The sequence below is a fragment of the Cannabis sativa genome, chromosome 6 (genome assembly GCF_029168945.1).
Source record: "Cannabis sativa cultivar Pink pepper isolate KNU-18-1 chromosome 6, ASM2916894v1, whole genome shotgun sequence".
Lineage (NCBI taxonomy): Eukaryota > Viridiplantae > Streptophyta > Magnoliopsida > Rosales > Cannabaceae > Cannabis > Cannabis sativa.
This window is the reverse complement of record NC_083606.1, coordinates 20,267,107-20,339,195: the sequence shown is the minus strand read 5'-3', so window position 1 is coordinate 20,339,195 and position 72,089 is coordinate 20,267,107. Positions and strand designations below refer to the sequence as shown.

The following is a 72,089-nucleotide window of genomic DNA, read 5'->3' as shown; positions in this document are numbered from 1 at the left end:
CATTAAATGTTATTTCTGATCTATATTAATAAGTAAATCTGATTATATTGAAATGAGTTTTATTTAGGGCATAAAACCCAAGAAACTCCCACTTGCAGTAATATAAAACAAAAAGTGCGTTTCAAATAATCTCAACACCTTGATATACAAATCAAGTGTAGTAGTAGTAAACTCCTCGTAATAGGATCTGAAAGGTTGAATTAAACACAACCTTTTCTCCACCATTACTCTTCCTTAATCATAAAATCATTAATAATGTGAAATTCCTCTCTATATGTCTACTCTCTTGGGATACTGGATTCTATAGCTTTGGCAACTACTTTTGGTTAATCAGGAAATTAACACTAGTAGTTTAAGGCAATTTGGAATGATACCAAAAATGTATAGAACTTTCCTTAGACTGAATAAGTACCTTTCCTGCAACCTTAACACTCAGTCCCTCTCTGGTAGACCTAGAGACTTCAGATAGGTTTTTACACTTCTCCAAAATCACTATTCCACCCCCAGAGTAATCACCATCTTATCAGAAAGATTTTCTAGCACAAAGGCAAATTTCGAAATCTGATATGGTGTAGTCTAAGAGTTTTAAACACACCCTTATAGACTAACATATAGTTCCTCTTCTTAATCTTAAGATTTACTTGATTGTCTTCCAATGTTCTTCTCCTAGATTAATCTGATACCTACTCATTACTCCCACTCAACAGCAGGTGTCTTGTCTAAGGCATACAAAAGCATATCTAAGACCTCTCACTGTTGATATAAGAAATTCTTTCATGGTTTTATCTTTTCTGGAATAGTTGAGACTTTTCCTTAGATAAATAAAATCTATGCCTAAGAAGTTGTGAAGCTTCTATAGATTTCCATTAAAAAGAAAATGCTTCAGCATCTTACTAAAGTAAGTTGCTTGCATTAGAGTAAGTAATTACCAGGTATACCACAAGCCGTAGGTTTAGATAAACTCAAATCTATAATACTAGGAACAGGAAGTTTTGTTAAGTCCATAGAATACACTTATTAACTAAAATTTCCTTATATGTCCTCGTAATAGAAAACTTTAGGTTAGTCCATGTGGATGGATTAAACCATAGTTCTGTTGGCTTTCTTCTTAGTTTCTTATCTTGACAACCCATTACTTGTTTAAACTCACAATGGATTTTAATCACTAGTGTCTCCCAAGTCATGAGAAGGTGAGTTCCTAGAAAATCTCCCACTACGACAAGGTACCGTGAATTATGTCTAAGAAAACTAAATGGTATTAACCTCTTTGGTTGTGACAAGACAACAGAGGCAGTGGGATCATCATATGTCAAATAAGATGATAAAACACTTTTGGAATCAAGAATTAAATATCTCCTTTATTTGCTACTTTATTTTCAGACTTAGTCATTATCTTAGAAGAGTAGTATTTGTTTGAACAAACACTTTCTTATCTATTGACTATGGGATGGTCCACCCCTAATCACTTAGAATAGCTAACAAACCATGGTTAATAGTTCTAGCTTTTCTTAAGATTTTGATTAGGTCATCCATGAATCTAGTAATGATTTACATTAAGTATACAACCATTACATCATTCTGAAATTGTATTACCATAGAAGGAATTAGGCAACGACTAGTAACTAATCATCAATATGCAACTCGAAATTTCTGGGGAGGTAAGTTTGGATATAATTCAAAAATCAATTTAATGATCTTTGAACTGCATATCTACTAACTATTTCTCCACCCCTATCAGTTCGCAAGATCTTTAACCACTTACCTTAATGGTTTTAACCATTGCTAGAAATTAATGAAATTTTTGAACATTTCAAATTTCTTTGCTTAAGGTATAATCTAGAGTTATCGTTTTAAGAATACAACGAAAAACTCATATCCACCCCTGAATGTACATCCATCTTCGAATGAGATGAACTACTTTCAATGGATATAGGCATATTAACTCTTTGTAGAGATTGATCTTGTCAAATCCACTATGAACAAGATACAAATGCTCTAGATTAAAAAAAATGGTAGTGTCTTTTGATGACATAGGTTTAGTTACATCAAACAGTTCTTAGAATACTGCAAGTGGATCCTGGTCACAGAATACCTAACTCATATTCCATACAGTTTTAATCCATTAATAGAAGATGGATATTAAACACTTGAGAAAGTGTAACTGTATTGTATTCTGGAATTAAAAATATAAGAAAATTTCTGTTTGGAATCTAAAATTAAAGTCAAAGACTTAAATTTATACCAAATATTATGAGTAATTCTATCTTGGACCAGCACTACTAATACAAACTCTAAGTCAGATTTGCCCATAAAGTAGGAGATTTCTAAGATTGAGGATTTATATCAATTGGGAATAGAATTTCGGGATTATAATCATATGCGTCATTTAATTTCTTAAGAGAAAATATAATGACATGAAATGATTTATAGACCATTCATCCAATGATATGTTATTGAGCTAATTTGAAATGAATAAGCTAAGAGGAATTAGGATAATTTCGTTTAAAATAAGAATCCAATGATGCTTCGATTAGCGAAAGTCAAAGTAATCTTATTTATACAATCTTCTTGTTTCATATCGTAAAAATACTAGTCTAAGGTGTCATCAATTGATGAACAGCTAGATGTCGCATATACAATATTTATCTTTCGAGATCTAACACTATTATGTATGTCTAATGGTGAAAATCCACTAGGGATTTATCTCATTAGATAAACAAGCCAAGTTAGACCAACAACGAAGATTCGAAATTAAACTACAACTTAATAACAGAAAATAACATGGTTCAATATAAATTCATACACAATTCAAAAATTATAAACATATAGCAAGTAGGAATGACAAGTGAAAATACTAAAACTTACAATCCTAAATAATTTCCAAGGTTTTCAACAAACTGATATCAGTGTCCCGTTTAGGCGAGAGTCAAAGCTACCATCCATTGAATAGAGTTGTCAGCTCATCTAAAATGTTAAATATTCTAGCAACCTTTTATTCGATCAAGATTGGAATTCAGCGTTGTCCCGTTTAGGCGAGAGTCAAGGCAATTCTATCTTATGAGCTTCCACCATTGTTTCATAATTTGCAAGTCAAGTATGGTCGCCACCATTAGGGTGATCTATACCATACAAAACACTTACAAACTACTTATTATTCGAGATTAAACGGTGCGAAATTTCTAATGAACGTTCCTCCATTAGGGAGGATTACTCACTAAAACAAACGCGGTGTAAAACCCACAATGGAGATCGAATATCTTAATAATAAAGCTCATTATTTAAAGAGAGTTGTATTTTCTTTGATTCTCTTTATTTATTCTATTTATTTTAAATATATATTTATTTAATTAAAATTTCCAATTTAGAATGAAAAATTCTAAATATAAATTTTAATTTAATATTTATAAATTTTACTTAGATGGATATGAAAATAACATGAATTATTTCCATCTTAGTAATAATTTCCAATAAATATTTAGAAAAATATTCAATTTAAGTTGTTACAAAATTAATTTAAATTAATTGACAACTCAAATTTTATTTTCTATAAATATATATTGCATTTCAAAAAATTAAAGTATTTAAGAATACAATTTTCGAAAAATGCATGTTAAAATAAAAAAAAATAAATCCTGGAAAAATTATTGTAATTTAATGTTTGCCCAAAATTAATTAATAAAATTAATTTACAACAAAAAATATAATTTTCCTATTTAATTAAATATATATAAGAAAAATTTCAAATATTTAAGTATGATGATGAAAATCAACTTAAATATTAATTTTCTATTTAATTAAATACACTAGAAAAATACTTCAAGCAAAAATATTACCTATCTAGATTTTCCTTTGACTAATTAATTCAATTTCTAATAATATATTTTAATTCATTCATTTTAAATTAATCAATTAATGAAAAAATCATTGATTTAAGTTGGTCCAAAATTAAAATAAATAATTTACAACTTTAATCTATTTTTCAAATAAAACTCGAAATTCCAGCATTTAAGAAATGCAATTTCGAAATTTGATTAATAAAATAAAGAAAAAATATATTTTGAAAATCATTTAAATTTAGTTGAAAAAATAAATTTCAACTAAAAATAATTTTCTATTTTATTAAGTGTCATGAAAAAGAAATGTTTAAGTATGATGATGAAAATCAACTTAGATATTTAATTTTCAAGTTAATTAAATGTATTAAATTCAAGAAATAAATAATTAAGTGTAGAGAATGCTTAATTATTAATCTCTAGTTTAATACTAGGAAAAATATACTTAAAATAAATTGTACCAAAATTAATTATTTAAATAATTAATTTCACAATTTATAATATTTTCCTATTTTAATATTAGAAATAATAAGTAGTCTAGAAATAACTATCTAGAAAATATCTTATTTGACTAAGTATCTTTTCCATAAAATTTGAAAAAATATCTAATTTAAGTTGTATTAGAAAAAATCTAGAACTTAAATATTTTCAAATTTAAATTTAATTAAATATCAAAAATTAAGTTGTAACCACTTAATTCAAAAATATTCCATTTTCAGTTAATATTCGAAAAGATATTAACTTAAAAAAAATATCTAAAATATTCCATTTTAAGTTAATATTCGAAAAGATATTAACTTAAAAAATATCTAAAGAATCTTAATAACCAATGCCTAAAATTCCTCAACTTAATTTTGAAATTTGAAATTCAAAAGATATTCAGATTTAAGTTGGCTAGTTGTAGATAACTAAATATCAACTTAAATAGGAATATTTAATGAAAAATTTAAATTAAGCTCCAGAAAGAATCTAGATGGTTATAATTCTATATTTAATTAAATACAAGAAAAATATATATAGTTTAGCTTAGAATAAAAAATTCTTTAAACTATAATTTTCTTAAATTAATTTCAAAATAAATGAAATTAATTATGTTGCTAATCAATTTTATTAGGTTAAACTAGTTTAATTAACCTAGTACAGTTATTCAAATCAGGCAAATGGGCCTTCACAATTGGGCTGGTTCATGTGAGGGGGTGCTGGGTTCAGTATGTCGTACCCACTACTATGGCTCCCAACTCTCACACAAGGCCCAAAAGAGAGGAAGTTAACCTTAAAATGAACAACTGTTATTAATTGAATAGGCCCAAAAACTAAATGGGCCTAAATAAAATCTATCAAGAACTATTATATTTTATTTAGGAACAACAACCTATATGCATCTATAATGAAATTAAACACATAGGCTCACACAGGCACACTTTGGATGGGTCCTATCATGTTGCTAGGTCATACACAGATGAAAGAAGATTGTAAATATACCTGTTACAAATTATTTACTTGACCAATGGAGCCATCAGATCATTAGATCTGGTAAAAAGTAACCATGGCTATTTGCAATCAAGTAATAATAGGTTTTGAAAACTTACACACAAGTTAAAACACATACTCCTGCAACAAGGTTAGCTGGATAGTTGGATGTAGGATTTATTTAATTTTAAATTAAAAAATTAATTTCGAAAATAATTAATTAAATAAAAAATAATTTTTGAAAATTTCAAAAAAAATTTGAAAATTCGAAATTTAAAAAAAAATTTAAAATTAAACCTACAATTTTGAAAAACTAGGTTTCAACCAACCTAAATATCATTTCAAAATTTGTTAACTACTTTTAAAAAATTAAATGTTATTTTATAAATAAAAATTAAATAAAAAATTAAAAAAAGATAAATGAATATCTTTTTCAGATTTTAAATGTAATTTAAATAAATAAAATAATAAAATTTAAAAGTTAGCAAAATATCTTACACCTTTTTAAAATTACATGATTATAGTTATCTTATTTTAAATTTAAATAAGGTCAAATTATGTAAAAAAAAAATTAATTTAAAATATTTTAAATCTGACCTTAAATTTAAAAATAAGATAAGATATAATCAAATTTAAAAAATAAGATAGATTATTAAGCAAAAAAGATAGATACTAACTATTTTCAAATTCAAATTACACTAATATCTTGAATTAAATTTAAAAAATATTAAATTAATTCAAAATGATAATTAGAATTGAATTAGGAATAGTAATAGTATAAATACAGAACTACACAAAAAATTGGAAGTTAATTCCATGAAAAAGCATGAAAAATCGAAGAAAAACGAAAAAATTGTGAGCGGTACGGAAAGTTTTCGCGATCGCAGGAAAATTTCAGCACAACTCCGTTTTTTTCGAATCTTCAAAAAATCATAACTAATTCAAATTAAATCGAAATTGAGTTCTTTAAAAAAGTAACTTGCTTAATTTTTTCCATACTATCCAATAAAAATAATTCCAGAAACAGATATTCAATTATTTTTAACGATAATTCACAAACACCAATCAATCATCAAATAACACTCAATACAACATGATACCATCCAAAAACAAACAAACAATCGTTTTAAAGTCCAAATTTCTTGCAAGTAAATCAATTACCATGGCTCTGAGGCCAGTTGTTGGAAATTATTTTACCAGGATCTTAGATCTACTCACAAATATGTTTATTAACACTCTAAATATGAACTTTCTAAAACGATGAAATAAACACGTATAAAGTTTAAGAAACCTTACATTGGGTGCAGCGGAATATAATGACTCCTTCCGTTCAGATATCTAGCCCTTGATTCCTTTCTGTAGCAGAGCATTATCAATTTCTGAACCTGGATCTCTTTCTCTGAATCTTTGATGCTGAAACTCCTTCTTGCTGAAAGTCTTTCTTCACGATCTTCCTCACTATGATTGAGGTATCACTTGCTGTGTGTGGGCACTACTCATACACTAAGATTTTCGAAATTGAAGAGGGAAGGAGAAAGAGAAGGGTCGGCCAAAGATAGGGAGAGAGAAGGCTCAGTTTTTTCTGAATCAGAAGTGTCAGAAGAAAAGTGTAATTTTCCTGAAGCCTTCACTATCTATTTATAGCATTCCACTAGGGTTAGGTTTGAATTATTTGGCATTAAAATAATGAAAATATCAGAGGTAAATTCTTATAAAAGTGGCCGGCCCTATACTAGTGGATTTGGGCCTCACTTTTTACAATTTTGCAGTTTTATCTTTTCTGCATCTGATTTTCTCAAAAACGCCAATTTTCAAATTCAACCATTTAAATGCCAATTCTAACTATTTAATAACTATAAATAATTATTAAATAATATTGTCATTTATCATATTTATTAATTGAACCATACAAAGTATCATAATTAACAAATATGCCCCTAAAACTCTTTCTTTACAATTTCGCCCTTACTTAGTGAAAAATTCACAAATAGACATAGTCTAATTTGAAAATTATAATTGATTAATCAAAACCAATTATATGAGTCTTACAAGCAATATTATTTCAACTAGTGCGGTGACCATGGGTCTATATAACCGAGCTTCCAATAAGTAGATCAAGAATTTAGCACTAAAATTCACTAACTTATTAATTCTTCGTTGAATCTACGCATAGAACTTAGAATTGCACTCTCAGTATATAGAATGCTCTATATGTTCCACCATATAGACACATCATTAGTTATCCATTGTTATAATCCTAATTTGATCACTGATCCTCTATATGAATGATCTACACTGTAAAGGGATTAGATTACCGTAACACCCTACAATATATTTTATCCTTAAAACACTTGACCACGTATAAATGATGTTTCAGCTTATGTAAAATGAGTACTCCACCATTTATGTTCGTTTGGTCAAGCTCGAAGGAGATCATCCTTTGCTTACTATTTGCCAGATAGAAACTATAGATTCCATGTTTATGTTAGCGCTCCCACTCAATTGCACTACCGTGTTCCCAAAATGTACGTATCACCCTGACCTAAAAGTAGGCTTAACTAACAAATCAAAGAACACGAATAGCCTTTCAAGATTGAGCCTAATCATAACAGGATTAAGAACATTTGATCTTGGATCAACTAGGCGATATTGACTTGAAAAGATATTACGGTAAGTTTAATAAATCTAAGTCAAAGTTCAATATCGGTCCCTTCCGATGCATACTCCATGCATCCAACCTGAGCTTTACTTTAACCAATGCTCTGGAAAGAACATAGCATTTCTCCAAATGCAAGTAAAATCTGTTGTAGTTTATCATAGTAAAACCCTATGTCTGATAAATCTAGGAAACTTTATTCACATAGTCATGTTTACTTTCCAATGTGTTGATGGCACAATAAACAGGATCAAGTATGTGAAAAGGGTTTCAGATGAATTTATACATTATGTACATATAATCATGAAATAAATCATGTGAACCATGCAACATTAAATGTTATTTCTGATCTATATTAATAAGTAAATCTGATTATATTGAAATGAGTTTTATTTAGGGCATAAAACCCAACATGAGTGGGAGCGCTAAACATAAATATGGAATCCATAGCTTCTATAGGTATTTAGAAGTCAAGTGATGATTTCCTTCGAGCTTAGCTAAATAGAGGTAAATGAAAGAGCTCTTGTTTCAGTGATTATATTTTAGTTCACTAAAACATCATTTACAGGTAGCTAAGTGTTTTAAGGAGAAAAATACATTGAGGTGTGAAACGGTAAATTTATCCCTACTCAGTGTAAATAATCTATATACAGGATCTTTTATCAATTGAGATTTTAATGATGGTTAAATGTGATAGCGTATCTATATGGTGGAACATACAGAGCGTTCTATATAACTGAGAGTTCAATTCTAAGTTCTAAGATTGGATGCAACAAGGAATTAATAAGTTAGGGAATTTACTTGGTAAATTCAATTCAGCTTATTGGAAGCTCGGTAATATAGGTACATGGTCCTCATTCTAGTTGAGACCATACTGCTTGTAAGACTCAGATAATTGATTTTGATTAATCAATTATAATTCTAGAATTAGACTATGTCTAGTTTATGAATTTTCACTAAGCAAGGGCAAAATTGTGAAGAAAAGAGATTCTAGGTTTTATTTATTAATTAAGAGACTTTATATGTGTAATTAATAATTATATTAAATAACAATATTATTAAATAATTTATTTATTAAATAATTAGTTTTGGCATTTAAATGGTTAGAATTGGAAAATTGGCGTTTTTGAGAAAATAGAATTAAAATTGTCAAAATTGCAAAATACCAAGTGGGGCCCATTAACTCTATGGCCGGCCACTTGGAGAGGCTTTTTCCATTTAATATTTTCATTATTTTAATGCCAAATAGTTACTAACCTAAACCTAGTGGTTACCTATAAATAGATAGTGATGGCTCACACTTAACAAGTGATTCAAGAGATTGAAAATCAGAAAATTGAGCCTCTCACTATCCTTCTATAGCCGACCCCTCTCTCTCTCTCTTTTCTTCTTCAATTTTCGAAAAACCTTAATTGATAGAGTAGTGCCCACACACATCAAGTGGTATCTCAATCATAGTCCGGAAGATCGTGAAGAATCCAAACTGAAGAGAAGGACATTCGGACTCAGATCTTGGTGATACTCTGCGACAGGAAGGAGACATATTATTCCGCTGCAACCAATGTAAGATTTCCTAAACTTTATATGTGTTTATTATCGTTTCAGAAGTTCATATTTAGGATGTTAAGCAACATACTTGTTAGTAAATCTAAGATCCTGGTAAAATATTTCTAACAACTTGTATCAGAGCCATGGTAATTGATTTACTTTCAAGAAATTTGGACTTAAAACGATTTTTGTGTGATTTGGATGCTTTCATGTTGATCTGTGTGTTATATGATGATTGATTGATGCTTGTGAAGTTTTATTAAAAATAATTGAATTTTCGTTTCTTGAATTAACTTTATTGCATATTTTGGAAAAAATTAAGCAATTCACTTTTTTACAGAACTTAATTTCGATTTTATTTGAATTAGTTATGAATTTTTGAAAATCGGGAAAAATCAGGGTGTCATCACCCACATGCACATGCGCAGATGAGCCTCATTCCTCGGACGCGTGGGCTTCAGACAGCCTTGTGTCCGAGTTTTCTCAGTCAGGACATGGGCGCCTGTCTGGATTCGACCTTGGGCGCGCGCGAAGAGGCTGCATGCAGCCTCCTACGCCGTGTCCTCTCGGTCCGTCCCCCTATCTCGTGAGTGTGGACAGTATGCATACCACTTACAATTTTTTTCGTTTTTTTCGATTTTTCATGCTATTTCATGGAATTAACTTCAAATTTTTTGTGTAGTTTTTATTTTGATTTTTACTTTTCATATTTCAAATCTAATTATCATAAATAAATTAATTGGATTTTTTAAAACTAATTTAAGATATTAGTGTAATTTGAACTTAAAAATAGATAAAAATCTATCTTTTTGCTTATTTTTAATCTTATTTTATCTTATTTTTAAATTTAAGTTCATATATTAATTTTTTTTTAAAAACTATTCTATTTTTTAAATTATTTGACCTTATTTAAATTTAAAATAAGATTACTATAATCATGATATTTTGAATAGAAATAAGATATTTTGCTAACTTTTAAATTTTGTTATTTTTTATTTAAATTAAATTGTAAAATCAAAAAAGGATATTTAATTATCATTTTATTTTATTGAATATTTAATTTATTAAATAACATGAAATTTAAAAGACAGTTAGCATTTTTTTTTTTAAAGTTATTTAGGTTAGTTGAAACCTAATTTTTAAAAATTGTAGTTTTTAATTTTAAATTTATCTTAAAACCGAAAAATATTTTTTTTTTATTATTTATTATTATTTTTGAATTTTTTTTATAATAAATTAATTATTTTAAAATTAAATAAATCCTACATCCAACTATCCAATTCAACTTGTTGTAGGAGTATGTGTTTTAGCTTGTGTGTAAGTTTTATAAAACCTATTATTGCTTGATCTAAATTGCCATGGTTAACTTGTTGACAGAGCCAATGATCTGATTTTAACCCATGGTTCAATTGTCAATAGGTCAAGTAAATAATTTGTAACAGGTAAATTTTACATTCTTCTTTCATCTATGTATGACCTAGTAACTTGATAGGATCCATCCAAATCTGTGTGCATGTGTGTGCCTATATGTTTACTTTATGTTTAGATGCATATAGGTTGTTCATTTAATTTTTTTAAGTAAGATGAACTAGGTTACTAATAAAATGTCACACCATGATAGATTTTATTTAGGCCCAATTAGTTTTTGGGCCTATTCAATTAATAACAGTTGTTCATTTTAAGGTTAAATTCCTCTCTTTTGTGCCTTGAGTGAGAGTTAGGGGGCCAATAGCAGTGGGTACGACATACTGGACCCAGCCCTCCCTCACATGAACTACCCCAACTGTGAAAGCCCATTTGCCTGATTTGGATAACTATACTAGGTTAATTAAATTAGTTTAACCTAATTGAAATTGAATTAGCAACATAATTAACCTTTAAAATATATGAAATTTATTTTTCATTTTAATATTTTAAAGTTAATTTTAAGAAAAACAAACTTTGTTTAATGAAATTATTTCTAGATAAACTATATGTATTTTTCTTGTATTTCATTAAATAAAGAATTATAACTAACTAGATTCTTTCTGAAGCTTATTTTTAATTATTTCATTAAATATTCCTATTTAAGTTGAAAATTAGTTATTTCTAACTAATTTTTCTTTATCAACTTAAATTTGGATATCTTTTGAATTTAAAATTAAGTTGATATTTTTTTAAAAAAAAAATTTGAATCAACTTAAAATGGAATATTTTTTAAATTAGGTGGTTACAACTTAATTTTGATATTTAATTAAATTTTATTTGAAAAATATTTAAGTTGGATATTTTAGATTATTTCTATAACAACTTAAATTAGTGTTTTTTTTTCAAATTTTAAAAAAATACTTAGATAATTGAAATATATGCTAGATAGTTATTTCTAGTACTAGTTATTTTTTCTAATATTAAAATAGGAAAATATTTTAGATTGAAAATTAATTGTTTAATAATTAATTTTGGTACAATTTAAGTAAAGTATATTTTCCTAGTATTAAACTAGAATTAATAATTTAGTCTCATCTATACTTAATTATTTATTTCTTGAATTTAATGCATTAAATTAAATTGAAAATTAAATATCTTAGTTGATTTTCATCATGATACTTAAATATTATTATTTTCATGATATTTAAGTTAATAGAAAATTATTTTAAGTTGGATTTTTTTTTAAATTTTATAACAACTTAAATTTGAATAATTTTTAAAATATATTTTATTTTTATTTTATTAATCAATTCTCGAAATTGCTTTTAATTATGCTAGATAATTTTGATTTTTTTTTTTGAAAAATAGATTAAAGTTAAAAATTGATTATTTTTTTAATTAATTGGATTAACTTAAATCAATGATTTTTTTCATTTAATGATTAATTTAAAATAAATGAACTAAAATATATTATAATTAGAAAATGAATTAATTAGTCAATGAAAATCTAGATAGATATTATCTATTTTTGCTTGAAGTATTTTTCTAGTAGTATTTATTTTTATTTTATTTTAGAGCATTTCGAAAATTGCATTATTATATACTTTTTTGAAATGCAATATATATTTATAGAAAATTAAATTTGAGTTGCAAATTAATTTAAATTAATACAACTTAAATAATTTTCTTAATATTTATTGAAAAATTATTACTAAGATAGAAATAATTCATTTTATTTTCATATCCATCTAAGTATAATTTTATAAATATTAAATTAAAATTTTATTTAGAGTTTTCTTCTAAATTAGAAATTTTAATTAAATAAATATATATTTAAAATAAATAATAGAAGAAAATACATTTTAAATAATGAGCTTTATTATTATTATTAGGATATTCGATCTCCATTGTTGGTTTTACGTAGTTATTGTTTTAGTGAGTAATCCTGCCTAATGGAGGAACGTTCATTAGCAACTTAACGACGTAGAATCTCGAAAGATAAGTACTATTTGTAAGTGTTTATTTTAGTATGGATCACCCTAATGGTGGCGACTTTAATAGGGCTTACAAAAGTATGAAACAATGGTAGAAGCTCATAAGATAGAATAGCCTTAACTCTCGCCTAAACGGGACAACGCTGGATTCTTATCTTGATCGAATAAAAGGTTGCTAGAATGTTTATCATTTTAGATGAGCTGACAACTCTATTCAATGGATGGTAGCTTTGACTCTCGCCTAAACGGGACACTGATATCAGTTTGTTGAAAACCTTGGAAATTATTTAGGATTTTATGTTTTAGTATTTTCACTTGTCATTCCTACTTGCTATGTGCTAATAATTTTTGAATGAGATTTGGTGTTAAACCTTACTTGATTTCTATTTATTGTTATTTGTAGTATCCAATATGACCATGACCAATCCCATGTTATCACTGTTGACTGATAATAAGCTGAGTGGATCTAACTTCCCCAAATGGAGAGAGAACATTAATATTGCTCTCATTGGAGAAAATACCATGTTTATTCTTAGACAAAAATCACGGTACATTGTCGTAGTGGGATGTTTTCAAAGAACTCACCCCGTTATGACTTGGAAGACACTTGTGATGAAAATCCATTGTTAGTTTGAACAAGTAATGGATTGTTAGATTAAGAAACTAGGAAGAAAAGCCAAGAAAACTATGGTTAAAACCATTCATATGGAGCAACCAAAAGTTTTCTATTACAAGGACAAGAAAGGAAATTTTGAAAATAAGTCTATTCAATGGACTTAACAAAACTTCCTGTTACTAGTATTATAGGTTTGAGATTATATAAACCTATGGCTTGTGGTATTCCTGGTAATTTACTTACTCTAATGCAAGCAACTTACTTTAGTAAGACGCTGGAGCATTTCTTTCTAATGGCAATCTATAGAAGCTTCTCAACTTCTAGACATAGATTTTATTTATTTAAGGAAAAGTTTCAACTATTCCAGAAAAGATAAAACCAGTGAAAGAATTCCTTAGGATCATCAGTAAGAGGTCTCAGATATGCTTTTGTATGCCTTAGACCAGACACCTGCTGATGAGTGTAAGTAATGAGTAAGTCCAGCTGATTGGACTCAGATGTTATCTTAAGCGAGTTGAATCGGATGGTTGGACAAAAGGGTGGAGTTAGTCCAAGATGAAGATGAAGCTCGAAATTTTTTATTATTTTTGAATGAATTGTTTTACTTTCAGAACAATTTGGATTTCAATTATTAGTTTGGAATTTTATTCCCTATTTTTCATATTGTTGCAAACAATTCCTTTAATTTTGGAGAATTTTAATAATAAAGTTTTCTATTTTGGAAATAAATTGCATTTATGAATTGAGTTTCATTTACTTTATCTTGTATATGCCAATACCAATTATATTTATATGTTTTAATGATTGTATGTGTATGTATTTTTATTATTGATACAAATTCTCTAGTCTTTTCAACTCTTCACATAGTTAATACTACATAAACACTTAGAAATTTTATTTTCTATGTATAATTGTTAATTCTAAAACAATTATTAAGAATTTGTTTAATAGAAAGATCTTTTGATCATATAGGGGTGGAAAAAGTTAAGAATAATATGCATTTCAACGATCTTTTATATCTATTGAACTCTAGATTATATTCATAACTCCACATGATCTCTATAAAACTTAGAGAACCGTGATCTCTATATCCATTAGGGGTGGATCATAAGCTCTATACACTTAGGGGTGGACTATACTATTGAAATATGTAGTTCATTTTAAACTCTGGATTATATTCAATATACCACAGTACTCTTTGTCATGCATATTTTTGAACATGGAAGTAATATAATGAATTAGCAATTATCAGAATAAATTCTTGATCTTGGTTTAAGTTCCAGTTGATATTTACTGTTGTAATAGAAATTGATACCAATAAAGTTCTTTGACAATGTTTCACACTACCTTATTTGAGTGGGAGAATTCTAAAATTCTTTACCCATCTTCATTTGGTTGACACTTGTGATAGGAACTTAAGAACACTACTGAGAAAGTAAATCTAACCATTCATATGGATAGAAATAACTTATCAGAATTATGAGAATAAGATAGTAGAATTCGTGCATAGTCTATTCGAATGACCTGGGCAAAGATTCCTAATCCTCATAAAAATTTTATGGTATCTTAATTTGATTACTTAATCTCTAGCAAGTATTTTATACTTCATTTAAAATACTAGATTGCTATGTTGATGACTTAGTCTAGAACTTTCAGACTAAGATAATATGTCACAACTAGATTTCCCTCAAAACAATAGTAAGAGGTTAAATGTAATTTTATGTATAATTTAACTAGACACATACTGTTGTGTGGGAGCCATCTGAGATGTAATCAAACAAGGAACATTAGGGGACAATCAAGAAAGATTTATCAAAGTGACCTATATGTTAGATAATAAGGAACTATATATTAGTAGTCCTTATATCTACACCAACTCATAAAGAATTCGAGATGGTGGTTACTCTGGGGGTGGAGGAGTTATTCTAGAAGAGTGTAAAAACCCATCTATAATAATTCAAGCTCCATCAGTTTGTAAATTCGAAATTACTAGAAAGTTATTCAACTAAAGAAAATTCTACACTGTATTATCTCTATTTCATTCTTTAAAGAATGAGAGATATGTCTTCTGTTTATTCAGATGTACTTATTAAACAGTAAGGATTTCAGTATCCCTTGATGAGAAATGAATATAGTAAAGGATGTTGCATAATGTTTTATGAACTTGGTTCTAAAAACTTGGGTTGAGTCAAATATACAACACTTGATCTGAAGATCAAGACAAAAGATTGATTGGAATGCACAACTTTTTTATGTTAGTGCAAGTGGGAGTTTGTTGGGATTTTATGCCCCAAATAAAACCCATTACAATCTAATCTGATTTGTTATCAATAAGAGATTAGAAGTCATTTATGTTTACATGTTGTTTTCATGATTATGGTTTAATGTATGTACAAAATCTGTTAAGTCCAGAACACATAGTCATTCACAATTACAGTGATGTCAACACAGTGGAATGTGATTGTGATTATATGATTCGAAAGACTAAGTCCCTGTTTCATCAATGCATTGGATTTACACTGATATGCTAATCAGCGATGAAGTGTACTTACACTTTGCATAAGTGTTATGTTCTTTCCAGAACATTGGCAAAGTATACTAGTTTCGAATGTATGGAATGTACATTGGACTGGACCGATATTGATCTTAGTTAAGATATTAGAATACTTACTGTTGTACCTTTCCAAGTCAATATCACTAGTTGATCTTAGACCAAAAGATCTTAATCCTGATATGCTTAGGCTCAATCTCAGGAGTGTTATTCATGTTCTTTGATTTGTTAGTTAAGCCTACTTTTGGGTCAAGGTGATACGTACATTTTGGGAACATCATAGTATGATTGAGTGGGAGCGCTAAACATAATTATGGAATCTATAGCTTCTATAGGTATTTAGAAGTCAAGTGATGATTTCCTTTGAGCTTAGCTAAATAGAGGTAAATGGAAGAGCTCTTGTTTCAGTGATTATATTTTAGTTCACTAAAACATCATTTACAGGTAGCTAAGTGTTTTAAGGAGCAAAATACATTGAGGGGTGAAACGGTAAATTTATCCCTACTCGGTGTAAATCATCTATATAGAGGATCTTTGATCAATTGAGATTATAACGATGGTTAAATGTGATAGCGTATCTATATGGTGGAACATATAGAGCGTTCTATATAACTGAGCGTGCAATTCTAAGTTCTAACAGTGGCTGCAACAAGGAATTAATAAGTTAGGGAATTTACTTGGTAAATTTGGTTCAGCTTATTGGAAGCTCGGTAATATAGGTCCATGGTCCCCATTCTAGTTGAGACCATGTTGCTTGTAAGGCTTAGATAATTGATTTTGATTAATCAATTATAATTCTAGAATTAGACTGTGTCTAGTTTATGAATTTTCATTATGCAAGGGCAAAATTTTGAAGAAAAGAAATTCTGGGTTTTATTTATTAATTAAGAGACTTTATATGTCTAATTAATAATTATATTAAATTAAAATATTATTTAATAATTTATTTATTAAATAATTAGTTTTGGCATTTACATGGTTAGAATTGGAAAATTGGATTTTTCGAGAAAATAGAGATGAAAATTGTCAAATTTGCAAAATACCAAGTGGGGCCCATTAACTCTATGGCCAGCCACTTGGAGAGGCTTTTTCCAATTAATATTCTGATTATTTTAATGCTAAATAATTTTTAACCTAAACCTAGTGGTTACCTATAAATAGATAGTGATGGCTCATAATTAGAGGTTGTCATAAATACTATTTTACCTTTCTAATTATCTCTTGAATTCCTTATGTACCATTAATTCAATGTGAACAATTGGTATATAATTTATTATAGATTCGAATCCAACTGTCAACACTTCCTAAATTAACACTACAGGAGAATTAATATTTAATCTGTTAGGAAATCTTGGATTCCACTATTGTATATCATGTTCCCAGCCACTCATTTTATTACATTCCAAAAACATAAGTTGTAAGAATTATCTTCTTTGAGAACCTAATGAACACAAATAGGAGTTCATGAATACTCAGGATTCAGAAAGATCTATCAATGATCATCATTATGATATGAATAATTCTTTCATGGTAAATGACATGTTAATGAAAGATATTATTGCATATTAGTGTAGTCATGTATAATCAAATTATACACAACATCTTTACTACATGTCTATTGATATATGTGATCCAAATCAAAATCACATAAACTAGAGTATAGTGTATAGTAAATCGTACTTAGTAGTTTCATATTAAAGATCCTTTTACTTTAATACACTACCAACTTGTTTTATTCATATTGTATAATATTAATTCTCTTGTACGACCTTACAAGATTATACCAACTCCATATGAATAAGGAATTTTCAGATATTTTCATTTATCTTATAATTGTATTTTATATTTTCTATAATATATTATCCATTATTTACTTTATTTTAGGCCATAAATCCTAACAGAAAGAACTTCAGTTATTTCTTTACTTAGTTCAATACTGCCAACCCACAAATCTTAGGATAAGTGGACGAGTTATCACACATGTAATAGTTCCCTAAGACCCACAATCAATAAAGCCCAATGGGATTTGGTACGAAAAGTTAACAATGAAGGCTCTTGTTTGATCACTTGGGAGCACACAGTTTATGGCATGCGAGAGCCATATGTTACATGGGCATTCAAATTTTTTTGCACAACTGAGTAGTACTTTCATGGTAAAGAAACTCTTAGAAACATTCACGTTAGTCCTAGTGACTTAGTTTATTAAGAAATGGAGTGTTGTACAAGTGTTAAAAGGTCAAGGCATAATAGATAAAGTAAAAGAAAAGAAATCATCAAAATAAAGTTTTTTATTAAGTTGGAATAATCTCTAATTTAATTAAAAAAAAAAGTGTAATGAAATTTTACGAAGGCTTATCCACACTAAAAGGTTGCCCGGGACAACTAACTAACACTCTAAAATCTAAAAGCTAAGAAATAAGAAGGACTAAGGCAATGTACTACAAAGCAATAAAGCTATCTAAATCAACCATAGCTTCTATTTGTTCCTCATTCCCTATTGGTGGTACCTCGACCCTTCATGCTTCTTCGATAATACGAACGTCACCATTTAAGTTGAAGTCAATCCTCTGAAGAGCTTCAACATTAAGACATCGCTCACAACACTCTATAACGAATGGCACTTGTTTCTTGGGAAAGGTCATCCAATTGAATGACTATGCTCCTCCATTGGCCGACCAAGCATGATAAATGGCATCAAAACATAGGCCATCATAGAATACGACACCTATAATTTTTGTCTCTTCTAACTTAGTCACTTGAATCTCACGACGTTTAAGCTGACCCTCTAGTTGAGCAACACTTAGGGTCTTGTCATCAAGCGACTGTTGAAAAGAGTCTTCAAATTCGAAAGTCCTTTTCCGAGAAGTTGGTAGATCTTTCTTGAATCTTTCCTCATAAGATTTTTCATTATCAGTAACTCCTTGAAGATTGGATACGCTGCTCTCCAAGTCACTAATAGCTTCTTCCAAGTCAGCCACCTGGATCTCCGAAGCCAAAATTTTCTCAGCAAGTTCAACAACTTTTTAGTGCTCGTTGTCCATGGTGTAAGCATAACCAACACAAGGTTGAAAGTAAATGAAGTATGTCTATACATTTAAAGAAGCAAGCTCGAAAGATGATAAGAAAACATTGTTACCCCGACAATATCAATGAAACATCTTTGGGCAATGACATGTTGAGGGTTAGAACTAACCAACTTCCTTAGATGAATATTCTTAGCCTAACAATCAATTAAGTAATCTCCACCAGAAAGGAGTCATTTTTCTTGTGCAGACAACTGCTCCACCAACTCTGAGCCACTGGGTTTTGATTTACTAGCATCAACCTTTTTTCGGGAAATTTCAATTGGAATAGCAGGGGATCCTTCGCCAACTTCAGTAAACTTTAACTTCCCTTTACTTGAATCCTTGATAAGGGGACTAGCTTCAACTGTCTTGCCTCTTTTTTGAGACTTATTCTTTGTAGGATTTGAAGAAGAAACAAGGATACCATGCATGACCTCCCTAGCTGAAGCAACTGTCAACTTCAGTATAGTTGTCTTTCTCTTCGAACAGTTCACCATGGCAGCAAGGAAACTCATGTTTTCTGTATAAAGGAAAAGACAAGTGGTTAGGACAGCAGACAAAATATGAAAAACAAGATAACATGACATGATTAGAGCAAATGGATCGTCAGTAACCTGTTGACTCTTCTACTTTCTCCAACCCCTTACTACCGAAGTTAACTTCTTCATCGCTTCAATCAAGAAACACAGATATTCTCCCTGATTAGTCTAGGTAATTTTGAATGGAATCCTTTCCTTCAAAGGATTTCTCATCTTTTGACATCACTTTGGATAAGATCACAATTTCACTTTGGTCGTCCTCTTTGTCATCTTGAAGAGGCATCACCCAATAGTCATTAGAGAATTGAGCATCCAAATAAACACACTAACATGCCATTATCAAATCGACTCCGCAGATATATTTAGTGGTAAGCAAGGTCATTCCATCCCTCTCCAATTTCTAATGTCAATAAGCATGGCATCTACTCTCCTCTTTATGTCAATCAAAGGAGCATGTCTCTTTAAAGGCATAACTGTCTGAAAAACAGTGTGCCTAGAAGGGAGAACCAGAGAATAAAAGTATTCTTCATGATAGAGGTTACAATTACTCTTGGTCACATTCTCAATGTATGGATTGAATTGATTGAAGTAATAAAACCATTCCTCTTTTCGAGCAGGACTCCTCTTCAAATCACATAGGAAGTTGATGTCATGAGGTGTGGGAACATGCCAATTCTCTAGCCATTCAGATTTATTTGGTAGGGAAAAACTCTGAAGTAATATGTAACTGAGATAAACCACTAGTGCAAAGGAAAGTAAGCACCCACGTAGATATGGAACTGAGACCAAGCCCTATAACACGTATTTTGAGAACATTGGGACATCCAGTTTGACATTTCCAAACGATAGTTTCAGGAAGAAAATAGTATCTTGATCTCTCAGATCATCACTCACAATGAAAGCCTTAAGAAGATTGATTTCCATCACTTTCCTACCACGCACTTTGTTTATTTTTTTATTTAGGCATTGTAAGCTAATTTATTAGGTCACGTGTGGGTCATATTCATCAAGCATTCTTCAACTTCCCTTCATACGAGGCATGGAAACTTTAAAACGTCAACAAGTCGTAACTCTGAACAACTGAATATCAACTCAGAAGAAAAGAGGAAACCTACCAAGTTTCCCTTTTCATTTCTCTTGATTTAGGAAAGTACTTAAGTTTCCTAATTTTTTTTATTTGTTTTAGGAACAAAGCTGATCTAATTGTTCCCTATAAATAAGTGGAGCCATTTCACTATTGAGGGATTGAAAATCATTCGGTCCATAGAGCACTTAAGCTACTAAAACTATTGTAAGAGCTTTCGAGGAAGATCAAGAATTTCTTTGTTCTTTTACTCACAAGTTAATAAAAGTAAAAGGTGATTAGGCTATTACCACCATCACGTGGCCGAATCTCTATAAAAATCTCAGTGTTCTAGTTTCTTAATCATTATTATTAATTGTTTCTAATCGCTTTAATTGACTCATTGTCATTGGCAAAAGTTGAGGTAAATATTTTGATACTTTCATAAAGAGCAAAAGATCATAATTTATTGTTTTGAATCTTTGCAGGATACACAAATATGACTTTGCAAAAATGTAGGGCAATCCTAATGAGACAATTGATGCAATGGTTACGGATCCTAATGTTCAAACTCCTATGAATCGATGAGATCCAATTAGGACAGATCCCAATCCAGTCATCCCTCAGCTTCCAGTAGGTCCCCAATTAGGAGGACAAGCAGTGACAACTCCTCTGGCGGGGTTCATTATAGGCATTCAAGAAACTAGCGCCACTAGTACCTACGCTGAGTTGACTTCTCTTATTACTTAAATCCATCAGTTATAGATCCTCGAAGGACCACCGTTGATGAGACCAAATTGTAGAATTTGCGAGAAACACTAGGGTAGATGTAAGAACACACCAACATTCTTCATCATGATCAGTATGATACCTATGAAACTGTAAACTTTGCCTTCGAGCAGTAGATACACTAATTTAAAGAGTGGATGGATCAACAGATATAAATCAAGAGGGCCAAGAAAAAATCGATTGACAATCATTGTAGGCAGGCCACCATTCTGATTAGGTGAGCCTATCAAATAATTTGACAACAATTATTGGTAAATACTTTGATAATATGAAAGGTCGTGCAATTTTTTTATTCATATTCAGCTTCAAGGCTTTCATGTTCTTGCTTTTGGCCTATAGGCACTCTGGTTTTAAACACTACTATTGTAAAGCCTTAAAGCCTTTTACTATGGACATATGATTGCCCTGGCTATCTTCTTATTGCCTTGACATGTATGTATCAAGCTGAAGTATGCATGCACTTGACCTAAAGGTAGGTTTAGTAGCTTATACTAAATATTAAAATTTCTCAACATAAGTTCTTCGTGCAAGTTCAATGCATTGTATAGTGTGGGTGCCTCCCAACTGAGCATGTAAACTTATGATCTCTTAGTCACTTGTAATTCACCAAGTTGCATAGACCTTGCTTGGGAATTTTCTCAGGGGTGCTATTGGGTGTATGCATGTGGAACGAAAAAAAATAACTTTAAGAAGTTATCTTTATTATTAAGTGGTTTAGACACATTTGGTCTTACGTGCGACAAAAGCTTACAACTTAGTGTCTGCTTTTGAAATAACGTTGTGGCTACCCCTGTGTAGCTTACTGCGCAAAGGCCATCACTGAAAAGTGATGGAAGGCCATTCTGTGAAGTAATGGTTTCTAGCTCTTTTATATTTTGCTACTTCTCAATGGGTACTAGCTCTTTTGTGAATTCCTGGACGGTTAATCGCTAGAGGAACCACTATACAAGTTGGCTAGTGAGAGAACTTACCAAGGTGCTCTTTATTCTAGTATTTTGGTAGAAGAGCCAACTCTAAGTTCTCATTGTACTTCCCAGGCTTGTATGCACCTTTATTATTATCTTTTAACTTGGTGCGGAACTTTTCAGTTTGGTCCAAACATGCTTGCTACATGATCTTTATTGTCAAGGAATGTTCTTCAAAGCACTAAGTTGCTTACAAAGAATTTCCTCTCTCTGACTTGTTTGTTAAAGCACCTAGTAACTTTTTCCTAACAAACATGTCGATTTAAGTTGGCTTGGTCTCTTCTTCTTTCCCATTCTTCAAGGGATCCTTCTAACAGGATGTGGTTTAATTTTCGGTCATTGTAGACCAAAAGTGTGAGAGTAGACTATTGGCGGATTAGGAGGAGTCAGGGTATAGACCAGGTGGCTAGCCACATTGGAGCATTGCTTGACCATTTGGATGAGGCTATGGCTGGCCAGCCTGTGGAGGTAGTGGTTAGCAAGATTTTTGGTTTTATGACCGACCAGCCTATTGTGGCCATGGTTGGCCAACCTTTTGGAGGGCAGGTCGATGTGCCACTTTTATCCCTTTTGCACTCGATTGGCTTTGCCCCCAACATGATTGCCGTAGAGCCTTTTTTCACTCCAATCAATAACTATTCAACTTTTTTCTTGGTCACACTTCTTAGAGGTGGTATTGGGATACCACGTCTGTGCGTTATGCTGGGAAGGATTGTACACCAAGTAGCTATCCTCCGTACTCGTGCTTTTTGGCAAGGTCTTTGTTTGGAGGTATGTTGCTGTAGGTGTACCCATGTTGGCTGTCCAACATGTCTATTTCTTTTCAAATAGGGATGCTTAGTTCATTGAAAGATTGAACGGGTACCAGGTTGTCAAGGCTGAAATGGCTAGTAGAGTGAGTGTGTCGGATGTTGCATCATCTTTGGGGATTTTCCTTTCGGTAAAGCCTTTGCGTTGACTTAACAAGTCTTGGATCTTGTTAGAAGCCAACAATCAGAGCTTCATATTCTACTTCATTGTTACAAGCTTTGAGTCTGACCTATGTTTTCTCATTCAACCACTGCCCCTATGTGTTTTGAGGGTCATGCTTGCATCGGGCAGGTGGCCAATAATGCACCTTCTAGGTTGAATCGTCTTGCTCTTGCTCTCACTTCTTCTCTAGCTCATGCCTTTCTCCCAAACTTTAAGAGATTTTAGGGGATATGCTTCTATGTTTAGGCATGAAATTGGAGAGAGCTTGGCCTTTTACGACCATGCTTGGTTGACATGTGGCCTTATATTGGTTGAGCCTCAGTGGTCCACTTGAGTGGTCGACGAGGTGCTTCAAGTTTTGGTGACACTTGTCGCCAAGGCCGGTTGGCATGCATTACTCTGGGAGTTTTGGTAGGATAGTGAAGCGTGCACACTTCTCCTCCTTCTCCTTTAGACTTCATAGCGTAAGGGAATCATTGAGGTTTTGAATTTCCTTTTTTACCATTATGTTGGTTAGAGCCATTATTGTTGCGCTTACTTCCAATATTCTCATTGTTGGAGAATTAGCTGAGATTGTCTACGCTATTCGGCACGTCAGACAACACCTAGGGCAATATGATGCCCTGTGTCTGTTCAACATTGACTTGCCCTCTTTTCTGGGATTCCTAGATAGCTTCTTCTAACATTATGAAACCATCAACTCTCTCAAGGAACTCCTTCATGTTTCTCGTTGAGATCCTTTTGATATCTTTGAAGAATTATCTCAACGGTAAAATTCCTCTGAGTATGGTCGTATATCGACCTTCTTCTGTTAGGCCTTCAAACTTGGTGGCCTTAGCCATGAATCTTTGAATGTAGTCTTTGAAGGTTCGTCATGTCTTTGCTTTATCTCGACAAGATCCTCCAATTATGAAGGTATTTATCTTGAGGCAGAGAACTAAATATAGAACTCTCAGGATAATTCTTCCAAAGAATTAAATCTTCTTGGGGCCAGCATGACATACCACTGTTAGGCTATTTCAGCCAGTGTTACCAGAAAGATTCAGCATCGCACATCTCTAGTTACTTATTGGAGATCTGTTTGGATCTCAAAGTATTTCAAGTATACTAGGGGATCTTATTTCCCTATGTACATCTTCCAAGTTAGAATCTTGAATTCAGGCACAGGCAAGGCATTGATGTATGGCAAGAAAAGTGAACCCCTTGACCTATCTAGGTCAAGGTCTGATGGTTTTAGGCCAGCTAAGTCCTTCAGCATGTCTCGTAATTGATCTTGTTGTGCTTGCATAAAAGGATCTGTTGTTAAAGGGGCCTAGTTGATTGGCCCTTCTTGATTAAGATGGAACCCTAGATTGGCCCAGAGCCTAGCTGGCCATACCCTGGGAGAGAGTATGGTCGAGGCTGGCCAACCCTGAGCCTGGTAGCTATTCATGGTTGGCCAGCCCTGTGTCAAGCAGGGCCTGGCTGCCCATTCTTCCGTGACTGGTTGGTGGAGCCTGTGCGTTAACATTGAGTAGATCACACCAATTGCAGAGTTTGGTGGATCTAAATGTCTTAAGTGATTAGGTCAAGGTTTGATGGTTTTGGGCCAGCTAAGTCCTTGAGCATGTCTCGTAATTGATCCAATTGTGCTTTCATAAAAGGATCTATTGATAAAGGGGTCTAGTTGATTGGCCATTCTTGATTAGGATGGAACCGTAGATTGGCCAAGAGCCTAGCTGGCCATACCCTGGGAGAGAGTATGGTCGAGGCTGGCCAGCCCTGAGCTTGGTAGCTATTCATGGTTGGCTAGCCCTATGTCAGGCAAGGCCTGGCTACACATTCTTTCGTGACTGGTTGGTGGAGCCTGTGCATTAACATTGAATAGATCACACCAATTGCAAGAGTTTGGTGGATCTAAATGTCTGAAGTGATTGTATTCACTCCTCGAGTTATTACTGTCTTGGCTGTTTCCACCCATTCTCGAACCTAGCCAGTTAAAGATTAGCCTTTAAGTTACTCATTCCTAGATGCTTCGAGACAGGAATTCACCCTGTTAGCCAGCTAAAGGTGCACCACTTAGGTGCTGGCTGGCCGAAGGTTGGACGATTGGGGGTGTTGTTGTACTGAAGACCCTTGGGCGGCCCCCATGCCAATGGTTGCTAGAGTCTGGCTATTCTCGCCACTAGATCTTCATGACAAGGCTTGTCCTCCTTCGGGTTAGGAAACGTTTGTCCTAGTTCCAGAGGAACTTGGTTGGAAAGTTTGTCTGTAGAACCTCCCCGATTTGTCGATTAGTCTCCCTTGGAGAGGATCTGTGATGAGATCTATTGACCTCGCTTCTAGCCAACGACATTGAGTCAAAAATAAAGCGATTAAATAAGATAAGTAAAAGAAAGAAAAAATAATAAAATAAAGTGAACACTAGATTTTAAAGAGGTTCAACCCCGTAAGTATGGTAATAGCCTACTTCCTTTGTATTTGTATTGACTTGAGAGAAGGAAACAAAGTGTTCTTCCTCTCAAAATCTCTTACAATTGATCTCTGAGTAACTTTCTCTATTAGATCACTCTTTTTTTCTATAGAATGTATTTCTAAAGCAATTCTCTCGATCCCTTTCATAGTGAGGTTAAGCCACTATTTATAGGGATTTCATACATGAGGGATGATTTCCCTTTTGCCTATACTGAGTAAAATAGGAAACTATACTAATTCCATAATTACAATACAAGAAATAGGAAACTAGAATGTGTTGTCGTTATTCTCTGACTCAATCTCGTAATTACAGGGATTGTCTTCGCATCTGGACACAACGAGATCGACCTCTGGAATTTCAATCTTTCATGCTTTGCTCAGGATAACCATGTTTGCACCTTGGTCGGACATCTTCTCAACTATCCTTCTCAGATGTCTGAATGTTACAGATGCCAAATAGTCATCTGTGGGCTGCTAGGGATATTTTCCTCTGTTTAGGTATCTAAAATATGGGACACGTGTCATCCATACCTATGGCCACGTCATGGTGCAATAAGTAGGATAACAAGATCCTTACCTCTTCCAGTAGTTCTTTCATTGAACTTCCTAATTAGATCACTAGCTTTTCTATTATGACGGTCTAATTCCACCTGATGAGATTGGAGGATGTACTCTTGGTCATCAATCCATTTAAGATAGGGTAAATGGCGGCAAAACCCCCAATACTTTCGTTTTGGTTTCATTAAACCCCCACAACCCAAATTTCTGCGGGTAAACCCGCAAAACCACGAAACTGTTAGGAATTTACCCTTTCTGTCCAAATTTACCTGTTAAGTGCCAGGTTGGCTTGTCCACGTGGACACAATATACACGTAGCACAATTTTATTGGTCCACGTAAAAAATTATTTAAAAAAAATTAAAAAATTAAAATAAAATTAATTTAAAATTAAAATATATATATATATAAATAAAATAAAATAATTTTTCTTTTTCTTTCTTTTCTTTCTTTTTTCTTTTTCTTTCTTTTCTTTTTTTTCCTTTTACGGTGTGAAACCTCTCGTTCTCTCTCTCTCTCTCTCTCTCTCTCTCTCTCTCTGTAACACCCTAACTAACATAGGCGTATTACGTGATTTTTAAAACATGCTGTGCAGCTCGTTGCTTATCAACGAGGTTTATGGAAAAACGTGATTAATTAAAATTTATAAAACAATATTACAAAAGACTCGGGATCCCGATTATAAAAATATTTACAAAAAGTTTAACTGTTTAACTGATACATAAAATAAAAGTCGTCTAACGACCAGTTACAAAAAAATCAGCCTCGCTGTCCCGATGATCGTACGCTCCAGGCCTAACCGCCCCGACATGTACAATCTCATAAGCTCGCTCACGGTCCATCAGCTCTAGCCTTGCCTTCACCTACACATCAACGTAGAACTGTGAGTCGACAGACTCAGTAAGAAAAGCATAATAATACTCATACATAATACTAACTGCCGTGTCCAACACGATACTGAGTCCCGCTACTGCCATGTCCAACATGGTGCGAGCCACTTGCCATGTCCAACATGGTGCCGAGTTACGAACGTTCATAGGGACGGTACTATTGACACGTAACAACCCGATCGGTCGAGCCGGTCATACTCCATTCTTGGTCATACTCCGGCTGCCGACGTGTTACTATATCCTCCCGATCGGTCGAGCCGGTCATACTCATTCTTGGTCATACTCCAGCTGTACCGACGGGATACGTCAATAGCACGGAACCACCAACCAATGTCGGCTGATCGGTCAAGCCGGTCATACTCATTCTTGGTCATACTCCAGCCTGTACAGACGTGACAAGGTTGGATGGTTCGAAGCCAACATACAACTAATGTAATCTAATAGGCTTCCTACATGCTCGCTAAACATGTAATCTACATATGCATACTGTTATACTAATCTTACACGGATTCCGAATTCGGGTGTCTTGGTCAACCCGATTTGGGCCCCGAAGGTGACGGCGGATTACGGCTCCTAAACCATAAAAATCACAACGCTATAAGTGACACGCTAAATCACTTCCGGGGACTAAAACTAGGAACTAAAAGTTTCTATCGATAAAAAGCATGGCAATACCCCTAAAACATAAAAACGAGGAAAACTAGGGTTTACGAAAATTCCCCAACCGGTAGACCGGTTGCCCAACCGGAATTCCGGTCGGAAAATTCGGGACCCTCATCCGAATTCCGGATGCACAACCGAATTCCGGTTCCTCGCGACGACAACATCAAATTCTCATAACTTGCACAATTCAACCCCAAATCACCTCAAACTTTCCAGACCTGTTCTATACCTTCCCTAGAACATATCCAAGGCATCAAAACAACCCAGAAACCTCAAACATGAAAAATGCCATTGGAGCTCAAGCTTTGAGTTCTAATCTCAAACTTGAGCAAAACCACCTAATCATGCATTCCACTAGCTTAATTCTACTTAATCAAGCTTATCTAAGCCTCTGAAAACAATTAAAAACAACAGCAACATCACAGAAACAGATTCACTATATTTTCTTCCAAAAATCACATTTTTGCATTGAAAACTCAAAGCTTTGAACAACCTAGCTAACATGCTTCAAACAATTCATTTAACTTCAATTAGACATGATTTAAACTTCAGAAATCAACAATCAAACACAGCAATATCAACAGCCACAAAAAGCATGCATTTACTCAACTTTTCACCATTTTCATCAAGAAAATAAAGGAGGAAAAATAAGCAACACCTACCACAAACAAGAGTTCCAAAGTTTTGATGAATCTAGCTAGAAATTGATGGAAAACCCAGCCTTTGAAACCCCATGCACCAGCCGAAATAGAGAGAGAGAATGAGAGTTGATCTTTTGAAATTTTCTTTCTTTTCTTTACTTAGTAATTTTTTTGAAAATGGAATAATGAATAAAACACTTACATAAACTCATTTCAGCCAAATAACACTCAAACAATTATTTATTTTTCAAATAATAAACTCACATAGGACAAAACACTAATGGGGCAAAAAGACCATTTTGCCCCTCCACCATAAAATCACATAAAAATCACTAAAGGGGTATTTTTGGGAAATTCTAAATTCCTGGCCATTCCCGACATTCCCAATGTCTAAAACCCGTCCCCAAACTGCTAACATACTAAGTTGTGATTCCTACTGAGCCAAACGCCGAGTTCCAAAATACCGGGCACCGGAATTACAAAATAGGCAAGCTACTGAATAGCATAAATAACAGTATAATAAATTATTTAAAAAGCTATAAATAATTTCATAATTAATCAAAAACAACTGCTAATTTCCAAATTAACTAAGCGGGCTTTACAACTATCCCCGCCTTAAAAGGATTTCGTCCCCGAAATCTAACCTGAATAACTCTGGATATTGAGCTCTCATATCCGTCTCAAGCTCCCAGGTGGCTTCTTCCACCTTACTGTTTCTCCAGAGAACCTTGACCAATGCTATGGTCTTATTCCGAAGGACTTTATCCTTTTTATCCAGGATCTGCACTGGTTGTTCCTCATATGTCATGTCTGGCTGAAGCTGAAGACTCTCATAACTGAGTATATGAGAGGGGTCTGAAACGTATTTTCTCAACATTGAGACATGGAATACGTTGTGCACTGCTGATAAGGCTGGAGGCAATGCTAACCGATATGCCACTTGACCTATCTTCTCGAGAATCTCGAAAGGTCCTGTAAATCTAGGGCATAACTTGCCTCTTTTTTCGAAACGTTTAATCCCCTTCATCGGAGATACCCGTAAAAACACATGTTCCCCTACTTGGAACTCAACATCTCTGCGTTTCGGATCTGCGTAACTCTTCTGTCTGCTCTGTGAGGCAAGCATTCTAGCTTTTATCTTTTCTATCGCCTCATTGGTCCGCTGAACTGACTCTGGACCCAGGTATTTCCTCTCCCCTGACTCATCCCAGTGGATAGGGGATCTACACTTTCTACCGTACAACAGTTCGTAGGGAGCCATCCCTATCGTACTCTGATAACTGTTGTTGTACGAAAATTCTATCAACGGTAGATATTTACTCCATGAGCCTTCAAAGTCCATAACACAGGCTCTCAACATATCCTCCAATATCTGAATTGTCCTTTCGGACTGACCATCTGTCTGAGGATGGAATGCTGTACTGAATTTTAGCTTTGTACCCATTGCCCGTTGCAAACTTTGCCAAAATTTGGAGGTGAATTTCGGATCCCTGTCCGAAACTATAGACTTCGGTACCCCGTGAAGTCTTACTATCTCTCTGACGTACAGTTCTGCCAACTGATCCACTGAAAATGTTGTTCTAACCGGCAGAAAGTGAGCAGATTTCGTAAATCGGTCCACCACTACCCAGATGGAATCAAATAAACCCGTTGTCCTAGGTAACCCGACCAAAAAATCCATCGTAATATCCTCCCATTTCCATTCTGGTAGGGTTAGAGGCTGCAACAACCCTGCTGGTCTCTGATGTTCAGCCTTAATCTGCTGACACGTGAGGCATCTCGATACGAATTCTACCAAATTCTTCTTCATACCGCTCCACCAGAAGTACGGTTTCAGATCTTGGTACATCTTGGTGGTGCCGGGATGCAGAGAATATGGAGTAGAATGAGCCTCCTCAAAGATCTCATTTCTAAGTTCCATACTGCTCGGAACACAAACTCTGGCTAATACAAAAGCATCCCACTGTCTGACACTGAAAAGTCCTTGTCTTGACCAGCCAACACCTCATCTCGGATCTTCACTAACTCCGGATCTGTCATCTGAGCGACTTTTATTCTTTCCAACAGATCAGATTGCAGCGTTAAGTTGTGAAGCTGACCTACCACAAACTCAATGCTGGATCTAATCATATCCTCTGCTAGCTAAGGTGAGATCTGAACCATACTAGCTACTTGCCCGGGACCCTTTCTGCTCAGGGCATCGGCCACTACGTTGGCTTTTCCGGGATGATAGAGGATCTCACAATCATAATCCTTCACTAATTCCAACAAACGCCTTTGTCTCATGTTCAAATCTTTCTGAGTAAAAAAAAAAGTACTTGAGACTTTTATGGTCGGTATAGATCTCACACTTCTCCCCATAAAGGTAATGCCGCCAAATCTTCAGTGCAAAAACCACTGCGGCCAATTCTAAATCATGAGTCGGGTATCGCTGTTCATAATCCTTTAACTGACGGGAGGCATAAGCGATGACCCGGTCGGCTTGCATCAATACACACCCCAAACCCTGTTTGGATGCGTCACAATATACTACAACTTCTCCTTGTCCGAAGGCAAAGCTAGCACTGGAGCGGTAATCAACCTCTGTTTCAGCTCCTGAAAACTAGCTTCGCATTTATCTGACCAATTAAACCGCTGATTCTTCTTTGTAAGTTCGGTTAGGGGCATTGAAATTTTGGAGAACCCCTCCACGAACCTACGGTAGTACCCAGCTAATCCTAAAAAGCTTCTGATCTCTGTCACTGTCTTCGGTCTCGGCCAATCCCTGACGGATTCAATCTTCTCGGGATCCACCTTGATCCCATCTTTACTCACAATGTGCCCTAGGAAGGACACCTGAGACAACCAGAACTCACATTTCTTGAACTTGGCGTAAAGCTTATGTTCTCGAAGTCGTTGCAGTACCATTTGAAGATGTAACTCATGCTCCTCTTCTGATTGAGAGTACACAAGGATGTCGTCGATAAACACAATCACACAGATATCGAGGAAATCCTTGAATACTCTATTCATCAGGTCCATGAATGCTGCAGGAGCATTGGTTAGTCCGAATGACATAACCAGAAACTCGTAATGTCCATACCTAGTGCGGAAAGCTGTCTTCGGAATGTCCTCCTCTCGGATTCTCAACTGATGATAACCCGAACGGAGATCAATCTTAGAAAAGACCGTCTTCCCCTGAAGCTGATCGAACAAGTCATCGATACGAGGTAATGGATATTTATTCTTCACCGTCAGCTTGTTCAATTCCCTGTAGTCGATGCACATCCTCATAGATCCATCCTCCTTCTTGACGAACAAAACCGGGGCTCCCCAGGGTGACACACTGGGCCGAAAGAACCCTATGTCAAGCAACCCTTGGAGCTGAATCTTTAATTCCTTAAGTTCAGCTGGAGCCATCCTATACGGGGCTTTGGAAACCGGTTCCACCCCTGGTGCCAAGTCAATCACGAAATCAATCTCCCGCTGAGGTGGTAACCCAGGAAGTTCTTCGGGAAAAACATCCAAAAATTCCCGAACCACCCTGATGTCCTCTGGCCGAATGGTATCTGGCCGAGTGGTGTCCACCACCACGGCCAGAAACCCTAAGCAACCGCCGTGCAACAATTCTCTCGCTGACATAGCCGAGATCACCGGGATCCGAGATCCCTGAACTGAACCCACAAATACAAATGGTTCTTCGCTTTCCAGTTGGAAGACCACCATCTTCCTTTTACAGTCAATGCTCGCCGAATATTTAGATAGGAAATCCATTCCTAGAATAATATCGAATTCGACTAAACTCATCTCTATCAGATCAGCGCTTAACTCTCTTCTTCTATCCAATTTTCTAAAGACTCTGGCTGCCACACCATACATCCTTGACCTAAACACTCATCCATAGGATGCCTCTTACTAATGAGATACTCCAGTAGGAATAACGGGTCTCAACACTACCCTGACGACTGTCTTGATTCTGGTTCCCTCGGAACTTCTTGTTCTGCCTCGAGCCACCGGATGCAGTGGATGATTCCTCCTCCAGTCCATGGCCGAACCACTACCTCCCCTGCTGAAACCTGACGCAGGAGGGGTAGGAGCCCCGCCACATTCCGGAGTCCTAACTGATTCCACATACATCTAGCTGCGCCCTCAGCTCACCATGCTTTCTTCGCCATCTCAGCTTAGATGGTCTTATCGTCGGTAGTGTTCATAAGGTCATACTTGATCTTCACATTAAGTCCATCGAGATATTTTCTTTCTTACTGAAATCGGTTGGCAAAAATCCCGAGGCTAACTTCGCCAACCAGCTGAACTGAGTAATATATTCCGTCATGCTCATATTCTCTCGCTGGGTCAGGTGGGCGAACTCTTTCCTCATGGCGCTTCTGACCGCCTCGTTATAACATTTAACGCTGAAGAATTCCTAACACCTTTCCCAGGTCATAGAGATGACGTCATGGATCTGAGACACCATGTTCCACCAGACCAGAGCGTCTTCTTAAAACTGAAAAGTGGCACTCACCACTCTGTCGTTCCCGGTGACACCCATAAAATTCAGAATCTTGGTGATCACCGTCAGCCATTGCTCGGCTTTCATCACATCCGGACCTCCCAGGAAAACCGGAGGTGCCTGCTTCCGGAACCGTTCGTACAAAAGTTCCAATCTATTGGCCGCCACCACTATCTCGGCACAGGCGGCGGGGGCGGTGCCACCGGAACTACGGAGCCTTTGGGCTGAGAGCACCTGTTGTCGTCTCAACCTGCGAATCTCGAGATCTTGCTCTTCTATCCGGGCTTGCAGTTCCGCAAACCGTAACTTCCCAATTCTGGGCTTCCTGATTGACTTGGGCAGCCTGCGGCGAGTTAACATCACTCCAACCGCGAACCCTGCCCCTGGGACCTCTACCTCGGCCCAAAACACTTGAGGGGAACTGAGCTCCTCAACCTTGATCTGACCCGACTGAGATGCCCTGACTCCTAATATTTCGTCTGGCGTCCATCTAGTCTGAACCGCCTCGAAATCCAAAGTTGGCACTTCAGGTCACGATCATCGAGAGCTTTACTAATGCCGCTTAATTTGGAAATTAAAAACGAAACATGCGCCTATTCTACTATCAGGCTACTAACATGCTTCCTAACAGGCTTTTCTTTTTCATAACTGAATAAAATAAACTACTAAAGCAATAAAGGCTTACTGAACCGTGAACCGAGCTAACTGCTGATGATGATTGTACATGTCGTGACGATCTTCGGAAGACAACCTGGCGGCTCTGATACCAAATTGTAACACCCTAACTAACATAGGCGTATTACGTGATTTTTAAAACATGCTGTGCAGCTCGTTGCTAATCAACGAGGTTTATGGAAAAACGTGATTAATTAAAATTTATAAAACAATATTACAAAAGACTCGGGATCCCGATTATAAAAATATTTACAAAAAGTTTAACTGTTTAACTGATACATAAAATAAAAGTCGTCTAACGACCAGTTACAAAAAAATCAGCCTCGCTGTCCCGATGATCGTACGCTCCAGGCCTAACCGCCCCGACATGTACAATCTCATAAGCTCGCTCACGGTCCATCAGCTCTAGCCTTGCCTTTACCTACACATCAATGTAGAACTGTGAGTCGACAGACTCAGTAAGAAAAGCATAATAATACTCATACATAATACTAACTGCCGTGTCCAACACGATACTGAGTCCCGCTACTGCCATGTCCAACATGGTACTGAGCCACTACTGCCATGTCCAACATGGTGCGAGTTACGAACGTTCATAGGGACGGTACTATTAACACGTAACAACCCGATCGGTCGAGCCGGTCATACTCGGCTTGGTCATACTCCGGCTGTCGTACCGACGTGTTACTATATCCTCTGATCGGTCGAGCCGGTCATACTCCGCCGTTGGTCATACTCCAGCCTGTACCGACGGGATACGTCAATAGCACGGAACCACCAACCAATGTCAGCCTGATCGGTCAAACCGGTCATACTCCGGCTGCTGGTCATACTCCAGCCTGTACCGACGTGACAAGGTTGGATGGTTCGAAGCCAACATACAACTAATGTAATCTAATAGGCTTCCTACATGCTCGCTAAACATGTAATCTACATATGCATACTGTTATACTAATCTTACCTGGATTCCGAATTCAGGTGTGCCGGTCAACCTGACTAGAACTGAAGCTGAGCGGCGGATTACTGGCTCCTAAACCATAAAAATCACAACGCTATAAGTGACACGCTAAATCACTTCCCGGGGACTAAAACTAGGAACTAAAAGTTTCCCTATCGATAAAAAGCATGGCAATACCCCCTAAAACATAAAAACGAGGAAAACTAGGGTTTCTGAAAATTCCCCAACTGGTAGACCGGTTGCCCAACCGGAATTCCGGTTCTGGAAAATTCAGGACCCTCATCCGGAATTCCGGATGCACAACCGGAATTCCGGTTCCTCGCAGGCAGTAACATCAAATTCTCATAACTTGCACAATTCAACCCCAAATCACCTCAAACTTTCCAGACCTGTTCTATACCTTCCCTAGAACATATCCAAGGCATCAAAACAACCCAGAAACCTCAAACATGAAAAATGCCATTGGAGCTCAAGCTTTGAGTTCTAATCTCAAACTTGAGCAAAACCACCTAATCATGCATTCCACTAGCTTAATTCTACTTAATCAAGCTTATCTAAGCCTCTGAAAACAATTAAAAACAACAGCAACATCACAGAAACAGATTCACTATATTTTCTTCCAAAAATCACATTTTTGCATTGAAAACTCAAAGCTTTGAACAACCTAGCTAACATGCTTCAAACAATTCATTTAACTTCAATTAGACATGATTTAAACTTCAGAAATCAACAATCAAACACAGCAATATCAACAGCCACAAAAAGCATGCATTTACTCAACTTTTCACCATTTTCATCAAGAAAATAAAGGAGGAAAAATAAGCAACACCTACCACAAACAAGAGTTCCAAAGTTTTGATGAATCTAGCTAGAAATTGATGGAAAAACCCAGCCTTTGAAACCCCATGCACCAGCCGAAATAGAGAGAGAGAATGAGAGTTGATCTTTTGAAATTTTCTTTCTTTTCTTTACTTAGTAATTTTTTTGAAAATGGAATAATGAATAAAACACTTACATAAACTCATTTCAGCCAAATAACACTCAAACAATTATTTATTTTTCAAATAATAAACTCACGTAGGACAAAACACTAATGGGGCAAAAAGACCATTTTGCCCCTCCACCATAAAATCACTTAAAAATCACTAAAGGGGTATTTTTGGGAAATTCTAAATTCCCGGCCATTCCCGACATTCCCAATGTCTAAAACCCGTCCCCAAACTGCTAACATACTAAGTTGTGATTCCTACTGAGCCAAACGCCGAGTTCCAAAATACCGGGCACCGGAATTACAAAATAGGCAAGCTACTGAATAGCATAAATAACAGTATAATAAATTATTTAAAAAGCTATAAATAATTTCATAATTAATCAAAAACAACTACTAATTTCCAAATTAACTAAGCGGGCTTTACACTCTCTCTCTCTCTCTCTCTCTCTCTCTCTCTCTCTCTCTCTCTCTCTCTCTCTCTCTCTCTCTCTCTCTCTCTCTCTCTCTCTCTCTCTCTCTCTCTCTCTCTCTCTCTCTCTCTCTCTCTCTCTCTCTCTCTCTCTCTCTCTCTCTCTCTCTCTCTCTCTCTCTCTCTCTCTCTCTCGATGCAGCGACCTAACCCACGGCGCCGTCGCCGACGACCACCGTGCCAGGCGCACGCCGTTGCTGAGGCGCCCCCGACCCAGGTAAGTCGATCTCCTCTCTCTCTCTCAACCCTCTTCTCTCAGCCCTCTTTTCTGTCTCTCTCTCATCCATCTTCTCTCGATGATGATGATGATGCAGGTCCAGGTCCGCCGTCGACGAGGACCACCGAGCATTGACGAGGACACCGAGCCATTGGCCGAGGACCACTGAGCCCTATTCTCTTTGCCCGATACCCCCTTTCTCTCATTTAGGGTTTTCAAAATTTTTCTTTGCAATCTTGTTAATAGATCTGTGTATGTGTTTTTGGACTGAAATTTTGTATATATATGTGTGTTTGTTTATTTGTTGGGTGGTGTTTTGTTTTGATTTTTTTTTGTTGTGATTTGAATTTAAAAATAGGCAGTGGTGGTGGTTTTGGCACCAGTAGGTGGTGGTGATTTTAGAAATGGTGGGTGGTGGTTTCGGTGGTTGTGAATGGTGGTGGTGGTGGTGGGCGTGGTGGATGATGGTGGTGGTGGTGGTGATATTTTTGAAGAGGAGTGATGGTGGTGTTAAGATAGAGAAAGATAGAGAGAAAGAGATGAATGAGTTACAGAGAGAGAGACAGAAAAAGAAAGAAAAGGAAAAAAAAATTATTTTATTTATTTATATATATTTTTTAATTTTAAATTAATTTTTTAATTTTTTTTAAATAAGTTTTTACGTGGACCAATAAAATTGTGTCACGTGTATATTGTGTCCACGTGGACAAGCCAACCTAGCACTTAACAGGTAAATTTGGACGGAAAGGGTAAATTGCTAACTGTTTCGTGGTTTTGGGGGTTTACCCGCAGAAATTTGGGTTGTGGGGGTTTAACGAAAGCAAAAGGAAAGTATTGGGGGTTTTGCCGCCATTACCCTTTCAGATATTTAAGTCTCTATTCTGCAAATGCATCGTAGCGAACAATGTGTGGTTCTTCATTTTGGCTAACTTGACAGATGGCCTCTCTAAGTTTGGCTAACTCGAGATTCTTGGCCCCATCTCACCAATTCTTGGCTGGCTCACCAATTCTTTGCCCCATCTCTCCAGTTTAATATCGAAGACCAGATCCTACCGTGGTGCTCCATGTTAGCTATTCCTTCAATACGAGGCGCCAGTGGAGGGTCATCCCTAGGCAGTAGAGGTTGGCCATTAAGACCAACTAGGTTGGTAATGTCCACCTGACTAGTTGTGGTGGCTAGGTTTGTGGTGCCTGTCAAGATGGCAGGGTTGGCCACATTTGTTGGGTTTGTAGAGATTCTAGTTATGACTAGAACACAAACATCAAGATCTGTCGTCATAGGGTCTTGAGGATGACCCGATGAGACAAAAGTTGTAGCCAAATTTCTCCTTGTTTTAAATTATGGCATTTGATCAGATAAATTAACAACTCTCTCTCAATGAAAGCACTAAACTATTGACCTTAGATTTGGCCACTGACAGTGGAAGTCTATTTCATGTTGATACTTGCCACGTGCTATACAATAAGAATAGAAAAGTAAATGAGACATAAGATACTATAGAGGTCGACCCCCTTAGTTAGTAGGTAATGTCCTACTCCCCTTTTGGTTGTATTCATACCAGAGATAGTACTACTCATATCACAAGTGTTGTGGAATTTGTAGTAGCTCTCTTAAGATTACAATGTATGAATAAAGTAGGCAAGTATCAAGTGAGAGAGAGCCTTCGAGGCATGTAGGAGAGAGGAGAAGAGAGAGTTAAGGTTTTAGACTTAGAGTTGAGAGGATAGGGAGCTTAAAGGCTTAATGTCTTAGGGCTTAAGACTTAATGTCTTAGGGCTTAAGACTTAATAACATAGACTTTTTAGGTTTAGGTAATGCTCTTTATATAGTAGAGCTTACATGCCTAATATCCCTTAGAAATAGGTAATAAAGCTATTATTTACATAATTAATTAATAAAATATAAATGATAAATTACCCATCAAAAGTAGATATTTTCCCTCTATTTTTGTGGGCATTCAAGGCCAAAATCGTTGCTTGAATTGTTATCCATGAATGAGAGATGCACATAAAAATCCTACCAGGCCAAAGGTTGGCCGGTGATGCACCTACAGGATGCAGGCTGGCCGACAATACAATGCCTGCAGGTTAAAGATTGGCCAGCCATGTTCCTGCCATGGACTGACAAGCTAAGTTTCTGCCAGCTTTGTTAAGAGTTGGCCAGGTCTTTGCATGTGTTGGCCAGCCTTAGTAGCTGATGGCCAACCTTTGTGATGGTCAGCCTTGGTGATGGGAAACTTTGGTGATGGACAACCTTGGTAGGTTGAGGCCAACCTTTGTAGCTAGAGGCCAACCTTTGTAGGTGGAATCTAGCCCTTGAATACCTTTTCCTTGTAGAGGGCAGACTTCGTTGGTCAAACGGACTCTTCCTTTGTCTAAAAGTCACCTTGTAGTTGGCCAGCTTGTGCCCAAGCCCTAGACAGCCATATAAGCTCATCTCTGCTAGCCTATATGCTCCCCTTGGCCAGCCAGACATGGTGGTACAGCTCCTTGACAACTCACTTAACTCGTTTCGCTTGCTGCTTTACAGTTTTGCCATACATTGTAAGGCGATTTGTCCTACTATTGGTGTGACTACATTTTATGTGTACTTGGTCTTAGCTTACATGGACATGCCACGTTCAGTGGACAAAAGTTAGGGATTACAGATGAGATATACCGCTCAAAAGTCTTTTTTATTTTAATTAGCTAAAGATTAGAACAGATCATGTAATAGCTCTTTATAATTCAATAAATGTACGTTACTTCAGTAACAATGCATACCGACCAATAAATGAATAAAGATTAATTATTGTTCAATTTTTTTTAATTTAATATTTCTATTAAAAAATTATAGCAAGTCATACCTAACATCCATGCAAAAAGGTTCGCTTAGACTTAAGAGTCGAATAGACAAATAAGAAACTTGTTGATTTGAAGTGACCAAGAGTCAAAAGTCTGCTCAGTCACTTGGGTGCACCTACACCAACATCGGTAGAAAGAAAAAAATGATAAAATTCAAGGACAAAATTGAAAAGCCAAATATATTCATATTAAGATAAAGAAGCAGAATAAATCAAGGCTTAAAAGCTACCCAGGCATCTATTTGTCTTAAGAAAAACATAAATAAAAGTAAACCAAGTTTAAAAGTTGCTTGGTAGGCCACGTTATCCTAGGCTCTTCATGATGAGCAACCAAAGTTTCTGAATTCTAGACGATAAAAGAAAGATTAGATTTCATATTTTCCTCATAAGTTGTCTTGACAGATTTTTCTGCCTCATCCTCAGCTTTCCTCATCTCGCAATACTCGAGCATGTCTTCACAAATGTCATCTTCAAGATAGCCAAAGTTAGCCTCGAGGTTAGATTTCTAGAATTCATAAAACAGTTCTGCAATGATTTCTTCATGATACTCAACATCTTTAGTATGTGCCTCCCGCTCAGCAACCAATGCTTCCTCAAGAGCAATATTCTCCTTCAAAGAGGATTCATCTTTTTGCTTAAGAGCCTTGGTCAACTCCTTAATCTTAGCCTCCTGGTTTTGAAGAAGTTTTTAGAGTCCTTCCATCACATCAGTGAGCTCCTGTACTCTTTTGGACTCCTACTCCAGGTCCTCCTCTTGCTTAGTAGTGGACGACATATCCTCAATTCGCTGCTTTAAGACTTTGATCATTTTATCCACAACAATGAGTTGCTTGTTCATTTCACTAAGTCGAATGCTCTTCTGGTCAGCATCACCTTTGGCCTCCTCCAAGGCCTTCTTCAGATCATTGGTGAACATGCTGGTTTTGAGAGTTGCTTACTTAGCTAGGGAGTAAGCATAAGCCAGATTCATATTAGACTACAAAAAGAAACAATAAAGCAAGTTAACCTATCTATATGACATAATCCGTATAAAAAATTTAAATTGTTGACCCAACCTTGTTATTTCTTTCCAAACTCCACCAACCAAGAGTTCCACTAGCATATCCACAGCAATAGAGAGCTACTCATATATCTCGGTCATTAAACGATCTTGGTAAAAACTACCCATTTCCTTAGCCTTTTTGGTTATAGGTTGCACAGCAGGTGGAGTGACATTTGGCTTAGGAAGGTTGTGCCATTAAGCGTTGGTCGCATTAGTCCAAAACGAGCCCTTAAAAGATATTGGATCTTTTGCCTAAGATGTCAGAGGTAGAGTCTTAGAGAACTTCTTAGTCATAAGGGAAGAGTCGAGGATGTTTATGGTTATAACCACTAACTCTTCTTAGCATCCAGGCGGGGTGTCTGCGAACTCAGAGCAATGCTAACCAGAGTAATATCTCCTAACCTTGGCTACTTAATAGGTAACTTCTGGCTAGAACTATCACTGACCTCCCTCTTTAGCATACCTTCTGACTTGTTTGACATAGCTGCCCAGAAGAAAATACTTGGTAAATATTTAAATAAGTAAAGAGTAAACAAGATTAATTATTGGAAAAGCTACACTTAACTTTAGGAGGAGCACCCTCACGAACAAGTAAAGATGGGGCATCCTCATTGGAGGAGTCTCCTTGGTCTGGCTCCTCAACTATCGCCTTTCCTTTTCCAGCAACCACTTGAGCAGTTGTGAATAATATGTCATACATAGAAATCCCATACAGTTTTATTTTATCATGCATCTTATAGTAGAAACATGATATAGGATTGTCCTATGTGTTTATGTGTTTACCTTTGTTTTCAAAACTGAAAGCATGTAAACTGGCTAAGATTAATTTAGAATTAACTTGGTAACTTAAAATTAACTTATTAATTTCAAATATTTTTAAATTAAGAATTAAAGAGTAAATTCATATTTGATAATTATGACTAAAAATTTATTTATAATTCAAGGCTTATATTATAAATAAATTAATCATAATTATTAAAGTAGTAAATATGTATTAATTATAGAAATTAATAAAACAAACACATTAACCTAAAATAGTGAGTGGGAGAAGGAGTACATCTCAATGTAACCGACAATCTCTATTGGTCAACACCAAAGAAGTATAGTCTAGCTTCGAGACGACTTAGATTTTGTCCCCCTAAGGAATCAATCAATTATCAAAGAGTTTTTTCGTACAATAACTTAAACAAGATTTTATGTATTTTACTTGTATGCGCTCATGCATCACGTTTAGAGTAATTGTAAAATGATAATTATTATTCTTGTATAATCATTGTGTCACTTTATTTCATACATGCCTACCATGCCAAATCCCCTTACTACTTTACTAGGACTTGAGAAGCTGAATGGTAATAACTTTCATAAATAGAAATCGAATAAAAATTTAATGTTAGTTTGTGATAATCACAAATTTTTTCTAACTGAGGTGCACCTTGAGGAGCCCACTGGTAATGCTCGAAAAATGATCAGGGAAGATATGATGCTTCGATTCAATCAAACAACAAGGCCAAATGTTTCATGCTTGTAAGCATGGACGATGTTCCACCTAAGACGCATGAAGATATGGAGAATGCATCTCAAATATTAAATTCTCTACAAGCCATGTTTGGGTAGCAGTCTAATCAAACAAGACATGATGCTAGTCGTAGCTACATGAATTGTAAGATGAATAAGGCTGTCCCTGTAAGAACTCATGTATTGCACATGATTGAATTAATGCATAAGGCAGAGACACGTGAGGCTATCATTGACAAGAGGACTCAAATGAGTATGATACTTGAGTTGTTATCTCCTTGCTTCAAAGCTTTCATCACAAACTATGTGATGAATAAGCTAGAGTTCAACATGACTCAATTGTTGAACGAGGTGACCGTGTTTGAAAACCTTAACAAGGATAAGTCCAGGAAAGGTGAATCAAACATTGTTGAAGCAAAATCCAACTCTCCTTCTTCTTCTGATAAGAAAAGGAAGTGGAATTATAACATAACAGCGGAGGCAAGCCCATAGGCAAGAAGTCGCCCAAGGCCAAGAAGAACAAAGCCAGCGCTAAGACTCATCGACAAAACAAGTGTCAGCATACACCCGCTGGCACGATCCATGATCAACCCAACCTTCCGAATATTTTTAGTACTGAACAAGGTTTACCAATCTCTCTCCAATGCCTTAATCTCAAATAACATGGCATCAACTCTCCTCTTCATGTCCATAAGAGGAGCATGTCTTTTAAAATGGTCGTCTTTTTTCAAGGTAATATGTCATGATGGGAGAACGGGAGTATAGATATACTCTTGATGGTAAAGGCCGCAATTGCTCTTTCTAATATTTTTTATGAATGGGCTCAATTGGTGGAAGTGGTAAAAGCTTTCTTCTTTGTGAATTAGACTTCTTTTTTAAATCCCAAAGAAAATTTATTCCTTGACATTATTCATGGCCATTCCAGCAAGAAAAAAAATACCTTATTCACACTTCCCTTTCCCACCATGGTAAAGTAGTTTCCACGACTTGAATCACTTTTTATCCAAGGACCATACATGTGAACTGCCTTCCCAACCATAAGAATCACACAAGCCTTAGCAGCCTTAGGAGGAGCATGACAGATATCACTTGCTTGAACTAACCTTCAACAGTTGAAACACAAATATGGATGTTTTTCATACTTGAACTAAATTCAAGATTTCAGTTATGAGATTTTTATTATCCATAAGAAAATGCTCATTATTTATTAGCTAATAAGAAAAAATGGATCACCCGTGTTTCTTTTTTTTTTCCTTAAAAGGAACCACTCAATTTTAGGGGATAAAAATCATAAAATCATATCATACATGTATTTAACTTGATTATTAAACAAATAAAATATATTACAATACCAATGACGTAAACCCCAAAACTATTAAATTATTATACATGCGAGTACTTTGATTTCTTTCTTTAAATTTGAAGACAAATAAAAACCTTATCTATATGATTTAAGAATGGCTCCACAAAAAGTGCATATGATAGCTCTCCAAGATTTCCAATAAAAGGGAACATAACAGAACCTTGTCTCAGTCCTCATATCGGCGACACTGGCCCCAGCGCCGCACCGGGAGCAAGTTCCAGCGGCTGGCTTGCTTCTCTTTATCTTCCTTGTCTGATCCACCAGAAAACAAAAACAAACCATTTGTTGTAATGCTATAACACTCTAGGCACTCCAGGTCCTCTATCAAATTCGATGAATACTCTTTTCTTGACTTTATTAATCCATTTATTTATTGTGATAAATGCTTTACTTAGTGTAGAAGTCTGACTCAAAATTGGGTTGATGTATAACCTTTTCTCTATATGGCGTTTATATGTATATAACGAGAGCATTTAAACATCAAGTAGTTAACGGGTAGATGTGGGGTTAGATTGTTGACACGTGTTTAGGTTTTCTAGAAGAAGTTGTTGTCGTACTAGTGTAATAAAAAATTATAAATAAATGTGTTATTTAATAACATTTTTATTTTCTAATTTTTTTATCGAAAATTAAAATAAAATTTTAAAAATAAAAATGTGTTCTGTAATTAATTTTATTTTTTCAATTTTAAAAACAGAAAATAAACGTGTGTTATGTAAAGTTCATTTTTATTTTTCTTTATTTTATTTAAGTTAGGTCTAGATTCGGGGTCGAATTCAGGTTCGGGACAGAGGCTGAGTCAGTGCCCGGGCTGTGGGGTGGGGGGGGGGGGGGGGGTTGGGGAATGGGGTTGGGTTTGGGTTTGGTTGGAGTCTAAAATATTGCTTAAGAAAAAAAAACTGTTTAAAAAATATTGAAAGTGACTTTTTTTATTTTTAAAATTTTGATTCTTAATTAAAAAATTGAAAAGTGAAAACAGTTTTATAGAACATGTTTTTGAAAAATATTTTCACTTTTTTAATTTCAAAAATAAAAAACTGATTAAAAAAGTTTTACCAAACGCCACGATAATTAATTGAATGATGTTTTTTTTATTAAATATTATTCATGTATTTGTTAGAGGACTTTACCAACTTGGCAATTCATGGTAGGGTAATGTTTATTGTATGTGTGGAAAAAAGTTAAGATATTTCAAATTTTCTTTTTGTATTTTATTTATTTATCTATTTATTAGTAATGAATGTTTCTTTTTGTGTTGATCATCTCCACCACTTGGGGAAGATAATTGGGTTATTATGACAGTAATAATATAATATATCATTGGTAAAAATAATTAAAATTAAAAAGTATTTTGTGTATGAGCATTATTATTTGTAGTTATATAAAATAAATATATTATATTATACATTTATTTTATATAACTACAAATTAAATTGACAATTTAAATAAATGTATATATTTACATTATTCTAAGTAAATTTATTACATAAATATTTAAAAATTATTCTAAGTGTTCAAGAGTTATCAAAACATAGAAAAAATAAAAAAAAAAAATATTCTTATATACATGTGTTCTAGTCATCACCGTGAACCACTGCAAGCAAGTTTGCTAACAACTCTCGCTCTAATGGTCATAAATCTTTTTTATTTTTGCATCGTATCGAGTCTGTCCCAAAAAGTATTGTTAAAATTACATAAAAATATTTTTATTAGTATATATATTAGATTGTTTGATAATATAATAAATAATATCTAATAATTAGAACTTACAACTCTTTTTTCAATTATGAACATTTGACGATCTCACATAAAAATCACATTCTTAATTTTTAGGTTGTTTTATGAAAACTACTAGCAAGTAGCACGGTTGACACGGTAGCAAGCAGCACAGTTTTAGACAAAAAAAACCTAGTCCGAATAACTTGAAGAGCCAAGCATTGCCTGTTCGGAAGAAGTTAACATGCAACATGCCCATATGGATGAGTTCAATTGTAACCTACCTCAAAACAGGAGCACTCCCAAATGATAAAAATAAAGCCTGCAAAATGATAAGGAAAAGCTACACGGTACCAAATCCTAGACGGAGTGATGTATAGACGCAGATTTTCTCGACCCCTCCTAAGGTGTGTTAATAAGGAGGAAGTTGCATAGTTCTTTACTAAGACCATGAAGGATTTTGTAGAAGTCACACTCGCAGCAAAATGTATCTTCAAAGATACTTAGGCAACAGTATTTTTGGCTGACAATTATGGAAGATTCTCTCGCTCAAGTTAAAAAGTGCAATAGTGCCAAAAGTTTACAAAAATACCCCGAGCTCCTCCAAATGAGCTGACTCAAATGCAATGTCCTTCGTCATTTTCCATCTAGGGAGTTAATATGATCAGAAATTTTCCAAAAGGAAAAAGTTGAGTTCAATATGTAGTTGTAGTGATCGACTACTTAACAACATGGACGGAGGCCGAGCCGTTAGCTATAATAACCTCCAAAAAGGTCTCAGATTTTGTGGTGAAAAACTTATTTGCCAATATGGACTCCCTCGAAGCATGGGATTGTCAAAAGCTTCATTGTAGTAGCCTACCCCCTAGCAAATGAACAGGTCAAAGCAATGAACAAGACCCTCAGACACACATTAAAAATGTCTCGAGAAAGCAAAAGGAAATTAGCCTAAAGAATTACTTGAGGTGCTTTGGTTGCATAGAATAGAACTACTTAAAGGATGACCACTGGTCAAAGTCCCTTTGCAATGACATATGGGTATGAAGCAATGTTGTTCGTCAAACTAGAATTGTCATCTAATAGAAAAGCAACATTCAACGAGGTTATCAACCATAGTCTCTTTGTTGAATCCTTAGACCTAGTTGAAAAAATGGGACCAATCTAATCAAAGATTACAAGCCTACCAGCTAAAGGTTGCCATATACTTCAATAAGAAAATTAGGAAAAGAAAGGTTGTTGAACCTCAACATAAAAGATAATGCTATAGGTGTGTTATGCTATAGCTGGCAAGGACTGTAAGCTGGCTTAAAGTGTGGGTCTCTCTTTGAAGCTTTCCTCATTGTTTGCTTTGTCCGCATCATTATTCTACGCTTGGAAAAAAGTTTAGGTTCAATTTTTGGCTGAGCAACGGTTACAGTTTACTCAGCAACGACAGTTCCCTTAGAAGATATGGTTGCACGACCTTTACGCAGAGTGTCAACAATACTGGGCTAGACTCTGTACGTCCAAAAAGTAGGCAAATAACGCCTCTAACCTTTCTTTAACTCTCAGATGAAGCGTTTGTATCCTTCTCCACATATTAGGTTGGGGTACCAGTGATGTTGCACCTCAGGCTCTAGGGATAGCGTTGTTAACTACTTATCTCCCCAGGCTTCAAAACTAGAGTTTGACAGATCATCGTTGGATGATGATGAACTTGCACAGAGCCGATGATAATCTTCATATAAAATTTGTAGTAAGTCTTGGTCAATATGGTGTCTGCCTCTCCAAAAATTACTAGGGTTCATCTACAAAAGATGGGAGACAGGAAAGTGAGAGTTTGATGGAGTGAAAGATCGATGAAAAACAAATTTTAGATCAGATCAGATTCAGGATAAAAAGAAAGGGTTTCATTCAAAAATGGAATTCCCAAACCTAGAAGTTCAAAACTTTGAGAGGTACCTGAAAATCTTTAGAGTCTCATGAACGAGTGGAAATCAATGATTACGTAAAAATCGATACGTAGTCAGAGAATTAGAAGTTATAATTAAATGTTTGTTAAAGTTACAAGCCCTAATATCATCTATTCTACGATCAGTCAAGAACAGTTTAAGAATAGATAAAGTTGTGGCAAGAAACCCAAAAAATAATTCGTACATTCAATGGCCATTCCATAAAGTAAAGGGAAAAGTAACTTACTCGCTATTCGTAGCTTTATTGATCTGCTAAAAGGGTAGCATCAATGGATTTCCCAGCAACCTTCTTCGAAGATCTGAGCGACAAATATGAAGAATTTTTTTGGTCTGATTCTTTTAGAATGAAAATGGCTAAAAAGGTTCCCACGAAGGATTAAACCCCTTTTATAAGCACCTAAAAGAGTAAAGTAATTTGAAATTTGAGTTTTCCCCCAAAAAGTGTAAGTTCAAGTACTCATTACAAAGGACAAGACGTCACGCATGCTGCACTCCTCAACCGTCAGTGCGTGATTCGAGGAACAATTTTGAAGAGGCATTTAATGCCTCATATACCAAAGAGACTCTAAATCAAAGTCACGTCGGATCAACTTCAACAGTCAGGACACGCGTCACCCATTTGGACAAGCTTCCAAGCTGAATGAAGTCCACATGCGACCAAGAAGGTCCCACGCAGACTTTGGGGGAAAATGTTATCTTATTTTTTCTACTCTTATGTGGCATCTACTTCGATGACACGTGTCTTGCATTTTCCACCGTGGGTAGATGGTTTTACTCCTAGCAGCCCACAAGAATTGATATGAAGGTCCAAGTTGTTCTTACATAGCAGGATGTCTGGATAGAGTCATCAAATGACATCTGACTAGCTCGATTGTGTGATCAACTCTCATGCACTAGCCAAGAAATGTGAGTTGTCAATTTCAGCAGTGATCGATGATATCTCTAAGCTTGCATGACCCGAAGTAATCTGTACTTTCATGAGATTGATTCGTACCTTCAGAGAATAAAGGCAATCAGCCTGAACTTGCCCAATTCTTTTATTGTAATTATAGAAACATATTAATTTCCTATTTATTTCTTATACATTAAGGGAAACCATTCCTATATAATGAGCCCCTATAAAATTGTAATCTCACCTCACTATTGCGGGACACGAATTGTATTAGAGAGAACACTTAAGAGAGAAATAGTGATCTAAGAGAGAATTACTTAAAGATCCATTGTCAGAGCTTTAGAGAGAGAATACGTTGTTCTTTGTCTCATAAGTTAATACAATCTACAGGGGAGTGGACTATTACCACTATCACAGGGTTGAACCTCTAAAAATTCTGGTATTTTTTTTATTTACAGTTCTTTGCTTTCTATTATTTATTTTATCTAATCGCTTTAATTAAGACTCAATGTTCTTACCTAGAAGCAAGGTTAACAATATAGTAGACCAGAAATTGGAACGAAGAGAAAAGAGAACGTGATTTTTTTTTTTTTGAGTTTTTGAGTATTTGAAGGTTTTGTCTCTTCCTTAAATCCTAATACATATGAAGGGTCCACGCTACCATAAATAAATTATTTTTTTTTTATTTTTACATTAAATTAGCTTTCTTCCAATTATGTTACTACAAGTAATTTATTTATTCCTCTATGTAAATATTTAAATTATTTTTCTTGTAAGCAATTTGTTTCTCTTCTTTACTGAGGTCCACGTACATGCCACAACTTTTACTAATAGTTATTGACATTCCATGGTTTTAAATATTCTCTCTACTTCAACATCCTCACATAATATAATAAAGTGAATATTACTCATTTGTTTTTATAAAAGACTTATTATTATTATATTATTTTTTTAATAACAACATCTTTATTCTATTGAAACTATCATATTTTATTGTTATCTTTTTATCTTTCTCAAGTATTTATTAGTAATCTAATAAATATTTACTTTCATTTTTTTTTTATCTTTTTATCTTATTAATTATTTTTTAAAATTAATAAATATTTACCTATTTTTTACTCTACATATAATTAAATAACTAATATTTTTTCCTATAATATATATTTATATAAATATCAAAATATATATATAATTACACTTCTAATATAATATTACATATTACAGATGTTCAATATATCTCTCTAATATCTTCTGTCATAATTTTTTGTCATATTATTTTAAGTATTTATTTAGTTGCTTTTAAATTTATTTTATGTTGTTATTGTAGATTTTTGCCTAATTTTTTTATTTTATTTATAAAAATGGCATTTTCTTCTTTTTTATTTTATTCTTTTAAATGTACTACAAATTTTTTTTTTTATGAATTAGAGAATTATATTGCACAAAACCATTTACATCCTAGGAGCACTTCACAATTAGAAGCCTCAATTAATACATCTATACATACTTTGTATTTACACTATTACAAATCATAAAACCATTCTCTATCTTTACATTTCAATTTTTTTGGGCAAAACCATGATAATTCGGCTTTTAACTCTCCATTTCAAGTTCTCCATTAGCCTGCTGCAACTCGGCAGCTCTCCCTGCCAAATATACTTATTCCGAGCCTCCCATATACAGTATACTAACCCTGCAATGACAGCAGGCAGCACATTCTTCTTGAATCTACTCACCTTCACTCTTCCAATCCACCTTATAATCATAGGCAGATTTGATGCTGAAGCTCTCCAATTCAGCCAACATTTGGCTTCTCTAAGGCATTGGACAGCAAAAGGACATTGAAAAAATAGATGTTGTGTGCTCTCCTTTTGTGTGTTACATAACATACAACATTCCTCCACTTGTAATCCAAACTTCACAAGTCTATCCCTTGTCTTTAACCTATTCAACATTGCCAACCATAGTATAACACTATGCTTTGGGACATTTAGTCTTGCCCAAACATCATGGCTCCAAGAAACCTGATTTGTACTCGGTTTAAACAGAGAATAACCAGCTGAGATAGAATATTTCTGTACCTAGAACATAGCAGGGTCTTGCTTTGTTTTTGAGAGTGTCCTTGAGAGCTACAAGCTTCTTCCAATACCAACTAGAGTGAATGGAAGCCGAGTAGTCCCACCCGCCCTCACTCTTAATGTACACACTTTGAACCCATCTTAGCCATAGGCTTTCTTGGTTGTTTGCAATAGCCCATATGTATTTGCATATAGCAGCCTTATTCCATTCTTCTACTCTTTTAATTCCTAATCCTCCATCTTTTCTCTGTTGGCAAACATCTCCCCAAGCCACAGCCCCTGCCCCATAGAAGGTAGCTTGACCTTTCCACAAAAAGGCTCTACAAATAGCCTCTATGTTCTTCAAGATCTTCTTAGGCATAATGATCATTTGGCTCCAATAAGCTTGAATGGCTATTAGTACTGAGTTGATGAGAGTTATTCGACCTGCAAAGGACAAATTTCTCAAACTCCAACTCTTGATACTAGCAGTCATCTTTTCAGCCAATAGTTCACATTCCTTCCCAGATATTTTTTTTTTTTTTGAGGAAATAGGAATTCCAAGATAGGTAAAAGGGAGTACCTGTTGTTGGAAACCTGAATTTTCCAACAACCATTGAACTTCTCTCCTAGACATGTTGCTGCAGTAGCAAGCTGTTTTGCTAGGATTCAGATTCAGGCCAGAAGTACTTGAAAATAATTTCAGTGCTTGTAACATGTATTTGATGCTCCTCGCATGTCCATTACAAAATAACAGAGCATCATCCATAAATGCTAGGTGATTAAGTTTTAACTTCAAGCAGCCACTATGAAATTTAAAGTCATCCTTTTCCCCAATCCATCTCATTAGCCTAGACAAATATTCCATACCTAGGACAAACAGAAGAGGACACATAGGATCACCTTGCCTAAGCCCCCTCTTAGATTCAAAGAATCCGTGCAAGGATCCATTGAACATAAGAGAAAACTTAGGAGTTCGAACACAATTCATAATAAGTTGAATGAAGTTCTTAGGGAACTTGAGTCCCTCTAGCATTTCTTCAATAAATTCCCACTCTACAGTATCATATGCTTTTGAAGATCAAGCTTAATCATGCAACTTGGTTTATTAGCTTTCCTTCCATAATGTCTCTCTAACGCCCTGAACCTCAGGAACGCCACGTGTGTGCTTTTATAATCTTATTATCAATAATCTATTAGTTTAGGAAAAGTGTGGTTTAATTCAAAAAAAAAAAACATATTATCTTTAATTAAATTTAAAATAGAAACTTTAGTTCAAAATACTGTCGTAATATAGGGATCCCCTGCTAATAAAATTCTCTTACAACCAATTAGAAAACCATTAATACAAGAGTAGGTTATACATCCAATCATAGAAAAACGGGTGATCCTGCTTCCTGGAAGCCAAGACAATACGATTGATATGTACATTGCTGGGAGACCTCTGACTCATGGCCAAACAGAACCGCTAATCTTCTTACCTGCATCATGAAGCACCCGTGAGTTATAATGACTCAGCAAGAAAGCTATTAGACAAAAGAAAATTATGGAAAGTGATAGTAGATTTCTTTTCAACAGATTATTCATACCAGTAGATTGCACTCTTTCAACGTATATTTACAATTCAACGTCTATACGAGCAACTCATTACAAAATTAAGAGTATTTATATACATAATCAACAATCTCAGCATTTCATAAAACACCTTACTCATGCATTATCATAAATATTCATTTTCAATGCTTCATAAAGCACCCTACTTCACACATTAGCATATCCACACAATTTCAGTGCTTCATAAAGCACTCCAATCATACATCATTACAACCTATTTTCTTACATCCCTAAGCCACTGAGACTGTAAGAAAAATGACCAATTTCATAAGCAATATAACATTTATTCAATCCTACCTTAACAAAAATGTATTCAATTACAACTCATCACATAATAACAGTCTTGATCGTTCCACAACTTCATAACCACATAATTTAGGTACTTCATGAAGTACCCCTACCACTCGTTAACCACGAGCTGTATATGTCACTAATGTTGTCCGATACAACAAACGATAAGTAAGAAACCTATCCGCGGTTTCAGGAGTAATTACTCATAGCGGTAATAACCGTTTATTTTTCTCGATCATAATCGAGCCACAATGATAATAATCGTTTCATAATACTTCCCTCGATTATAATCGAGTCAAACGATAATAATCGTTTCATAATATTTCCTCGATCATAATCGAGTCAAACGATAATAATCGTTTCATAATATTTTCCTCGATCATAATCGAGTCAAACGATAATAATCGTTTCATAATATTTCCCTCGATCATAATCGAGTCAAAACATACACTTATCGGAATCTCGATCATAATCGAGACTATCACAATTATAATTGTTAACTACAAACGGCATATAGTACTTTTCTTACCTCAATCCAGAGATTAAACGTGCATGCCGACCTAAGTGGAAAACAAAGCTTGACGACTCCGGGCCCTTAAACCTTAAAGAATCCTTGGACTAGGTTAAATACTGCTAAAGCTTGAGAATTGGTGAAGAATTTCCCTCCCTTGTAGCTGCTGATCATTGGTTCAAAGGGGAGAAGAAGAAGGGAAATGGTGTTATGCCATTTCTTAGTTTTTTCGTTTTTCCTTCAAAATGAATTAAACCTAAGCATATAACATAAATTTGTATTTATTTATTTTCTTTCTCAGCCCAAAAGTCACACTAAAGACAAGAATAATAATTCTAAGAAAAGACTAAATTGCCTTCAAAACCTTAAAGCCTAAAAATCCACCGTAGGGGTATTTTGGTCATTACAAATAATCCGCCAAATTGACAACTTAAAATTCTAAACTAGTCCGGTGTAATTTCAATTCAATTTGATTCATCTTTTATTATCGTGACTTTTTTGACCTCCCCGTCAAGTTCCACAGTTCTAGGCCCAAAAATATTTTATTCAAATTATGGTATCTACGATACCCACATATTCCAATACAATCTCCGTAATTAATAAATTACGCTTTATTATTCATTAATTCATATTTCCCTAATCATCTCATGATTAGCTTAAGTAGGATTATAATCTTACTCTAATACCCACATAATCACATATTTAATAAAATATTTCCAATTAAAATATCAATATATTTTTCGGGATATTACAGTCTCACCAAGTCCTGACAAATCATAATGTTATGCCCAATATATCTTCCTTTAATAAAACCACCTTGGGAAGGAGAGATTATTTCAGGCAAGATATTTTTGATTCTAGAACTCAAGAGCTTAGTTGCAATTTTATAAATAACATTACAACAAGCAATTGGTCTAAAATCATTAATAGTGTTTGGACATTTCACCTTAGGCACCAAGGTAATTATTGTAGAATTGATTTCTTTTAAAATGTTACCTGAGCCAAGGAAAGATAAGACTGCATTGGTGACCTCCTCCCCAATGATCTCCAAGTTATCCTGGAAAAAATAGCTCGAGAATCCATTTGGACAAGGAGATTTTGCCCCAGCAATGCTGAAAAATAGCTGCCTTCACATCATCTTTAGTAAATTCTTTACTCAGCATCTCTTTATGTTCAGCAGATAAATAAGGGCAAATAGAAAGCACTCTTGTATTAATCTTCCTTCTATTGTCAATCTTAGTGGCAAGCAGCTCCTTGTAGTACTCAAGGAAGGCTGTTGTTATTTGGTTAGGCTCATGAGTTCTGCTCCTGTCCCTTTGTTCAATAGACAGAATTCGATTAGCTCTTATTCTCTGCTTGATACTCGACTGAAAGAAAGCAGTGTTCCAATCCCCATCTTGTAACCAAGCAATTTTAGCTTTTTGTTGGAGGAAGGATGAATAATTTTTCTGAGCCACAACCAGTTTATCCTGAGCCTCTTTTTCTTTTCCAGTAAATTCTGTGTTCAATGGCTGCTGGTGAACTTTCGATTGCCAGTCATCCACTTCCTGCTTCAGCATCATAACCGTATGTTGCAGGTTGTTAAAGCCCTCCTTATTAATTTCCTTCAAACTAGCCTTGAAATGCTTGATCTTTGTAACCACTTGAAACATAAGAGATCCCAGAATTTTTTTCTTCCAACAATCCTTACGACAGCCATCATATCCTGAATGGGATTTCCATATTCGAAAATATTTAAAAGGCTTTCTACCCGAGGCACTAATAGGATGGAGTGAAAGAACACCCAGAGAGTGATCAAAAAGTCCTTCATTCATGTAAACTACCTCAGCATGATCATACTTGTTTAACCAAGATTGGTTGGCCAACATCCTATCAATCTTGGAAAAAATTCTATCATCCCCATGTTGCTTGTTAGACCAAGTGAAGTAGTTCCCACTAGTCTTAATGTCTTCCAATTGACAATGAGTTACACAATTCAAGAAAGCCGAATCTGGATAGTACTTCACCTTATTCCCAATCCTCTCTTCTTTAGCTGATATGTCATTAAAATCTTCCATGAGACACCAATTCTCACTTGTATTTACTTCCTCTAAACTCTTCCAAAGTAAACCCCTCTCATTTCTATTATTTGAAGCATAAATCACTGTTATGAAGCTTGAAAACAATCCATCTATTGTTGACACTTTTAGATGCATAATTTGACTTGTGAATCTAATAATATCAACAGCAAACCTTGGAGGATTCCAAGCAATCACAATCTTCCCCCACGGATGCCAAACAATATTAGATGAAAAACACCAACCTTCAAAAACATTTGAGTACAAGGCTCCAAGCTTTGAAGCCTTTACTCTTGTCTCGAGGAGCCCAACAAAATCAACTTTCTGTACATCAATAAATTGCTTTATTAAGTACTGTTTCTGCTGATTGTTGGCCCCTCGGACATTCCAACAAAGCATCTTATCTATTGAGAAAGGAGGGTACTCCCCCCTCCTCTGTGTTAGCATTGTTCATCTCTACATTCTCCCTACTGTTTTCCACTGTATTCTCCTCACTTTCAAGCACCCGAAATGAATTTTTGATCACTGTAGCTGCTATCTTCCTTGCATTTTCCCCATATTGTCCGAGCAGTAGTGACCTTAGTAAACCCATCTTCATCCACCTGCTGCTTCCCCCTATGATCTTTTTTAACAATCCATTCCTTTTTTCCACCATTGTTCTTCCTACACTCAGCTGCTACATGTCTCAAACCAGAACAGTAAGTGCATGTGGTCGGCTTCCACTCATATTTCACTCCAATGGAGGTATTGAATCCATGTTCATCCTCAAACTCCAACAAGTCTGGCAACATCTGGTCCATATTAACTTCAAGAAGGCTTTGAGGATAGCTCAATTGTTCCCTCTCTCTAGTTATAGCATCCACCATTATTGGTTTCCCCATTTGGCCAACTATTTTAAACAAGGACTTTTCCCCCCAATACTTAATTTCTAAGCCCTCTAACTGAAACCAAATTGGAACACTATGCACATCTTCTTTGCTGAAATTAGTATTAGGATCCCATGGTTTCATAATAACCAGCCTTCGATTAAAGAAGATAAAACCCCCATTCTGCACCTGATCTCTATACTCCATATTGTCAAATCTGATTATGAATATACCATAACAAAGTATCTTAACCTTGTCTACTTTATCACCCCAAACTCTCTTTGCAAACCCCTCAATTATCTGCAATTTGAACCCAACACATACCACAATTGAAGGTTGCCAAAACAACACCTCATCTTCTATATCCTCTAATGTAATTTTCACCTTTACTATATGTTCTTCACTCTTAAAAGAACTATCCAGATTCCTCATCACTGAACCAGATCGAAGAACAGGGGGAATGGAGGACTTACCTTGCTTAACGACACTGTTACATTGCTCATTCGCCCTTAAGAAGTGTGCAAAGTCACTTCGAATCTCATCTTGCCTCTGAATCTCCTTTAATGAAGCTCCCAGGGACAGAGGTTGAAGATCAAGACCAGAGTCTTTGTCGAACACCTCTTCCTCCGAAATCTCCAATTCCAGAATTTCATCCTTTTCAGCAATCGAACAGTCCAGCACCTCATCAGTTTCAACACGTCCAACTTTCTTCTTCCCTCTCTTGCTAGCAGATCGAGACTTTCCTTGAATTCCAGATCTCGTTTTCGCCATAGCCCCAGCTTCTCAGCTGCGAGAGCAAGAACACGAGAAAAGTCGATTTCACTGTAGTTATAGTAGAATAATTGTTGCAAAATTATTTTTCTTACAAAACTATTTTAAGTAAAAATATATTAAAGTAATTTTCTTAAATTTTTTTATAGAATTAATTTATTTTAAATTTTTACATATATAAGTATGCATCTTTGAGCACTTAAAGCAACTCTTAACTAACTTATTGCTAATTCCTAGCAATTTAAGTGAATACAAAATATTAGTAATTTAAAATATTAAATTAAATTATGTTAAATGGGTATATGTTAATGTACAATTCTTTCACCGTTGTGATTCAATTTTCTGAGATTATTTATGTATGTGTTGTTTTAATTTATTTTTTAACTTGACGTAATATCATGATGCCTAATTAATTTTTACATTAAAATGAAATTGTTATCGTGTTGTTTATTCGTTGTTATTAAGTTGTTTAACCAAGAGAAAAATAGCATATATTTTTTTTTTTTTGGGGTACAATTAGTGTACAAGTCTTTTGTAATTGATTTTAAATTTATGTTATAGATTATTGGTATTTTTTTCTTTCTTGGAATTTTTTTTCATGCCTATTTAATTTGCATATTAGAATGAAGTTCTTATTCAATTATTTATTTGTTGTTATTAAGTTGTTTAACCAAGAGAAGATTAATATACTATATACATGTTTTTTTTATTTGTGTGTTGTTTTTTTTTATATTTTTTAAGTTGATGCAATGTGTTTATGCCTAATTAATTTTTAGTTTAAAGTAGATTGTTATTGAGTTGTTTATTCGTTGTTATTTAGTTGTTCAACTAAGAGAAAATAAGTATATGTTTAGTTTTTTATTGGTAAATATATTTTTGAGTTGGTGTGTAAATATTTTGTAGATGCTTTTAAATTTATTTTATAGATTATTATTTTTTTATTTTTTTATTTTTAGAGTTGATGCAACCTGTAAAGTTATTTTGATACTTATTTAATTTACATATTATGATAAAGTTGTTATAAAGTTGTTTGTTGATTGTTATTTAGTTGTTCAAATAAAAGAAAAATAAAATTATATATATATGTTTAGTTTTTTATGGTACATATATTAAGATTGTTGTTGTGTCATGTTATTTATTTATTTATTTATTTTTGGGTACTTTAGATTATCGATACAATATCAAAGGAATCCAACTTAATGTATTAACCAAAAAAAATAATGATACTTAACTTAGAAATCAACTAAAAAAATATACAAATGTTTATTTTAATTTTGTTTAGGCAACTAAGTATAGGAATGAAACAACAACTCTACTATAATATGCAAATAAATCAGATATCAACATATTATTTCATCAAAACTTAAAAATAACCCCAAAACAACCTTCCAAAAAAATAAAATAAAACTTGAAAATAACTACAAATTACTCGTATATCAACTTATTATATTAACATTGTAGTTTTTTAAATGGTGACTTTTACTTGTTTTTTTAATTTTTTTTTTTGTTTTGTTTCTTTCGAGTTGCCTACACTATTTGTTGATGTCTAATTGATTTTCATATGTACATAGTGTTGTTATGCAATTATTTTTTAGTTCTTATTAAGATTTTTTTTTGAATAATTAAGTTATTTTATCAATACATAAATGAGTATATAATTATTTGTTTATGGTATTACTTTTAATTTTTAAGATTATTTATGTGTTGTTTATAAGTTTGTTTTGAGTTGACATAATTTGTTGGTACCCAATTTATTTTTAGGGATAATTACATAAGATACTATTTTTTGTAAAAAAATTACATTTTTCCGTTTAAAGAATTTTTTTTTTATATTTTTACGGTTTTTCATACAAACAACAAGAAAACTACATAAAAGTAACATGAAAATAATATTTAAATAACATCAAATAACAACAAAAAATGACATGCAGATAACAAAAAATCAACAACAAATTAATAATAAAAAGACTGTATTTTCGGTAAATAAAATCATAAAAATCTTAAAAATATTTAAAATTCCGTGAAATTGTATTTTTGTAATTTTTTTTTTTTGTTGTTTTTGTATTTGTGAAATTATCCCTTATTTTTATTTTACAATTGAGTTATTGTCTAGTTGTCATTGTTATTTAATTGTTTAGCTTAAAAAAATAATATATATTTAATTTTTTATGCATATACATATTTTATAATTTAAAATATATTTTATTTTATATATTCTTTTGTAGATTTCATTTAGTCACCTTGCTTTATTAATTTTTTATTAAAGATTTAGAATAATAAAAGTGTTGGTCATATAAATAAAAAATTGTTGGTTATATATTGCTATTCTATTTTTTCTTCTTTATTTCTTGTGATTAACACACCTCTTCATTAACAATATGTTCGTATTTTTTGAAAAAAAAAAAAAGAAACTTCTTTTGTATAAAAGTTTAAATATGCATATGTATCCGTATAAATGTAAATATTAGGTCTTTTCTGTATATTTGAGAAAAAATCCCAATTATTATTGGAGTGGTGTGTAAAGAGTGGAAAAAATATTTTGGGTTTGAAATATAATTACTAGTATAGACATGGCATTCTTGGCACCATACCACCAAGTCATTAAAAACAAAATTGAAGCGCGGACTACACAAGAAAGTTTCTACCGTATAGTCAACTGCTACAAATTTGGAAGGTAAATATTAACCCAAATTTTAACGAAGATGACATGGTAAGTATGATGACATGTGGCACAAAAATATCAAGACTAAGTTAACATGGAATATGTAAAGTCACGACTATTACTATTGTTCACAATTGTTAAATTTAACGGTCACCCCTCCCCCTAGCGTAAGCAAGGTGGCTACCCTCAAGGGAGGGTGGATAAATACTCTGACAATGAGTTAAAGGATCACCACACCCCAAGGGTGAGGGGTTAGTCTAGGGGTACATCCCTTACCCCCTACACCCTTATGGGCCAAGTATCACACTCTAGCTACACATGGCATCGTTGAAGCAAGTATGTCATCCTAGTATCAAGACTACACACAACATGAAGAGTGAGAGTAAGTGGTTTTGGAGTACCACCCCGAAGTAAATGACTCTTACCCCCTAATAAAGCTAAATGTTTGGGTCATATCCCAGGAGGTATCCTCACCGTAACCACCTCATTCAAGATTCAAATCCTGTAAAAAGCTCAATAGTAGTTGCAACCCACAAAAATAGTGGTATATTACCACAAGAATCAAATTTCAACCACCTCCAAAAATCAAGGAGATGGTTGAAATATTTCTGTAATAATCGCGTCTCCTCAAGCAAGAAGCACCGGCTCTTCCCCAATATAAGGCGTCACCCATGACCTGGGAAGGAGATCCAAAAATCAACACTTAAAGAGCAAAAACTCTGCCATTTTTATTCATTGCATTCAAAAGCTTCTTCTTGATTTTGGAACTCCGATTAATAAAATACAAGGGCAGTAGACTATTACTAACATCTAGAGCCGAACCTCTTTAATCACTGGTGTTCATTATTAGCATTTATTACAACTTTAGTTAATTTCTCATTTGTTATGACTTCGCGTTGATTAGCTAAAAATCTAGTTAATACTTCTCCTATTGAAAGCTTTTTAAAATTAAAAAAAATAAATACACGAGAATCATTAAGTACATGAATATCAAAGCAAAATGGAACTAAAACCACTTGGAAAGATGAAGAAGAAAAAAGGTAATAACTAACGAAAACTAACGAAAGATGAAAAAGGTAATAACTTCCTACACTCCAAAACTAAAGGACAACATCGAAATAGCACTGAACAAAGCCTTTGTTCTAGGTGGAGGCTGCTGCTTCTTCTTCTGATGAAGTAGTTGTTGTGGTTGTTGTTGGCCTTGGATAATATTTAGCAGGCCTAAACATTTCCAAATATTTTGGGACCCATTTTTAAGACCTTAACTTCGCAATACGTTCGATCCGTACATTGGAGTGTAAGAGCATAATATAATCCTCCAGTCATCTCATACATCACATTTATAATCTCCCTAAGCTCCAAATTAGCACCCTAATCATCACAAACAAATTAAAATTTATTCATTTCAATATATAAATAATAAGTAAGCAAAGAAAACAAAGCTACCTCGAGTTTGTTATATTCGACAATTGCTAAATTAGCTGCTTCAATAGTATATTTACAACAAGAATTGCCCAAAGATTTTTTGATACCAGTTCCTTTTGTGTTGATTAGGAAGGTAATCAACATGAAAACCCTATAAACATTAAAAGAATTAATATTAGATGTAATTAATGTACAATTGGAGAAAGAGAGAAAGTATAAGTAAGAATAAGAATACATACATCAGTTTCAAGTTGTTTGTTCACAATGGCCCAGTCTTGTTCATATTCATCTTCTGCTTCTTCATCGGATGAATCTGAAACTGGTAGGCTAGCTTTAAGTTCCCTAATAATAATAAGTAGAACAAGAATATTATTAGATCAAATTAATATTATACATAAAAAGAGAAAGAGAGAAAAGCAATTAAATATAAGAAACAACAACAACAATAATAATAATTATACCTTGCTCTCGTTATCCTTTCATCTTCAAAAATAATAAAATCGTTTTCATCTTCATCTTGAGAGTCATAATCATCATCATCTAACAAACATTTACCATTCCTAATTTCTTTAACCACCTCTGCCATCTCTGCCATTACATTATCAGATTAGACAAACAAATTAAGTAAACCTAAACTAATACTTATTAGGATAGATGCTATTGATTATTCCCACAAATTAAAGCATTACAATATATTTTTCGATCTAAACTCAAAACAAAAAACAATCAGAACATGCACCTCAATCAAACTAAAATTGGAGATTCACGGAAGAAGAATATCAACCTCAATCAAAATCAAAATATTAACGAAGAACAAATTGAAAGAAAAAGAAGAAATGAACATTTTTATCTGACTTCTCTTCTCTTCCGTTTGTTTTGTTTGGGGTTTTATATATAGAGAGAGATAAAGATAGGCGTTTTATTGGGGTTTTTTCTATTTTGGGTTAAAATTACCTTAAATATACATTTATACTACCATAAGCAAAAATAAACATTTATATTGTTTATTAATTTCAAATATACTATTTTCAAAGTTTCTTATTTACAAAAATACACTTGAAAACTCCCCCAGATGCGCAAGGAGATGTGTGGCACACATGTGGCTATGTGGGCGAGTGAGACTCACACGCGAGTGAGGGACAAAGCATTCATACTTGCCTGACGCTCACAAACTGTAGCGTCAGAACGCAGCAGTGGTTGCCACGTGGCGAATTCGGACAAAATGAATTTTAACGTATAAGGCTTCTTTTCTCATTGCAAAACAACTAAACAACAACTAGAAAACAACTTAACCATAGCATATAAATCAATTAAAGTTTATCATATTATGCAAACAAAAATAAATTTATAAGATAAAAACTTCAAAAAATACAATACTGAAATAACTTAATAGCAACGAATAAACAACACGATAACAATTTTATTTTAATATAAAAATTAATTGAGCATCAACACTTACGCCAACTTAAAAAATAAAATAAAAACAACACACAAATAAAAAATATATATATACATTTATTTCTCTTAGTTAAACAACTAAATAACAACAAAAAATAACTGCATAAACTCCACTACAATATGCAAATTACATAGGCATAAAAATAACTCTAAAAAAGTAAAAAACATCACTAATGTATAAAATAAAATAAACATGTGTATATATTCATTTTTATTTGGTTGAATAACTAAAAAACAACAAATAAATAACTGCATAACAACTTACTATAATATGCAAGTTAAATAGGCATGAAAACAACTTCATAAATTACATAAGATCTAAGGAAAAAAAATACACAAATAATCTATAAAATAAATTTAAAAACAACTACATAACACTTGTACACCAACTTAAAAATATATCTACACATTAAAAAAATAAATATATACTACTTTTTCTTTTTGTTAAACACCCTAATAGCAACGAATGAACAACACAGTAATAATTTTATTTTAACATAAAAATCAATTGTACATCAACTAATAGTGTATAAAATATGAAAGAAACCAACAAACAACAAAAAGTATGAACCATGAAAAACTAAAATACATAAACTATTTTTCTCTTGATTGAACAATTATATATGAAAAAATAAAATAACTAGATAACAACTTCATATTAATATGTAAATTAATTAATTAACAACGCATTGCATTAACTAAAAAGAAATTCAAAAATTACTGATAAATAATTTTTAAGAAAAAAGTAAAAGAAACTACAATATACTAGTGCATCAACTTAAAAAAATTATATACCCATAAAAAAGTAAACATATATTCATTTAATTTTTTTTACGTAGTTAAACAACTAAATAACAACGAGCAGATAATTAGATAACAACTCTATTCTAATATGAAAAGTTATTAGACATCAACATGTGGTGTTAACTAAAAACACAAATAATCTTAGAAAAATAACACAACAACAATCTTTATATATGTTTCTATGTAAAATTAAACATATATATATATATTTAGTTTTTCTTAATTGAACAACTAAATAACAATAAATAAGTAAATATATAATAACTCCACTGTAACAGAATATTTAAATAGCATCATAAAATAATTTCAAATACACTGCTCAATCATTAATTCATGTATAGTGGCTTCAACTTTCTTAAAAGACTTTGAAACATTTTCTTGTACACTTTCAATGTTTGCAACTCAGTTCATTCTACCAAAGGAATAGAAATGAACAACAAGTCTATTCTGATCAACTTTGAAGTTCATCATCACTAGAAATTAAGTCCTGCAGCAGTTAAAACAACATCAAAACAACATTAAACAAACTATAAAACAACTTTCTGCTATGATTTTTTTTTCAAATGAATGAACAACAATCAGAGAACATTTCAAACAAGACAAATTAAAAAAGCAAATTATAAACCTTGACAATATTTTTCTTTGAAAGCTTCAACTTGTCAACAACGTCAGAGGTCTTATCATGCACCTAAAAATATTAGGATGACAAAATTAATAAAACAATGAACCAATAAAAATATGATTAATTGCTATATAATACTACAATATATCATGCACCGAACAACATTAAAACAACAATATAACAACTAAAAAATAATGTAATTTATAAAATTTAATAAACATGCAACTAAAACAATTCCAATTCAAATTCAAATACAATTGATAAATGTAAGACGTAGCCTACTGATCTAGTTTTTTAAAAAAACTTAAGAACCTTAGAATAAGAATCGTATAATAACTAAATTAAAACTAAAAAATAACTAATTAGAAACAGAAAAAAAATGAGAGACATAAACCATTTAAGGTTGAACAATTCTTCTAACTAAATACATCAGAAAAAAAAAATATAAACATAACAAAACAAGTCTTTGAAACTAAATAAAGACAACAAAAACTAATACATTAATCTTTAAAGTTGCAACCTCATCATCATTACCTCACATTTTTCCCTGAAAAGCCTCTTCAATGGATGACTTGGTGAAACAGCAATAATAAAAAAATTACAAGATGAAACAACTATAAACAACTTATAAACAACGTTAAATCAACGTAACCATTAAAATATTTAGATAAAATTTTTGATTCATAAAAAAGATAAAATATAGATCAACAAAAGTAATATCTAAACAATACCACGAAAATGCTAACTTAAAGTTGAAATAAAATTACATTTGAATGTGCCTTATTCCTTTAAGCTGGTAAAAAATTCTCTTGGGCATTTCATCAAACACCTAGCAAGTGTACTTTTATATGTATATATATAAGAACTAAACTAACAGAATAAGAACAAAATTCCTAAAATCTGTAAGAAAAATAGAAAAATCAATAATAAATAAGCAAATAAACAACAAACTCTTATAAAAACTATCAAATCTAAACTTTTATTTTTGTAATTTTAGCAAAATGAGAAGAAGAAGAAGAAGAAGAAGAAGAAGAAGAAGACCTTACAAACATCAATAACATCGATTGAACGACAATGGTGGCTTGAGAAGAGGCAGATGACGAGAAGCTACATATGGTGATTGTGCGAAGACGAGTGTGAAAGCTCAATAAGCTTGATGAGAGAGTAAGAGATGACTTGTTGAACCCAGATCTGAATGAGGTTAGATATGAGGAAGAAGAACAAAAGGTAAATATGTAATTATAAAACTTTAAAAAAGTATTAAAGAAAATTTTAAAAAGTAAAAATGGTAAAAAATAGAAAGGATAATATAAATGTTAAAAATTGGTCAAAATAGTCATTTTGTGTAAAAAATTCCGGTTTTATTTCATATATAACACGTTTATATTCTATTATTTAAATTTAATTACACCCTTTATTCAAAAATATAAAAGTAACAACTAATAATGAGTATTTATTTAATAATATAAAATATCAACTAATATTCTTTATTTTTATTTTTTTTTTAAGATTAGATAGCCATTAAAAAATTATTAAAAAAATTCAACTAAATGTTTTTCTTTTCTTTTTCTTGAGGAAAATGTTTTTCTATTATTATTAAAATTAATTTTATTTAATTAAAAAAAATGGGTCGAAGAATGAATGAATGTGCCTAAAAATAAAATAAGTTATTAATTGTTCTTTCTTTGTAGCAGGAAATTGATCATAGAAACGATTAATTATTCAGAAAAAAATAGAAGAAGAAAAAGAGGGAGAGAATGAGTATATTATTACTAGTTGTGACTCGATTGTTTTATGAAAATCTTCGACGACAAGGACGACTGAGAGGGAATTCGATGTACAAAGTTGTTTCTGGATGTAATGACATGAAAGCCTAATGAAGAGAAACGATTATTAGGAAAAAAAAATGAGAAGAGAAATGAAGGGAGAGAATGAGTAGAGAGATTAGTATATTATTACCGTTGTCTCTTGAATGTTTTTTAAAAATCTGTAACGATGATTGTAATGCACTAATTCTTAGGGACGTCACGTGTGTGCGTTTATAAACTAGTTTATAATAATAAGCTACTAGTTTAGATAAACATTAATAAAAACTTTACCAACTAATTTAAATTAAAAAATCATGGCATAGTCCTTTTTTACGATTGAGGATCCCCTATTTAAAATATTCTAAGACATACCATTATAATTTGATATAATATATTTCAAAGTTAGAACATTAAAAATGCAGTTCATGACAACTCAACACCACGTGCCGAATAAGCTAATATGTACATTTGCTGGAGAAAATTCATGACTCATGGTTGTCCAAACGTCTATACCTATTACCTACACCACATAGCACTCGTGAGTCACAAGGACTCAACAAAAAAAGTAATAATAACAATTATATAATTCATTATTCAAATATCAATATTTATACTCATATAATCAGAGTCAAATGATCACACATTACTCATAAGATGAAATCCAAATCACTGCTGACATCTGTCACAATTGATCGTCAGTAAAAAAATATTCAGTAATACAAAATCATTATACTAATGATAGAAGTTGCATTCATTTCGTGATAAAGTGTTTATAATCGGCATTCATACATTGCTCTCATGAACAGGTCTAAGTCAATACAAACATTCATTCAAGATATAATGACAGGAAAACATAGATAGGGATATCAGAGAGAAATTAAGAAAATGGAGAGAAATAAAAAAAGAAGAAGTAAATTAATAATACCTCAACTCAAGCCATTTGCAGCAAAACGATCAAAGAATGAGAGGAGAAGAAAGAAGAATTTGTAGCAAAAAAGAAAGAGAGAAGGAGAGAGGTAGGAATTCGCAAATAAAATGAGAAAGACGATTATAATTATACGAATAAGAAATATTAAGTTAAAATATTTTGATAAAAAATAAATATTACCTCTTCACGTATACTTGCCTCCATTGATCTGTAACAAAGAAAATAAAAGAAATTGGTCGAAGATTGAATGAGTGTGCCTAAAAATAAAATAGACTATTAATTATTCTTTCTTTCTTATAAGAAAATAATCAGAGAAACAATTAATTATTAGGGAAAAATAGAAGAACAAAGGGAGAGAGAGAGAGAGAGAGAGAGAGAGAGAGAGAGAGAGAGAGAGAGAGAGAGAGAGAGAGAGAGAGAGAGAGAGAGAGAGAGAGAGAGAGAGAGAGAGAGAGAGAGAGAGAGAGAGAGAGAGAGAGAGAGAGAGTGTAAAGCCCGCTTAGTTAATTTGGAAATTAGCAGTTGTTTTTGATTAATTATGAAATTATTTATAGCTTTTTAATGTACGAAGTAGTTTTAGTGGTTAGATGATACAGAATCCAATGATGTCGTTTTTGAATGTAATGACAGGAAAACCTAATGGAGAGAAACGATTATTAAGGAAAAAAAATGAGAAGAGAAATTGTAATATCCCGGAGAATATATTGATATTTTAATTGGACATATTTTATTAAATATGTGATTATGTGGGCATTAGAGTAGGATTATAATCCTACTTAAACTAAAAACGAGTTGATTAGGGAAAAAAGACTAAATAAAGCGTAATTTATTAATTACGGAGATTATATTGGAAGATGTAGGTATCGTAGATTCTATAATTTGAATAAAATATTTTTTGGCTTGGCAACACTGGAACTTGACGGGGTGCTCAAAGGTGTCACGACGGTATAAGATAAATTATTTGGAATTGGAATTATACCGTGCTAGTTTGGAATTTTAAGTTGTGGGTGTAGTGGATTAGTTAGAAAATTTACCTAGATACCCCTAAGCTTTATGTTGTGGAATGTTTTATTGGAAGGGTAATATGGTCTTTTACTAAGGTGAATATTTGACTTTAAAAGAGTTGATATTTTTGGCTGAATATGACTTAGGATGGGATTATTGTGGTGGCTGAATATATCATTAAGATATAAAGGAAAAATCAAAAAAAAAAGGAAGAAGAAGAAGAAGAAACCTCTTCTTCTTCTTCCTTCTCTCGACAGCCTTAGGAAACAAGTAACAACCAGAATTTTGACTCTAATTCTAGCAGAGATTGATTGTAGCAGTGAGGTGAAGAAGTTGAATAACTTGGAGGTAAGTATTCTTTCTAGTTCATAGTGTTGGAAATATTTTACCAGGATCTAGATTTACTACCATGTATGTTTCATTAAAATCCTAATATGAATTCTAAAACAATGAAATAAACACATATAAAGTTTAGAAAACCTTACATTGGGTGCAATGGAATTTAATGACTCCTTCCATTCAGATCTCGAGCCCTTGATTCATTTCTGTAGCAGAACATAATCAAGATCTGAACCTGGATCTCTTTCTCTCCTTCCTTGATGTTGATTCTCCTTCTTGATGGTTGGATTCTACACAATCTTCCACACTATGATTAAGATACCACTTGATGTGTGTGGGCACTACTCTCTCACTAGGGATTTCCATATTGAAGAGGAAAAGAGAAGAGAAGTGGTGGCTAGAAAATTTTCTCTGAAAGGAATGAGATGCTTGTGCATAGTTTCCTGAAGCCAACACTTTCTATTTATAGAATGCCATCTAGGTTTAGGTTAGAATTTTATGGTATTATAATAATGAAAAATATAAATGGTAAACCCTATACAAAGTGGCCGGCCATATTAGGGATAATGGTCCTCACTTTGTAATTTTGCCATTTTGTTATTTTTCAATGCCATTTTCTCAAAAATGCCAATTTTCTAATTTAACCATTTAAATGCCAATTCCAATTATTTAATAACTAAAAATTATTTATTAAATAATATTGTCATTTAATATATTTATTAATTAGACATATAAAGTCTCTTAATTAATAAATAAAACCTAGAATCTCTTTTCTTTAAAATTTCGCCCTTGCTTAGTGAAAATTCATAAACTAGACATAGTCTAACTTTAGAATTATAATTGATTAATTAAAATCAATTAACTGAGTCTTACAAGCAGCATGGTCTCAACTTGTATGGGGACCATGGGCCTATATAACCGAGCTTCCAATAAGTCGAACCGAATTTACCAAGTAAATTCCCTAACTTATTAATTCCTTATTGAATCCACACTTAGAACTTGGAATCGCACTCTCAGTCATATAGAACACTCTATATGTTCCACGAGATAGATACGCTATTAGTTATCCATTGTTATAATCCGAATTTGATCAATGACCCTCTAATAGATGATCTACATTGAATAGGAACTAAATTGCCGTTACACATTCAATGTATTTTATCCTTAAAACACTTAGCTCCGTATAAATGATATTTCAGCGAAGTGAAATGAGATCTCGACCATTTATCTCTGTTTAGCCAAGCTCGAAGGATATCATCATTTCACTTCTAAATTCCTATAGAAGTTATAGACTCCATATTTATGTTAGCTCTCCCACTCAATTATACTATCATGTTCCAAAAATGTACGTATCACCCTAACACAAAAGTAGGCTTAACTAACAAATCAAAGAACATGTATAATACTCTTGAGATCCAACCTAACCATATCAGGATTAAGATCATTTGATCTAGGATCAACAGGTGATATTGAATTGAATAGATATTACGACAAATTTTAATATATCTAATCAAAGTTCAATATCAGTCCCTTCCGATGTATACTCCATACATCCGATACTGGTAAACTTTGCCAATGCCCTGGAAAAGACATAACACTTATCCAAGGTGTAAGAATACCTATCGCTGATTATATCATGCCAGTCTAAATCTAGTGAACTGAGAAATCAGGGAATAAACTTTTGAACATATAATTAAGATTATATTCCACTGTGCTGACAACACTATAATCATTAACAAATTCATATGTTCTGGACTTAAATAGAATTTATACATTATATATATAATCATGTAATAAATCATGTGAACCATGCAACATAAAATGTTATTTCTGATCTTTATTAATAAGTAAATCTGATTATATGTAAATGGGTTTTATTTAGGGCACAAAACCCAGCAAACTCCCACTTGCACTAATATAAAACAAAATGCGCATTTCAAATAATCTCCACACCTTGATATACAAATCAAGTGTAGTAGTAGTATACTCCTCGTAATAGGATCTGACAGGTTGAATTAAACACAATCTTTCTCCACTATTACTCTCTCTTCATCACAAAATCCTTGATATTGCGAAATTCTTCTCTATATGTCTACTCTCTTGGGATACTGGATTCTATACTTTTGGCAACTACTTTTTGGTTAATCAGGAAATAACACTAGTAGTTAAGAAAAGTTGGAACGGTGCCACAAATGTATAGAACTTCCCTTAGACTGAATAAGTACCTTTCCTGCAACTTAACATTCAGTCTCTCTTTGGTAGACTAAGAGACTTCAGATAGGTTTTTACACTTCTCCAAAATCACTACTCCACCCCAGAGTAATCACCATCTTATCAGTAGACTTTCTAGCACAAAGGTAAGTCTCGAAATCTGATGTGGTGTAGTCTAAGAGTTTTAAACACACCCTTATCGACTAACATATAGTTCCTCTTCTTAATCTTAAGATTTACTTGACTGTCTTCCAATGTTCCTCAGCTGGATTAATCTGATACCTACTCTTTACTCCCACTCAACAGCAGGTGTCCGGTCTAAGGCATACTAAAGCATATCTGAGACCTCTCACTGTTGATTTAAGAAATTCTTTCATGGCTTCATCTTTTCTGGAATAGTTGAGACTTTTCCTTAGATAAATAAAATCTATGTTTAGAAGTTGAGAAGCTTCTATAGATTGCCATTAAAAAAAATGCTTCATCATCTTATCGAAGTAAGCTGTTTGCACTAGAGTAAGTAATTAATCAGGTATACCATGAGCCACAGGTTTAGATAAACTCAAACCTATAATACTAGGAATAGGAAATTTTGTTAAGTCCATTGAATAGACTTATTAACGAAAATTTCCTTTCATGTCCTTGTATTAGAAAAATTTAGTTACTCCATGTGAATGGATTAAACCATAGTTCTCTTGGCTTTTCTTCTTAGTTTCTTATTTTGACAATCCATTACTTGTTTAAACTCACAATGGATTTTAATCACTAGTGTCTTCCAAGTCATAAGAAGGTGAGTTCCTAGAAACCCTCCCACTACGACAAGGTACCGTGAATTGTGTCTAAGAAAACTAAATAGTATTGACCTCTTCGGTTGTGTCAAAACAACAAAGACAGTGGGATCATCTTGTAAAGAATAAGATGATAGAACACTTTTGGAATCAAGAAAAAATATCTCCTTTATTTTCAGACTTAGTCATTTTCTTAGAAAAGTAGTATTTGTTTAAACAAACACTTTCTTATCTAATGACTATGGGATGGTCCACCCCTAATCACTTAGAATAGCTAACAAACATGCAAACCATGGTTAACAGTTCTAGCTTTTCTTAAGATTTTGATTAGGTCATCCATGAATCTAGTAATGATTTACATTAAGTATACAACCATTGCATCATTCTGAAATTGTATTACCATAGAAGGATTTAGGCAACGACTAGTAACTAATCATCAATATGCAACTCGAATTTCTGGGGAGGTAAGTTTGGATATAATTCAAAAATCAAGTTAATGATCTTTGAACTGCATATCCCTTAACTATTTCTCCACCCCTATCAGTTCGCAAGATCTTTAACCACTTACCTTAATGGTTTTTCACCATTGCAAGAAATTCATGAAATTTTTCAAACATTTCAAATTTCTTTTGCATAATGTAAAATCTAGAGTGATTGTTTTAAGAATACAACGAAAAACTCATATCCACCCCTGAATGTATATCCATCTGCGAATGAGATGAACTTACTTTCAGTGGATATAGACATATTAACTCTTTGTAGAGATTGATCTTGTCAAAACCACTATGAACAAGATACAAATGCCATAGATTTAGAAAATGTGCTTGTAGTCTTTTGATGACTCTGTTTTAGTTACATCAAAGAGTTCTTAGAATAGTGCAAGTGGATTCTGGTCACAGAATACTAAACTCATATTCCTTACAGTTTGAATCCATTGATAGAAAATGGTTATGAAAACACTTGTGAAAGTGTAACTGTATAATGAGTAATTCTTTCTTGGACCACCACTACTAATCTAACTCTAAGTCTGATTTGCCCTTACAAGTAGGAGATTTCTAAGATTGAGGATTTATTTCATTTGGGGATAGAATTTCGGGAATATAATCATATGCGTCATTTAATTTCTTAAGAGAAAATATAAAATGACATGAAATGATTTATATACCATTCATTCAATGATATGTTATAGAGCTAATTCGAAATGAATAAGCTAAGAGGAATTAGGATAATTTCGTTTTTAAATAAGAATCCAACGATGCTTCGATTAGCGAGAGTCAAAGTAATCTTATTTATACAATCTTCTTGTTTCATATTGTAAATACTAGTCTAAGGTGTCATCAATTGATGAACAACTAGATGTTGCATTTACAATATTTCTCTTTCGAGATCTAATACTATTATGTTTGTCTAATGTTGACAATCCATTAGGAATTTGTGCCATTAGAACTACAAGCCTAGTTAGACCAACAATGAAGATTCGAAATTAAACTACAAATAATAACAGAAAACAACACGGTTCAATATAAATTCATACACAATTCAGAAATTATCAAACATATAGCAAATAACAAAGACATGTGAAAATACAAAACAGGCACATCTTAAATAATTTCTAAGGTTTCCAACAAACTGATACAGTGTCCCGTAGGCGAGAGTCAAAGTATCATTCATTGAATAGAGTTGTCAGCTCATCTAAAATGCAAACCATTCTAGCAACCTTAAATTCGATCAAAATAAGAATCCAACGTTGTCCTGGTAGGCGAGAGTCAAGGTTATTCTCATTTCATGAGCTTCCACCATTGTTTCATGTTTTATAAGTTTATCTCTAAGTAGACACCGTAGGGGAGAGTCTAATAGAGACAAAAACTTACAAAACACTTATCAAATGAGATCTTACGGTGTTAAATGCGTTCAACGAATAACCATCCATAAGGGGGACGAAGTCTAGCGTCTCGAGGTTATATTGAAAACATTTAACTATTGTAAGACCAACAATGGAGATCGAATGTCCTAATAATAATAAAGTTCATTATTTTAAAAAAAAAATGTATTTTCTTCTAATATTTATGTTAATCAATTT

General features: G+C 33.6%; 4 protein-coding genes and 1 long non-coding RNA gene across 5 annotated transcripts; 1 reads left to right on the top strand and 4 right to left on the bottom strand.

Moving 5' to 3' along the window:
- Nucleotides 1-42,010: 42,010 nt before the first annotated feature.
- On the top strand, nt 42,011-42,364 carry LOC115695149 (uncharacterized). Its single transcript, XM_030622239.1, has one exon. The coding sequence runs from the start codon at nt 42,011-42,013 to the stop codon at nt 42,362-42,364; it is 354 nt and encodes a 117-aa protein (XP_030478099.1).
- A 796-nt stretch (nt 42,365-43,160) lies between these two features.
- On the bottom strand, nt 43,161-43,666 carry LOC115724733 (uncharacterized). Its single transcript, XM_030654068.2, has one exon. It carries the CDS (start codon nt 43,515-43,517, stop codon nt 43,311-43,313), a length of 207 nt encoding a protein of 68 aa, XP_030509928.1. The 5' UTR covers nt 43,518-43,666; the 3' UTR covers nt 43,161-43,310.
- Nucleotides 43,667-49,388: 5,722 nt separating this feature from the next.
- Nucleotides 49,389-50,888, bottom strand: LOC115695150 (uncharacterized). The gene is made up of 3 exons (XM_030622240.1): nt 49,884-50,888; nt 49,532-49,610; nt 49,389-49,441 (listed from the first exon to the last, which is right to left on the bottom strand). The coding sequence occupies exons 1-3, from the start codon at nt 50,886-50,888 to the stop codon at nt 49,389-49,391; spliced, it is 1,137 nt and encodes a 378-aa protein (XP_030478100.1).
- A 2,432-nt stretch (nt 50,889-53,320) lies between these two features.
- Nucleotides 53,321-54,772, bottom strand: LOC115695151 (uncharacterized). Its single transcript, XM_030622241.1, has one exon. It carries the CDS (start codon nt 54,770-54,772, stop codon nt 53,321-53,323), a length of 1,452 nt encoding a protein of 483 aa, XP_030478101.1.
- Nucleotides 54,773-59,447: 4,675 nt separating this feature from the next.
- LOC115725772 (uncharacterized) lies at nt 59,448-61,982 on the bottom strand. The gene is made up of 5 exons (XR_009688322.1): nt 60,789-61,982; nt 60,511-60,637; nt 60,289-60,391; nt 60,071-60,200; nt 59,448-59,995 (listed from the first exon to the last, which is right to left on the bottom strand). It is a non-coding gene; the product is annotated as an uncharacterized LOC115725772 (long non-coding RNA).
- Nucleotides 61,983-72,089: the final 10,107 nt, after the last annotated feature.

Excerpts from the sequence above, each read along its gene's own strand:
- LOC115695149 (XM_030622239.1), top strand. The coding sequence starts at position 42,011 with ATGAATTGTAAGATGAATAAGGCTGTCCCTGTAAGAACTCATGTATTG.
- LOC115724733 (XM_030654068.2), bottom strand. The coding sequence starts at position 43,517 with ATGGTTTGTTTTTGTTTTCTGGTGGATCAGACAAGGAAGATAAAGAGA.
- LOC115695150 (XM_030622240.1), bottom strand. The coding sequence starts at position 50,888 with ATGCTAGAGGGACTCAAGTTCCCTAAGAACTTCATTCAACTTATTATG. Across the intron at positions 49,611-49,883 it reads ACAAAGCAAGACCCTGCTAT|AGAAGCCAAATGTTGGCTGA; the intron begins GTTCTAGGTACA and ends CCAATGCCTTAG. Across the intron at positions 49,442-49,531 it reads GGTGGATTGGAAGAGTGAAG|GGAGAGCTGCCGAGTTGCAG; the intron begins GTGAGTAGATTC and ends TATATTTGGCAG.
- LOC115695151 (XM_030622241.1), bottom strand. The coding sequence starts at position 54,772 with ATGCTAACACAGAGGAGGGGGGAGTACCCTCCTTTCTCAATAGATAAG.